Below are 69,377 nucleotides of genomic sequence, written 5' to 3' on the forward strand. Positions count from 1 at the left end.
GTCACTCCTATTTCTGTCCACAAAGCAAGCAACTAAAACCTTCCAGCGAGGTGTGGTGAGGGGTCAGGGGCCGTGTGTGTGTGTGTGTGTGTGTGTGTGTGTGTGTGTGTGTGAGAGAGAGAGAGAGAGAGACATGCTCCTGACACAGAGCCCAGCGTGAGAGCAAGTGCCAGGAAATACAAGCTGATACTTACAGAGCTTATTGTGCGCCAGGCACTCACTATGCTTTACATATAGTAATTATTTTATTCTCATAACAACCCAATGAGGTAAGTGTTAGTTCCATTGCTATGTCACAGATGGGGGTAAACTGAGGTCACTAAGCTCTGCCTGGGCTCCAGCCCAGGCAGTCTGGCCTCCAGGCCTCAGTGAAAGGCAGCCATGACCATCACAGCCACTGGGGATGGCCGCTGCAAGCTGCCCCATCCCACATTCCCAATCTGCCTACCCCAGGCCCCAAAAGGGAAAGGAGTACGTCCAAGGTCACCCAGGGATTCAAGGGCAAAGGCACCCCCTCCCAGTCAGGGCTGGTCAAATCACACAATTTGACGAGACCAAGAGAAGTGAACCAAGGAGATAAACAAAGTCAGGGTCTCAGGGCTGGGCTTTCACCTGGGGGAAGCAAACAGGTCAGCAGCAAAATCCACAGAGTGAAGTTTATTCCCAACAAAGTTCTCCTCCCCCCTCCCCAGCCCAGGACAGGGACAGACAGGCTGGGGCAAAGATGGGGCTCCAGTGGCTGAGGGGCCTCTAAGAAACAGGGAAGGGCCCTGGCCCCCCAGGCCACACCGTGTCTGGCTCCCCCAGACCAGTTGAGTCCACTGCACCTCCCTGCCCAGCCCTCGGGAGAGGGGAGGGGGCGCTGGCTCCTGGGTAGTTCCAAAGTGGTGTGTGAAAATAGAGAGATATATATATTTATACGCAGAGGGCAGTCCGGCATGGCACTCACACCTCTGTCTGGAAGTCACCATCCGGTGGTTCTGTGGGCTCCCAGGCTGCTGCCCTGTGCAGGGCCAGCCGTTCTCGGGGCTTGGGGGGCAGTGAGCCCAATGTCATAGACTTGAAGGTGCTCCAACTCTGATGTCGCCGCTGTTGGGACAAGCTAGGACGCTCCCCTGGACTAGGTTTCTCCTGTGGAGAGAGCAGGAAGGGCCCGTGAAGATGGGACAATACCTTCTCACCTGTTGTACAGATGAACAAACTGAGGAGGCCCAGAGAAAGCCAGTGATGCCCAAAGTTACTAAGCAATCAGGCGCCAAAGTTGGGTTCAAATCCAGATCTGCCTGGTCCTAAACCCTGTGCTCAGAGTGGACCCTTGGGACCATGTCTACTGAGTCTGCCCACCCTACTCAAGACCCCAGTAGAGCCCCCATCAATGCTCTGCATCCCCACACAACCCCAGAACTGTTGCTTATGGCACAGGTAGGTCCTTGGTGAGGCAGGCTGAGTTTGTCCAGGCAGGGGAGGTGGACAGGGAGGGAATGAGCCCCTTGGAGCCCCCTCACCCCCACCCAGCCCAGGGAGACTTACACTGGACAGGGTCCGTTCGGTCGCCCCACCCGAAGACACACTCCAGCGCTTCTCCCTCTGTAATGGGGGCCATGGGTCAGGGTCTGACCCCCGAGGCCACTGCACCAGGCTGCGCCCTGCTTTGGGCAGGGCGGCCCCAGGAAGAACCCTCACCTTGGCCGTGGACTGGCTGCGGTAGCGGTCGAAAGTGTGGAATTTCTGGTTGAGCTCGTGGTAGAGTTCCGAGTGCCGTTTCCGGGTGTGCATCACCTTCTGGGAGCCACAGGGTGTCAGAGGAGCTGCTCCCCACTGGGCCAGCCCCGCACTCAGGGCTCAGCATCCTGGGTCCCCACACCCCTGCCTGTTGCTGGCCCCTCTAGGACGAGGCCTGGCTCTCTCTTCACCCCAGAGCTACAGGATTGGGCAGGGAGGGGATGTTGGGAGGATCCTACAGAAATCACAGGCTCATGGGGTCAGGCTCTGCAATGGGGCTTGGGCTAAATTTAAGAGTGGACCCTCTAGGGACAACCCCCACCCTCTCCATACACACAGGCACATAGCACTTACCTCAAAGTCCAGGTCTGAATACCGTAGCTTCTTTCTCTGGGAAGGGGCAGCAAGGAGGCAGTGAAGGAGAAGAAAGTTTTTAACACATGCAGGGGCTTTAGAGACCGGAAACCTGGTGCCCCAAGGTCTGCCCACTGCCTGGGGCCTAGGAGTTCAGAATCCTTAAAGGGCAGCCCTTGGGTTGTGGGAGGAGGGGCTGAGGCCTGGAGGATGGGCAGCCGAGGCACTACCCTGCCACAGGGCTGCAGCTCAGACCCCCAGGCCCACATTCACTGCCACCCCTGCAATGCGCACACGCAGGCAGGAGCTCACAGGAGGCGCACACACTGGCACACCCTCAGACACGCAGCTGCACACGGGCCCAGTGTCCCAGCACAGACTTACAGTGTGGCAGGGACTCAGATTCCCACACGGGATCACAGAGCAGACTTTCCTTCCTCTCTGTCCTGGATTCTACCCCTTTGCCTCATCTTGGCCCTTTCTCATTGCCAGCCATGGGCTTCCCTCTCCCCAGAACCCTCCACTTGTCCTGTAAACACGAGGACTCTGGTTTTTAGTCCTTCTGACCCTGCCGTGTCCCTTTTCCTGAAAAACCAGGCCCTGCCTCCCTGGCCTCCCACCCTCTCACTGGCCTCTCTTGCCCAAGATCACCTCCAAGGCCCTAAAACTACTCAGTGTTCAGTGCCACTCGAGGAGGAGGCCTTAGAGTCTTAGGATGTTGGCACGGAGCACTCATGCAACCGAGTCAACTTTCCAGGTTACGCTGGGGAAACTGAGGTCCAGGGAGGAGAAGGGACCTGTCCCAAGGCCCTCAGGGATGAAGCTAAAACCACCACCTAGATCTCCTGAGTCCCAGGCCCGCAGACATGCTCGCCACCACTGGCCTGCATGAACCATTCTCCTGGTCCTCCCCCACCTTCCCACCTGCTCTTTCCCAAGCAGCCACCTTGGCTTCCCCACTAGGTTCTGCACGCTGTGCCCTGGACCTTCCCTGCCCTTCACCATGCACCCGTGTGTCCTCCCTGTTCTCAGCTACACCTCTATTTCTGGAGGCAGCACACCTCTCCCCTCCCAATGCCCATAGCTGTCCCCAACTGAATAAATTCAGAATCCCATCCACCGCAAATCCACTCCTCCACCTCTGCCTCATTGCAGTTACCCACACCAGAATTCGGGATGTCATCCTTGACCCCTCAAGATGCTGCCACATTTACTGCCACCTCCCACACAAGGAGCCCAATGCTGGCCCCTCCTCTGTGGTCCAACCATGGGCAGGTGTCCACAGACCAAAACCATAATGCTGAGCACCCCCCCCCCCCGATGCTGGTGTCGGGTTTTGTCTTTGCTACGCCTTCCTGTTTTTGCCATCTGCAACAGGAGCAGGCACCAAATGTTCAAGAAACATTTTGGGAAAAAATCTAAACTTGCGAACCTCCTAGATGCTAACTTAATTTCCTTCATGCGGAGGATGGGGAGCAGGATTCTGAGGCCAAACGTGAGCAGCCAACAGTGTCTGAGCTATGTCTCCTGCCCCCTTCCTTATCTACATCCCCTTCATCCCTCCAGCTAGAGTTCCAGAAGGTTCTGGAGTTCTAGATCACTGCCATCTGTCTGTTTCCAGTGATTCTGCTCAGGATGCAGGTCTGAGGAGGTCAGAGGGAAAGTGGGGCATCCACAGAAACCGCCCAGGCAGGCAGAGTGAGGGGCTTACATTTTCTCAGAAAGGGGAGGGTCAGTTAGCCCAGGCCCATGGGCAGTGCTGAGGCTGATATCCGGGATAATGACAGCAGCAATCCCCATTATCTAGCACTTTCTACCTGCCTCACACAGAGATAAATGTTTTGTATCACTCTGAGTCTTCGCAACACCTCTACAAAGAAGCTGCTCTGTTCTCTCCACTTTACAAATGAGGAAACTGAGGCTCAGAGAGATTCTGCTCAAGCTCTCACTGCCGATCAGCAGCATCCTGATCTGAACTCAGATCTGTGTGACCAGGAGGCCCAGGCTCTCAGCACCTGGCCTGAGCCACAGGCCCCTTAAAGAAAGACCCATCCTAACTATTCACCCCAAAGCAGGCATTAAAAACCAAGTGTGAATGCAGTGCACAGGGCACCTTCAGAGTGTGAAGTCCAAGCCCCCTCAAGGAGTTGAGAGGAGCCAGGATTTCCCTGCATTTGCCGTGGGCTCTAACAGAGGGGGAAATGCACAGTGTATATACTCCCAGCGACTTGGAACAAAGATGCTGCTCTGGGGAGGTTGCTGGCTGTCCCTTCCCGGCCGCTGCACATGGGGGCAGGCCTCCCACGCCCACCCCATGCCCTACAGCCCCTCACCTCCAGGGAGCCCAGCTTCATGGTGGAGCCGGGCACAGTGCGGGGCATGGTTCGACTGCGCTCCCCCGGCTCCGGCACTTGGCGGGCGCTGGGCGTCGGCGGTGGTGGTGGTTGGAAGGTCATCCCATAGGGGTTCTGTAGAGACCCATAGGCAGGGCCCAGCCCCAGGCCTGAGTGGTCCACTGACAAGAAGCTGGGGTAGCCTTCGGTGTGGGCCAATGTCTTGGCAGCCCGTCGGGGGGTGCCCTCGGGCCGGGTCCTCGGGGGATCCTCACCACCTCCACCCCCACTGCCAGGCTGCAGGCTCAGAGTCCTTCGGGGCAGCACCATGTAGTCCCCCTCAGAGCCTGGGTCGCCTGGCCGTAGCCATGTGAGGTCCAGCTGCCGCAGGCTGCCCTCCCCACACATGTACACGGGGTTGGCCTCCTGGGGGGGCGGTGGCTCCCCCAGCCCTGACGAGGCTGCCATGGGCATCAGGATATTCCCAGGCAGTGTGGAGAAACTGAGGCCGCCCTCCGGGCCCACAAGGCAGGACTTGGGCTCCTCCTCCTCATCCAGGGACAGGCGGGACAGTGTGCCCGTGATGGTGGACGGGTTGCAAGTGTTGACCTCCTTGAACAGAACTGGGGGCAGGAGTGGGAGGGAGGTAAGTTCAGGGGAGGAGGAACCCCCAGATGCCCCTGCCCAGGCTGATCAGGTACCAAGCCCCTAAGCTCAGACAGAGGAGGAAACTGAGTCCTGGAGAGAGGGCTGCATGACTGGTACTCCCTCCCACACCCAAGGAGTTAGGAACACAGCTGGCCCAGAGACCCACAGCAAGGCAGGCAAGGAACAAAGCCAAGGCCCAACTCCTACGGGTCAGCTCCTCCTGCAGGTCCTGACCTCTGACCCCACGGCCCTGACGCTGTCAAAAGGGCCTTGTTCCTTCCCCGCCCTAGGCAGCTCTTCCCCAGGAGACACAACTGGAAAAGGAATCTGGTAAGAATCATGGAAATGATACAATATTGGGACAGCTACTACGTGCCAAGCACAGTGCTAGGCATTTGATGTCTCCTAATTCCTTTAAGGCTCTGAGAGGTCTGCTGTCTGCTCAAAGTCACACAGTAAGTGTGTTCACAGCTTTGAATTTACTAGGGGCTGTCTGACTCTAAAGCTAAACTCCAGTCAGACCCCTATCAGGGCCTCCCACTGGGGGCCCTCCCTTCTTGCCCTTCCCTGGGGACCATTCTCATCTCTGTGCCGGCAGACTCACCTGTCTGACAAGCCAGATCCACATCCTTTTCAAAGTCTGACTATAGGCAGAGAGGAATAGAGCAGGTGGGCAGAGAGAGGATCAATGTATCACGGTGGGGGAGGCTCAGTCCCCTCCCACCCACCCAGAGGTGCTACCCATGGCACACCACCCAACAGAGCCCACAGGGGCCCCACACATGTCTACTCCAGCCCCACCTGACAGGTGAAAAAACTGAATGAGGGGAAAGACTTGCCCAGTGACACCCAGAGGTCAGTGGCTGGGTCTGAATCGAACCTGGTCTCTGTCCCTCCCTGTCATGGATGGGGAAGGTGAGGGGACTGGGGCAGGGAAATGGGGGTGGGGCATGCTCAGAACCCACCCATGCCCTGTCTAGGCCCCCTCACTCACCAGGATCTGCAGCTGTCCATTCTTACACGAGTCAGGGGAGTCTTCGCTCTCATCGGCCCGGCACACGCCCATCTGGCACTTCACCACATCCTGGACCTGGGGGCAGCAGGTTCCTACTGGCCTGAGGCCTCCATAGGGCCCCTGGCCGCAGCTGGCTGTGCCTCCCGCCCCAGGCACCCAGGCGGGTTTGGAAGGACAGAAGCACATCCAGCCGAAGGGAAGGGAAGGCTGAGGGGAGCAAGAGCCCCAGGAGACCAGCAGGCCAGAGACAAGCGCTGCCCAGCTGGAGGCCTGGTCGGGGCCTCCACCCTCCCTGCACAGTGGGGAGAAGTGAGAGCACTGGCCTGGCGACGTGGGTGCAAAAGGACAGGAGAAGCCCAGCCCCACCTCTCGGCGCAGGAAGCAGTGCACAGCCGTGATGACAAAGCCCTGCGCAGAGTTGAAGACAGCGAAGAGGGCCTGGAAGAGGACCGAGCGGCGGTCTGTCATGGCCAGGACGGCGGACATCCAGGTGAGCGCCAGCAGGGGCAGCACCACGCAGGAGCTCCAGAGCGAGGCCCTGAGGACACAGCAGAGGGTCTGTCAGCGGGACGCTCCAGGAGACAGGGTGAGCTCAGCCCAGGCCTGCACTGAGCCTGGCGCCCTTAAGCTGCCCAAGACTGGCAGGGCCCCAAACTCCAAGACCTCAGTAATGTCCCCAAGCAGAGATGGGCTGAGGAGCTGGAGTCAGAGAAACAGAGTACAGAAAGCGAGAACTATGGGGCCAGAGCAGGGACCCAGAGAGGTGGGAGGGACAGAAACATGGACGCAATGGGACTGAGCCACAGCCAGGGGACAGGGATGGAGAAGGTGGAACAGGACGGTGGGAGAGAAAAGGAGAAGGGAGACATATGCGGATGCTGTGACTTTCAGCTCCGATTTGCACAGAATCACAGGCCTGGGCCACATCCCCAGAGATTCTGGGAGAGGAGAAGAGGGACAGTGAGAGATGACAGACACAGAGAGAATGAGACAGGCAGAGCCACGTAGACAGAAAGATTAAACAAGCAGAGCCCACAGAGGATGTCACAGAGCACAAATCTTTGGGGAGAAGATGGCCACGGCCGGTGCAGCAGAGGCTCATCTCCTTAGGTTCCCCAAGGAGGGGGCACCAAGCCCCCCAGTGGTGGCTCAGAGCCCTGGGCAAAAAGATTATAGTTGGGGCTGGGGGTAAAAGCCAGGACCAGGACCAAACCCACACATCCCTCGCCTCCTTGACAGGGGTGGGCAGAGGCAAAAAGGCAGACGGGCCCTTCATCCAGCTACCAGTGCCAACCTGCCATCACTGGCTACAGCCCACGTGGGCACAGGAGGGCAGCCTTGCCCTACTGGGCCAGGTGCCACACCCAGCCCACTCTGCCTCATGAATACATACCCCAGGTGGGAGGGTCAGGCAGGGATGGGCACGGCCCCGGCTAAGGCAGAGACGGGCAGGGGCCAAGACCTGTCCTATGAAGAACGGTTGGGAGCTGCTCAGACTGACGCAGGGCAGGCACAGTGCTCTGCACAGCCCCCAGCGGCAAAGCCAAGACTAAGAGAGGGCCTAATCACAGTCATAAGAGCTACCATTGATTAACCACCTATTCTCTGCCAGGCCCTACACTGAACACTTAACGTACATTAGTTCACATTGTGATCAAAACAACTCCAATAAAAAGGCATGGGAATTATTATCCCAATTTACAGATGAGAAACTGGAGTGTGCCCAGCTGGGCAGACAGAGACCAAGCTGGGATGCAAACCTAGTTTGGCTGCCTCCAAAGCCCAAGCTTTTAACTGCTAGTTCTGACAGACTGGGTCAGAGAGGCAGCTGGCAGCCCAAGTAACAGCTTTCTACTCCATGGAGCTGCCCAGAGATGGTGCCAACTGCCTCCAGAGGCAATGAGCTCCCTGACCCTGGAAGTGTACAAGATAAAGCTGGACCCCACTGGTCAGGGAGGCTGAGATGGATTTCTGGCTCTGGGTGGGAGGTTGGGCCTGAGGCCCTTGTGGATTTGTGCATGATTGAAATTTTAAGTTTCTCAGCTGCCAAGGACAGGGGTGTCTCAATGGTATAATTCTCTACCTCCAAGATTCTCTGTCTCCCAATTGGTTGAGATTCAATGCCTCTAAAATCTTAACTTTCAGATTCTATAACAGATGATAAGACTCTATGATTCACATTCTAACATTCTTAGCTTCTGATTGTTTTATTCTAAGATTCTATCATTCTAATTCTAAGGTTCTATGGGCTCAGAAATTCTAAGGACCTGAAATTCTGTGAGCTTCTGTAAAGTGAGGCGTAAGGAGGGGTCTAGATAAAACCTAAACTGGCAGGGAGGGCAGGGGTGGGAGCAAAGGGGTAGGCACAGGAACCCAGCATTTTCCAGGAAGCACAGACATTCACTCCTGATGCCCTCTGCCATCTGGACACCAAGCCTTTGGCAGGGCAAGCTTTCCAGGGCACTGGGCTGATACTCCCCCTCCCCCCACCAATGGCACTGCCCCCCCATTCTTTTGTCCCACCCCACCTCCCCGCCCCCCAGGGGCACAACTAACATGGCGTTCCTGGCCGAGGCTGAGCTGAGCAGGGGACTGGGGACCGCTCCACACGCTGAGCAGGGGAGGAGCAGGCTGGCCCAGGGGCACCGCTCCGACCTCAGGGGCGGCACAGACAAGGGAGAAGGGGGGAAACACATGGGAAGCAGGAGAAGAGGGGCAGCATGAGCCCCAGAGCAGGGTGGGAGGGGGAGGGCAGGTGAGAGAGAGAGAGGTGGGTTAGGGTGGGCGAGGGGCTGCAGCTGAGCACTCGGAGTGCCCACCTTGCCTGCACCCTTGATGCACCAAGGTTAGGGAGTCCCGGTCAATCGCATCCTCGAGCCCTGACTCCAAAAGTGGCCAGAGCCCTCCCTCCCTATACCATGTCCCACAAGGCCAAGTCACAGAGACCCCCCTTACCCGGCCCTCTGCTTCTTGGACTTGTCCGAGATGCCATCTCGAGCCATGAGCTTGTTGAAGACGACGATTCCAATAAGCATATTCACCTGGGGGCCCAGCAGAGTGGGGTGGGGACAGAATTACCAGGTGCCCTCCTGGCAGGGAAAGCCCCAAATGGGAGCTGGAGGGCAGGGAGTAGACTGCCACACCCCTCCCAGGACACTGAAGGGGCACATACCAGGACAATGACCGCCGCGGGGCCTACAAAGGCATACAGCAGGCCACCCTCCAGGGAGAGCCAGCAGCTGGGGGAGGAGAGGGAGCATTAGACACCTGAGCAGGCTCCTCTCCACCCTCAAACACCATCTCTCAGTGCTCCCTGGGCTGCCAGGCCCACATTAGCAATGAGGCCAAACCCCAGGCAGGGTTAGAGGGAGCCACTGGTTCTTACTGAGCCTCAGTTTCCCCCTCTAACAAAAGTGAAGACCATTAGGCCCAGCCCCATGGGAATCAAACAAGGCTGATCCCTGAGCTAAATGGTTCTTAAAGATTATCCAATCCCAGCACATCCTTTTACATTCAGGGAAACTGAGGCTCTGAGATGGGGAAGGATTTGCCCAAAGCCCCACAATAGGCGTGGACCTGAGGTGTAGCCTGAAAAGGCCAGAGGCCTAGACTAGGACCCTAAAAGGCTCCGTAACCCCCCACTGCCCACCATGGGAGGCCCACGTACTAGCTGGATGTACCATATCCTTTGGTGCGAGTAAAGCCAACAGACACAGCCACCACCAGGGCAGGCAGACCTGGGGGAGCAGAGGAGCCAGAATGAGATGGCTAGTCCTCAGGGCCCTCTCATCCTCCCAGACCCCAGCCCATGTGACCCCTGTGCCCACAAAGGGGGGACCTGTCTTGCTGCCCTTGCCCCAACATCCATTGGCAGAGTCCAGCACGGGCCCTGCTCACCCCAGCCCAGGCAGAGAAAGCGCTTGCGAACAAGGCGGGTGCGCATCCGTCCAATGACAGCCAGGTAGGACTGCCAAGCCTCAGTGAGCACCCAGCAAAAGGAGGAGAGGAAGAAAAAGTGCAGGAAGGCGGCTGTCATGGTGCACACACCCTGCGAGGAGAGAGACAAGGAGGGAGTGGCCCTGAGCAGCCGCCAGGGCAGGAGGCGCCAGGCTTCCCACGCCCGCTGCAGGGCTGCCATGGCTGCCCACCCGAGCTCCGCCCCCCACAGAGCCCTGCCAGGCACCCCCGTCTTCCTGCACCCACACACAGCACGACACAAGCCCAGTGACATGCACACAGCATTCAGCATCCGAGAGGCGGTCGGGCAGGCTGCCCACACACAGACGGGGTTGGCAGGGAGGGGGACAGACAGGAGCACCTGCCACGTCACGGTCGGGTGGGCCCCACACCTGGCGCTCACAGTGCGGGCACTACGCATAGAAGGCTGAGGGGGCATAAGGGGCAGCCAGCATAGGTCACCCACAGGCAGATGGCACAAGAGGCCTTGCTGAGACTCCTACATGTCCATAGACATGAGAAGGCCCAGGCTCCACAAATGCCATCCGCCCACACATGAGCTCGCAGGCACTCAGCTCACATAGACGTTCACAGATGTACGCAGACATTTATCACTCAAGTACACACCCCCCTCCTCTCCAATGCCTGCAGTATGCTCACACACAATCTCCCACACCCTCACCCAACACACAGCTGGAGTGTATAAAAACATCCATCACTTAGGTTCCTACACACAAACACACCATCACCTGCAAACTCTCTCCACTCTCACCCCCTGCACCCCACTCTCACTCCCTGATACCCCCATGAGCCTGCACCTGCCTTGCTCAGCACCCGCGACTGGCCCACGAGGATCAGGATGTTAGACGCCAGGATGGACAGGCAGAAATTGAGCAAGATGATGGAGCGTTCAGATTTTATAAACCTGAGGGCACAGCGGGCAGAGACAGAGGAGCTGGCTGCCCCAGCCCAACCTGGGATGACTGGTCACCTCCCGCCCTGTCTTCCCAGTGTCCCACCTACCTCCAGAAGGCAGCGTAGATGGCAAGCAGGGTGAGCAGAGCCATGCAGGACACAGCACAGCCAATCACAAGGGGGACCGAGGGGGAGCCCGCCAGCTCCAGGGTCTGGGGAAGATGAGAAGTTCAGATGGGTCACTGGGAGCCTCCCCACTCCCTGTCTGGTAGAGACTGCTCCTGCACCTTTGTCATAGCCACACACAGAAGGGGACTCACCACTGTCTTCACAGGTGCACAGAGCAGACCCAGTCACATATGGAGGCATATTTATGCTCAGTCACCCACACTCTTGCACATACAACCACACGTGTACATGTGTGCCCACTGCCACACACCCCCAGGCACATGTCATCACTGTGAGCACCATCCCAAGGACATAGACTTTCATGTGCAATCCCCAAAGTGCAGCTGCTCAGACACATGTGGGGTCACCCAGGTCCCTCCCAACACTGTCACAGACAGCCGCTGGCAGCCCAGGTGCCTCCTACTGGCCCAGCCCAGGCACCCTCCCACTCACCAGGTCCTTGGGCGGCTGGGCCAGCACGGCAAAAGTGGACAGGTGCTGGCACTGGCAGCGGGTGTGGGCTGCCTGGGTCTCCAGGGTCTGGCAGCTCTCGGTGTCCCAGTCCCCTGAGCTGGCATCTCTTGGGTGGGGGAAGAGGTAGAGTGAGCCCCAGCCCAGCTTCACAGCCCCACCCCTCAGCACTGGCCACTGCCCAAAGACAGGGGAATCCAGGGCAAGGCCACATCCAAAAGGCAGGCAATTGAGAGCCCTGGGATGTGCCCTTCATCCCTCAGGCCAAGGATGGAACCTAGGAGCCCTCTGGCCTTCCAGGAGGGAGATCCCCTCCTGAGGAGAGGTCCTAAGACTGCACTCCTCCCCACACAGAGCCCCTGTCCGACTCACGCTCTGGAATAGTCCCAGCTGGCACAGTGGGGATCTGTGGTGCCCTGGGGAGCAGAAGACATGAGTGCAGTGTGGGTTGGGGAGCTCACCATGCTGACCACCGCCCACCCTGCCACACAGACCCCAGAGGTCAGAGGGTCAGCCTGTCATTGGGCACACCACCTTCCCATCAGCCAGGCCTTCAGCCGCCCATGCTGGGTATTCCCGGGGTCCCTGTGTGGGACCCCACTCACATTAATGATGTAGGAGAGCTCCACTGTGATGAGGGGCTCGGCTGGTGGCTGTGTAGGGGGCCGCACAGTCACTGTCATCACCCGGGATGTGACGGCCAGCGGGGGCCTGGGGACAGGTTCTGAGGTCAGCTCCTGCCAGCGGGTGCCCAGACCCAGTCAGGAACCCCGAAGGTGCTTTGGATGAGGGGCAGGGGGCTACCAGAGATCAAATCCAGGGAGAGGCCTAGATCTCAGTGGGGCCCAGAACTTCAGGTAAGGTCTAGAGCTCAGTCCAACATCCCCTGGACCCCAACGAAGCCTCTGGGAGTTTCGTGGACATCTTTGAGAGAAGCACCTGTATCCAGAGCCAGGGGTCCCCAAGGCTGCAGGAGGATGCAGCTGAATCTCTGTGTGGCCAGCACAGGCTCAGTCCTACTTCTCTCATCTGGAACTCCCTGGACCCTCAGAGGCCCCATCCACCCCTCCCAGGGACTCACCTGGGGGGTGGCAGGATGAGGCCCAGGGTGCGGTAGAGCACAGCACCAATCACAAAGTAGGAAGAGGAATCCTCAGGGTCTGCTGGGAGGAGGCGCTGATGGGAGTAGCCTGGGCCAGGGGGCACTGTCCCTGGGCCCTTCCCTCTGCCAGGGCTGTTTGATGCCCCTGAGGCAGCTGGCTTCGCTGGGGAGGAAAGGCTGAGCACTTCCTTAGGCAGGAAGAGGCGGTCCTCCGAGTGCCGCACCCAGTCCTTCATGCCCCGGCGGCCCCGCATGGGGAATGTGATGTCGCTGGACACTGCAGAGACTGGCTCTCGCTGAATGCTGATCACTGTAAGGGGATGGGGGGCAGCAGAGACAGACAGTCACATAGAGGGCAGGCACAGGGAGGGAGAGATGTGGGGGAGACAGACACCAGGAAAGCAGATGCAGAGACCAAGGTTGGTACCAACCCAGAGGTGTGGGGACACATACACAGAGAAACACAACACAGAAATGGAGGAGGGGAAGAGACATGGAGAGAAAGATACAAATGAGTTAAATAAGGAAACACAGGGTCCCAGGAAAGAGAGAAAGAGAGAGAAACAGCCTTAGAAACCACCCCTCCCCCATGTGGGGCCTGGGTTCCATATCCAGCACCCCCTCCCCGCCAGCCTCCTGTACCCAAGTTGTCTGTGACGATCAAAGAGCTCTGAAAGGCCTTGAGAGCATCGCCCACCAGGTGAATGAAGTCCTCCACCACCCGGAGCAGGTGCACAGAGCCAGGGGACACCTGGGGACGAAGGTGTGTAAGGGTCCAAGTTGGAGGTGAGTCATGAGGGAGGAAACCTAGAAGCCTAGCCCCTCACCTGTTGAGCATCATCCCACTTGTCCTTGTTCTCTGCGTCCACCATGAAGCTTACCACCTGGAAGAAGCGCTGGGAAGAGAGCGGTGACTGTCAGGAAGTCCCAACTCCTGGGACGAGAGCTTCCCCATCACAGCCACACTTGCTGTTCCCAGCAGACTCTGCCATAGGGACCCAGACTTGTTCAGTCTGGAGCTTCTGCACCCTCAGTCCTCCTTCCCCCCAAGCAGAGGAGGGAGGTACCTGCACATCATCAGCTGAGGGCACATAGGTGGCCCTCTTGAAGGTGTCAGTGACGTTCCTTAGAATGTCCACAGAGAAGAGCAGGTCTCCGCTGTAGTAGGTGCGCCGGGCCAATAGCTCCTGCAGGCTGCGCACCACTTGTGACATGCCCTCTCCTGCCAGCATGCGTTGCCCCTTGGCCAGGTGCTCCCGAAGCTGCAGGTGACGAGTGGGCTGCTGTCATCAGAGTGTCAGGAGCTGGGACCAGCCCCTGGCCCATCCCACTCCAGTCCGCCCACAGCTTGCATAGGGAAGAAAAGGCAGAGATGCTCAAAGGGACTCAAGAAAGAGACCCATAGAGAGAATCTCTAAAGATCCTTTTAAAAGACTGAAATAGAAATAGCTAGAAAGGGGAGGTGCTCAGATGTACACGTAAAAGAGGATAAGCAGGGTGCAGGGGTAGGGTACCCCCATCCCAAAAGGTCATGCACACTCTGGACTGTAACTCATTCATATGCATATTTTCTCTCTCTCTTTCTCAAATGCAAGTTCCAAATGCAAACACACAACTAAACCAATTACAGTCAGACAAACAAGTACACACAGGCCACATTCGCTGACAACATTCTTACCCCATGATAGGCCCTAAGTTGGACATTGAGGACACAAAAAAATTCAACTTTGTCCCTAGGCCTTCAAGGAGCTCCCAATCTAGCAGGACACAGACATTTTGAAGAGTACTCATTACATTTAAGACTGAAAAGCTCAGGGAGCTGTAGGAACACAGAAGTAGGCACCAGGGATAAGGGAATACACTTGAGAGTTAGGCCTTGTTGTACGAGTATGAGTTTGCCAGACAAGGAGAGGCACAGCCAGGCAGAAGTGAGCACAGCATATATATGCCAAGGTACATGGGCACGAGTGAGAATTAAGCTCCCTCCACCCCCTACCAGGGTCTGGGGTAGATCGTGTGTCGCCCCAGCCCAGCAGGGAACACTCACTGACAGATATAGGTAGCGGTACTCGTGGGAGATGCAGCGGGCAAAGCTGGGCAGCCCCCAGTATGCCACACCCTGGGCACTGAGGAGGCAGCGGCGGCTGGCAGACCCTGCAGGGGACAGGACAGAGGGTTGGGTGTAGGAGCCTAGCTCTCACCCACTTCATTCTGCACCTCAGGATGGGGGATCAAAGAGGCTGGAAACCCAGGAGGGGGCAGCAAGAATGACAGGGGTAGCGGCCTGAGGGGAGAACCACCCGCCGCTCACCTGAGGCATTGGGGGGACACTTGTTGTAGATGATCTCGCCAGCAGCCGCCTTCTTCCACGTCATCAGCATCACATACTCATCCCTGCACATCTCATGGAAAGCTGTGGGTATAGTGAAGGGGCTCAGCCAGGCCCACATATTTGTCTCCCAACCCCCAGGGTCCTGCAAGCAATACCTGGACACCTCTTCTCACTGCAGGGCTTCACCTCCTCTCCGGTGCCCTCACAGGGATAGCCCTGCGCGCCCGTGGCCTGGCACATGCGGAAGCGGCGCTGCCAGCCTGTGTCACACGTCTTGGAGCACAGGCTCCACGAGTTCCATGGTCCCCACTTGCCATCTGTGGCTTTAGGAGAGGGCAGGCATGAGTGGTCCCAGGTGCCCCCAGGGCCAGGACGGCCACCTGCCGCCCTTGCAAGCACTCACCCGGGCACTCAAGGTTGCTGCACTCGCGAGTGTCAGTGAGGGCACCCATACACGTGGCCCAAGCTGGACCCGCCACACTGCACTTCCGGCTGCGCTGCTGGGTCCCGTTAGCACAGGACGTGGAGCACGGGCCCCAGGGACCCCATTCTAGCCACTGGCCTTCCACTGCATGGGGAGACACAAGCAGGGGCAGCCCTTGAGCAAGGGGTGTGGGATCTGTCAGGGGCAAAACACGGCAGGGAGATGGCAGAACCTGCTATGCATTAAGACTTGAATCAGGCCAAACCCACTGGAGAGGGGTGGATGAAGGGGGCGATGGGGGGGAGAGGGGAGGGGGCTGGAGTGAGCAGGTGGTGCCTGGGCCCAGTCCTGCCTGCTTGTCACTAGCTCCAGGAACACAAGGCACCTATCCACTCAGCACCGAGGCACACAATCTCTTGGCTAGGGAAATGGGTCACCTTCTGATTGATCTTTGTCTAACTTAAGCCCAGCTTTGTGTCCCCTCACAACCCAATTGGCCATGAGCACCAAAGTGCTATGAACAGCAAGGGCAGCCCAGGGCTTAGGGGCAGGGGCACTGGCAAGCAGTCCCCCTTAGATGGGGTCATTATGTGCCAATTCCAACTGGGTTGGGCCAGGTCACCTCCCACTCTGACAGTCTCCCCATGCTTGGTCAAAGTTCACGGGGTCCCCAGGGCCAGGGCACTGGACATGACTGCCTCCTTTGAGTCTCCCGACCCCCACCCGGCTGGCCAGCGCCCGCCTGGAAGCCCCCGGGCGCTACTGACCCGGGCAGGCAGCCATACTGCAGAGCTTAGTCTGCAGCTCAGGACCCTCGCAGGCCTTGCCGCCGTGCTGGGGGGGCACGCAGGTCCGCATCCGGCTCCGGGACCCCCGCCCGCAGCTGCGGGAGCACAGGCTCCAGGACCCCCACTCCTCCCACACGCCGTGCACTGCAAGGAAGCACGTGGCTGGTGGCTGGGCCGCACCTTGGCCCGGTCCACTGCCCATCCACCCACCAATCAGGAGCTCCAGCAGTTCTGCGACCACTCCTCATTGGCTCTGTCCTGGGCCCCACCCTTTGGGGCAGGTTGTGGACTACCAAGGGTTTATAGTTCCAGCTCACACAGGACACCCAGACAGGGAGCCTAGGATCAACCCAGAAGGGTAGCCAAGGATCCTTCTCTCCTGGGAGCACAGGAAAGCTCAGGAAAGGACTCAAGATCTATCCCCACCCTACCCTACCTTACCCCTCCCCACCCCTCTCCACCCTAAGACCAAGAGCAGGAAGCCAACACAGCAGCCCTAGAGCAAGAGACGTGCCCCTCTGACTCCAAGCGCATGGACACACAAATAGACACGAACCTCTACATGGACACTGACACAAAGCTCACTCCAGAACACAGCTTTGCCCCAGCCCCTTTGCAAGCTCCTGTCATACCCCCAGGTATCAAGACCTCTTCCCAGATAACCCTACTTTAAAACCACAGCCAGGAGCTAGCCAGGCCTAGGCACCACTGCACTCCCTCAGGGCTGAGGAGCACGGAAGCTGCCCCAGCCCTGGGACTCCCTGGCCCAGGCAAGCGCATGCACACTCTCAACTCCATGCTGAACTGAGGAACGCTTCAGGGGCTATAGGAGGCTCCATGGGGAGTGGGGTGGCAAATCAGAGGAGGGAGGGGATGGTCAGGGAAGGCTTCACTTTTTTTTAAAGTGAAATTTGTCTTAGATCTTGAAGGACAGGCTGAATTTTGATAGCCCAGGTGGGGAGGGGGCATAGGGGGAGACTAAGGAAATGCAGGGAGGTGGGAAAGTGCAAAGGGTGTTGGTGTGGTCAGAGCATAGGGAACACGGAGGGCACCGAGGGTAAGAGGGGAGTGATGTGCCCGGAACCTAGCCCACTCGTGTGGGCCTTGGTCTGATTCATCTGAGTCCCCAGTGCCCTGGGTGGGGCTGGGCACAGTGTGGAGGACAGTCACTTCGCTGAATGAAAGGAAGATTAGCCTGCCCAAGCCCCGGGGGGACCTCACCCTGCAGGCAGACGGGGTGGGGCGGATGGGCGTACCTGGGCACGTGGCTGAATTGTTGCAGGGCCGGGTCTCCCGCAGGGGCCCGCTGCACAGGGTCCCATAGGGGGAGGACACACAGGAGCGGGTCCGCACCTGCAGACCCTGCCCACACGTCAGGGAACACACGCTCCACGGGGACCACTCTTCAGCTGCTGGGTCACCTACGAGAGAGGGACAGCGTCGGCGGCAGGGGGCACCTTCCAAGCACTCAGTCTCATAGGAATCCTCCTACCTGACCCGAAGTGACAGGCCCTTCAGAAAGCAACCCAGCCCTGCCCGCAGGCCTCACATGGCAGAAAGATGTGACTGAGCTCCAGGACATAGACACAGACGGGCACATGCCAAGCACACATGCCACTAGACGCCACACAGTCGGGCCCCCGCCGCAAAGGAAGGGAGGTGGGCCCGAGTTACCTGTCTGTGCCAGGTATACCCCAGGCTCATCCGCAGACCTTGGCCACTGGGTTTTCACCTTTGGTTCCTCTTCCGGCTCCTCACCTGGAACACGGAGGTGGTGGCAGGGGCTTAGCCAAGGCCAGCTCTGTCCTGCCGGAGTGGCACAGAGAGGGCAGCCTTGCTTGCCCTCAGCCTGAGGGTCTGGAACCAACTGCAGATGATGCTGAGAGAGCATCAAGTCCTGCCCCCTGCCCCACCACCACCATTTTACAGATAAGGAAACTGAGGCGCAGAAGGCCACACAGTACTCGCCGCAGCCTCACAACTATCTTTTCCTCCTCTTGCCTCAGGCAGAACAGGGGAGACCGGAGAGGAGTGGCCACTCATACTAATGAGCTCCAGGGGACCTCTGTGCCCAAAGCTGTCCACACCAATCTCCTTTAACACTCCCCTGGGAAGTAGGGACCCCCATCTCTGTCTAATGATGAGAAAACTGAGGACTAGAGAGGGGAAGTGATTTGTCCAAGACCACACAGCTTGGCGAGCCCAAAGCCCAAGCTCTTTCCCCTCACAGGGATGACTCCTAGGGCTGACCCTCCCCCGCAAGCCTACCTTTGGGACACAGTTCATGCCAAGCCAGGGGCTGGGTCTTGGCCCCGGGTTCGGCTTCCCAAGCAGCGCTGGACTGTGACCTGGAGGCGCAGGTCAGAAGGCTGTTTCTCTGAGACCCAAGGACTTAGGGCAGGTGCCTTCATCCGGCGGACCCTCCTTCCCTTGCCCCTTTGGCAGGACAGCAGCGGGTCCTCCAGGAGGCCGATGCTGCCCCGGCCCCCGCTCACGGGGCTCTCGGCTGCCCTGATATATGTGTCTGGTCTAGGCCTTGGAAGCACCACTAGCGCTGGAGGAGGGGCTGGGAGCTCCCATTCTCCAAACCTGGCCCCTCCTGCTCAACCAGGAGCTCATCCAGGCATCCAGGTCCTGGGCGCACCCCCCCCCACCACCACCCCCAGGCTGGGCAGCAGGGACAGGGCAGAGGTGAGTGCAGAGGAGAAAGGCCCAGCCCATGTAGAGGCTGCTGGGCAAGTGGGACAGGAACAGTATCTGGGGACAAGGCTTAGCCCATGCTGTCCCCAGACAAGAAGGTACTCTTCTCCCCAAACCTCAGGCCCGCTCCTATTTCTAACAGCCACTCGTGTTTAAAGGAGCCTTAGGGCTGCACTCTTCCTGGCTCCTGCCACCCAGTCCAGGCTCTGCATCAGAGAAAAAGCTCTTCCTGAGCAGGCATAAAGAGGGAAAACTGAGAAAATCTGCTGTCCAGGGGGCCTTCGACTGCCACTCGGCCCAGCTTTTAGTCTCATCAGTTCTGGGGCCCTTACCTCCACTGGGCCACCACTCCTAAGACCTGCTCCACAGCATCCCCGGAACTTCTCCACTCATCTCTGCCATCTGGACCCGCAGGACAGCTTTGCGGTCAGGCAACCCTGGATCCCAACTGGGGTGTGGACACTGACCAGCTGTGTGACCTTGGGCAAGTGTCTTTGCCTCTCTGGCCCCATTTTTACCTCTATGACACAATATTCAAATTCTTCCTGACGGCAGGCCACCAAGCCCTTAGCACACTGCTTGGCACATGGCGAATGCTCAGGAGGCAGGAAATGCCTGGTTTATTTTTATCACCTCCCTCTCCCCTCCTAACTTCCACCCCTCTGCACCGTCACATCCCACCCTTCAGCCCCCTGGGCCTCCTCCTTTTGAACAGTATCTGAGGTGCCTCCTGGCCTCACTCTGGGCCCTGCCTCCATCAGGACCACTGAGAAGGTGTTGGTGCCACGCCTGCCAGCTCCTGAATCTGCTCACCCAGCCCTTCCACCATACCCGCTCAGCCAGTCCCCCACCCCAGAGCCTTGTGACAAGCCGCCTTCTCCACACCCACCCCCAGGCTGCTGAAGAAATCTACAGCTGTGCCAACTGGCACCGCGACAGATTCAAGGCTGCACATCCGCTGGGTGCCCAGGCTTCTCAGCAGCCCTTCTCGGCTCCCTGCCTTCCCCATTCCCCACCTCTCTGGCTGCCCCAGACCTTGACCTCTCTCAAGCCCATCTCCACCCACTCTCTGGGCGACAAGCTCCTTTACACAGAAAGCTGAAACTGATACAGGAGCCTCTCCCCACTTCTTGTCCCACCCCTCCAACTCCCAACTTTCCTGCAGCTCTTCTCACAAAGCCCAGGCCCTCGGCCTGGTCCTGCGTCCCACCCCTCCCTCTTCTCAGGAGGGCTCCGTCCATTACCCCCTCTCCCATCAGCATTTTCTCATCACAGCCCAGGAGCGTCCCCAGGCCTCCTCCATTCTGGGGGAGCCCTCCTTTGGCCCTCCTTCCTCATCCAGCTACTGCCCTCCGGCTCCTCTTCGCCATCAATGAGTGGTTCACAGCTGGCACTCCAGTTTCTCACCTGCCACTCACACCCTAGCTCAAATGTCACCTCACTTGGTAATCCACTGCAGCCTGGCTTCTGACCGCATCTTTCTACTGAAACCATTCTTGACAAAGTCCTCCACGCCTCCTTGTTAAATCCTAGGGACACTTTGCAGGCCTCATCTCACTTGACCCCTCGGCAGCATTTGTCCCTGTTGACTCTTCCTGCCTTGAAACACTCCCTTCCCTGACTCCCGCTTTCCTCCTGCCTCTGTGGCTCCTCAGGCCCACTTTCCCTACTGGTTTATCCTCCTGCTGTTTCAGGCATCCACACTTTGTCTTGTTTTCACTGCACACTCTGCACCCCTCCTCCAGACCTAATTAACCTGTCATGCCCGGCCGAGTGTGGCTCAGCAGTTGAGCGTCAACCTAGGATCCAGGCAATCAGGGTTCGATTCCCAGTCAGGGCACATGCCCAGGTTGCGGGCTCGATCAACGACTCTCTCATCATTGATGTTTCTATCTCTCTCTCTCCCTCTCCTGTCCTCTCTCTGAAATCAATAAAGATATATTAAAAAAAAAACCTGTCATTATCCCAGACCCTCCCCCTTCACTCCTGTCTAGTCTCCTACCTCCTGAACAGGTCTCCCAATGGGGAGCTCTCACATTCACTCAGCATGTCCAAAATAGGATCATCTTCTCCTCTCAGTCCTCTACCTGTTTGTTCCCCACCTTCTTTGCCTGGAAAACTCCTACTTGACCTTCAAAACCCACCTCAAATGACCTCTTCTCTGTGAAGTCTTCCTTATCCCCCACTTCCCAGGCAGAATTGACTGTCCCTTCTTGTATGTGCCGTCTCATCACAAATGATTCTATCTTCTGACTGTCTGAACTTCCTCCCACCCATGAGCCCTTTGAAGGAAGGTTGTGTGTGAGCCGTCCCTGACCACAGTGAATGCCCGCACAGAATCCGGTCCAGGGAAACATCAATGAACACACTGCTCCCAGCTTCCTCCCCCCATCTCATGGCGGGGTCGCTGGAAACAGTCATTTATAATCTTGAATATCAGCTCTGCCCAGCAGCCCTCCACCCACTTATTAATGAATCTGACACCCATTTACGAATAAACATTCTGGAGAAGCCTGTTGCGAATCTAGCCAAGAGTCCCCTTATCCAGCTCCTGTTTTGGTGCCTGGGCCATCATTGTGTCTGTGACAGATGCCCCACCAGCCTGGCATCCAGGAAGACCAGCAAACAGGAACATGTGACAGACTAGCCTGACCTGCTTGTCATGAACTCACACTGCTTCCTGTGGTCCCCAGTCCTCTGCTAACCACTCGCCAGCCGTTTTCAGGCCAGCGCCACAATATAACCAGACTGATGATGGTGGCTGCTGGAATCCACCCTAATTGAAAATCAGAACATGTCCCAGGTCCAGCTTGAGTCCCTCTCCTAGTCTCCTGGGCTGGGCCAGAGAGGGGAAGGAACACATCCAAGGCCACACAGCTGGGGCCTACACTGCCTGCCCTCCCTTCCACCCCCACCCCACCTCCCTCAGAGGAGTGCCCAGCTGTTTATTTCCCCCACATGTGAAAGCCAGTTTTCCCTGAAGGGGGAAGACGACAGATAAGGCCAGAGGTGTCATCTACTGAAACAAGCATTTATTCAGCATCTACCACGTGCAGGCCCCAGCCGGCTCCAGGCCCAGAACAAGGGGAGTCTGAGGGGAAGCTGAGCCAAGAAGAGAAGGAGAGGTCCAGGAAGGGGTGGGAATGCACCCAGAACTCCCGAGTGTCCCACCCAGTGAGCCAGAGGCCTTCCTGGAGCAGGGGCTCTGATGCTCACAGGCCTGCAATCTACCAGTTTTCCCACCTGGCTGCCTGACGGCAGACAGACCTGCTGCTGGGACAGACTTACCAGATCAGCCCCTGATGGGTTCTGCTTTGTTTTGAGTAAGGTAACACACAAGCGCTCATGCCAGTCACCATGCGCTCCACAGCACCTCGTTTCTTCCTCATGAGGACGGTTCTCCCACTCACTAGTGAGGAACGAGGCTCCAAAGTCTCACGCTCGAAAGAGGCTGGTGGGGATTCGAACCCAGGCCTGTCTGACTCTGGAGGCTGTGCTCTTTCCACTGAACTGCACTGGCTCTGATAAAATGCAAGTCAGCTTGGCCCTCCTCAGAGACACCTTTCCTAATTCCCACACAAGCCTGTCACTCCCTCACCCCACCAAAGTCCCTCGACCATGCCTCGATTATCCTGTGAAAAAGGGTAACTGTTCCTTTGCACACCTACTCCTCTCTCCCCCAAGGTGAACCTGATTTACCTCTGTAGTCTCCAAAGTGATTGTCTAGGAATCTGGCTCCAGACACACTCTGCTATTGAGGAACCTTCAGTGGTTCCCCACTGCTACAGCCACAGTGTCAACCTCTGAGCCTATCATGCTCCGGCCCCCACTGGCCTGTCCAGTCCCGTTCTCTCCTCCCCATTAGGCAGCCAAGCCACTGGGGACCCATGTGGAGAGCGGGAAGAACATAGATTTTGGAGCCAGGCAAATGTAGGTCTGATTCCCAATTCTGCCATAGTCTTGCTGTGTGCCACTAAGCAAGTCGCATCACCTCTCTGAGCTTAAAAATCTTCAACTAAAAATAAAGGTGAAATTTCCTACTGCAGGTTCATTGCGAGAATGAAAGGAAATGAGATATGGACAGCCTGGAGCATCATAACCTCTCAATGAAAAGGAGCTGGCACTTCTTGTTTTTCCTTGAATATATAAATGCCTTCCTCCCTCTATTTGCATTGGCCAATGGTGTTTCCTCCCTTCTTCCACATCAGTTTGCCAACATTTTCAACATGTCAATGCCACCTCCTCCAAGAAGCCTTCCTAGGCTGACCACATAGGGGTTTGGGTATGCCGGTCCCTTCTTCTCTGGCTTAGACCCCAGGCTGCCTCCTGCTGCAGCTGTGAGTATCCTCTCGTGGGCCCCAAGGGAGGGTCTCAATCTCCCTCACCCCTCTTGTACAGGCAACCTTGCTCTGAGCAGCCAGACACAAGACAGGCATTCAGCAAACATGGTCCAGATATCTCTGAGGGCTCCTCCACCCAACAATACAGGGACCATTCTTGTCTCACCCCTGGCACTGGCAGGCAGGGTGGGCACAGGCTCTCTGCCATTTGAGCAGAACTGCAGACCCCACTCCCCAAACTCCATAACATCCAGCCCCCTCAGCTTCTTTTGTGGGAAACTTGTTAAAAATAATGACAATTACTTCCACAGAGAGAAAGGTACGATTTTCAAAGATTCCCCAGCTCCCTGCATCCTCCCTGAGGCTTACCCCAGGCCCCGAGTTGGCCCCAGATCCCCTTGACACGTGGCTCCCCAGCCCCACCAGTGCTTCTTGTACCCCATAGTGCATCAGAATCCCAGGGGGATAGGGGCAGAAAGAGGTGGCTTTGGAAACTTCCAGGCTCTACCTCTACATTTCAGAGCAACCAGGTGTCCCCATGAGAACTAGAAACCCAGCCAGAATGCCAATCCCCCTCCAATGACTTCCTCCCCAAGCTGCTGGCCTATCTGCCCAGCCTCCCAACAGAGCTAGCTGGGTCCCTGCCACCAACCCCACGTGGCCAGGAGCTCCTAGAGAGCAGGGACCACATCTGACTCATGCTGTCTCCCCCACGACACCCAACTTCTTGCTGCCTTACTTACAGCCCTTGGCCAATAGGCTGAGGTCCCAGTGTTTGCAGATGGCAGTCAGAGCCTTGGCCCCATCTCCCACCACTGGCGGGGGTGTGTGTGTACTATAATCCAGTAACGCCAGTCCATGTATCTCCCCATACCTGGCACATTCATACCTCCACTTCCTTACCTCCTATGGGGTTTCACAAAGCCTGCAACAGGAGATGACTTGGGGTGGCTCACAAAAGTGCCACGAAATAGCACTGGATCATGGACAGAGGAACGTATCTTCTTTCCATGTCTCTTTTAATTAAGGTGGCTTTTGCCAATCTGTCTGTGATAGTTATCACTCCTGCCCTGATGCAATTAACAGTACCCACTCCCCACTTTATAACCTCAAAAAAGTCCCAGTTTAGCTGATGAATTATATGGTCATCTAACTTTTAATCCTCCCAAATGCATGGAAGATGAAGTCTCTAGGCTTTCAAGACTTTACCACCTGCCCACGTGCTGATTTCTCTGTCTAACACGCTGAGAGGAGGGACGAGTATTTCACTAGAATTTGATAATGTTGCCTTGTTTTCACTGTGGTCGTTTCTTAGGTTATCTTCTATTTCAAATGAGTGATACCCTTTTTCCATTTATGATATAAAATTTCTTTTTAATAAAATGAATTTTAAAAGCAAGTCAAGGAAAATTTCACAGGCTAGTGACTTCCTATTCACTCCTCAAAACCCAGCTCGGAATCACCATCTTTAAACTGCCTTCTCACTCCTGGTGGTTTTGTCCCTTAGTCTTCCTCCTCCCTTAACATCAGCACACACATACCACACCTATTATACTAAATTATTGACAACAGGCAGCTATTTATTAGGGACTAACCATGTGCCAGGCACTGCGCTAAGCACTTCGCCACATTCTCTTGCTTAACCCTCACTGTTATTCTGTGGAGTAGCTCTACCATCCCCATTTTCCTGGTAGGGAAATGAGGGTGAAGAAACTTGCCTGCAGTCACAGCTAATCGGTGGTGGGGTCAGGAATTGAAGCTGGAGCTGGGTGACTTCAGCCTGTGGCCTTGACCACCGCTGTACTAGTGGTCACTCTCCCCCACCAGAGGGCAGAAGGGGTGTCTGGTCCACCTCAGATCTCATTCACTCTAAGTAGCCCAAGGTCTGGCACAAACTGCACTCTGATAAAGACATGAAGATGCGTGTGATAGATGGGCTGGGGTCCGTCCCTGCTGAGATGTGTGGGGGCGTCTGTGCCCCACTCTCCATCCTGTGATAGAGCAACAAAGCTACAGCACAGGTCTGGGCTGGAAGGATCTTCCAGGAAATGCATTGCCCATGCTAGGTCTTCCTCCACCCCCTAAAGATTGGCCCTGCCTCCCTGATGTCTGAGTCCTAAACAGGCAGGTAGGGCCCCACTTGCTGCCACCGGACCAAGCTAGGCTAGCAGAGCCTGAGTGTTGACAGGAGAAAGGCCAATCTATGTAGGACTGGGCTGGGCAGGTCAGAGGCAGCTTCCTAGAGGAGACAGGCCTGAGCTGTGCTTAGAAGAATTCAGGAATTCTGGATAAACAAGGGCAAGGGCATTTCAGGTGAAGGAAACAGACCAAAAAAAGGCAGGGAGGCCAGAAAGCAGGGGACTCAGGAGAAGCCCTGGTTGAAAGGGTAGGAAAGAATGAGGGAAGGTTGAAAAGTAGGTGGCAGCTGGGTCCAGGGTGGGGCTAGAATGCCAGGCTAAGGAGTTTGGGCCACAGTGGAGAGTCACTGGGGGCTGGATCAGGGAAGTAACACAGAGAACTGGGGGTCCTGAGGCTCCAATGGGCAGCACCTTGTCCAGGTCACACAGCAGCAGCGGCAGAATGGAGATCTGAACCCACTCTTGCTTCCCCGGCCTGACACTCAGGAGACCCCAGGCTCACCTGGCAGCCATGACTCAAGAATGGAGCCTGATGATGGGGAGACAAGGGCAGGACAGGGCCCCTAGGGGGAGGCAGGGAGTGTGGCAGAGGAGGGAGGGGGATTGAAAGAGTGAAAGCTACTCTCTTCCGGGTGTCACTTTGCACAGCCATCCCCATTGGCCAATGCCTCCTCAGGACTGGAGGGTCAGTGGGCAGGAACTGCAGGTTGGTGGCCGGTCCCCAGGAGCTAGGTTCCGCAGCTGGCACCACCTCTACAACCCGCCCTCCTGCCCCTGCCTCAGCCAGCCTCGGTACCAGCCTCCACCAGGCTCCTTCCTGCCTGCCTTCCCTTTCTTCCTTTTCCCCCACTTAACAGATTGCAGCAGCAAGATGGCACAAATTTATGGCTCAACTCACCAAAAATAACAAGAGATCTATCAAAGGCAGTTTGCGTGAAATTAACAGGCGCCTGTACCCTCTTGTCAAACGCACTCAGCTCTGAGGCGAGCCCAGACACTCTGCTCCGCCACTGCCTACCGGTTCTCGGCCTCATCGCTCTTCCAATACCAACCAGCCCCACCCCACCTGGCCTTGCCATTGATCCTATTCGGGGTGTCCCAGAGGAGGTGAGCACAGCTCCCTGCCCCAGTACCTGGCAAAGGGGCTAGGAGGAGGGTCCTGGCCTTCCTGTTCACCACCATCCCCACCACTCTTGTTCTCAATCTGGCAGCTCTATGTGCCAGCCGGTTCTCCTACAGTTGGTACATGTGTCCAGCTGGCCCAGGGGGAAGGAGGTGAAGAGAAGCATGGAGATGAGGCCAAGGGCTTGGCAAAGGTTGTGCTGCCACCAGGCACAGAGTGCCCTGGGCCCTGACGATGCCACTGGCCCTCGGACACTCCCTACCACACAGAACAAACTGAGTCTTGCCCCAGAGTGGTTAGGCAAAAAGAAGGAGGCGGCAGAGAGGAAAAGTCTCTTGCTTACCAGGGGAGAGAAAGAGGCTGTGCCAGGCCAGCTGTGAGCCCTACTGTGCCGTGTGAGCCCTCTTATGATGGCTTATACTCCATCACCCCATGCACCTCCCCACAGGGCCCCCTTGCAGGCAAGCCTATGGAGCACCTGGAATCAAGCCAAGTAGGACAAGGGGCATGAACAGAGGTCAGGCTTGGGAACAGCCGGGAGCCCAGGGCTCCCTGCTCAGAAGTGATACCAGACCTCATGTCCAAGGACAATCAGCATCCCATCTCCACCCATACTCAGTCACAGAGGCTGCTGCAGAGGCTGTGATGATGGTAAGGATGATGGTGCCCTTCCTATAACCAGTCCTCTCTGATCCCCAAAGACACCCTAGCTACCAACCAGCTCCTGCTTCCGGATCCAACCAAGCCCAGCTGGCCGCTTCTGGCTCCGTGCTTCACATGGCAGCCTGCCCAGGTGGTGCCTGCCCAGGAGGGCAGAGCCTTGCTCCATCCACTACAGACCACTGGGCCGATGGACCACAGGGAAAGCCAGACAAAAGAACTCACCCTCTGCTGAGCATGATGGAGGCCCCCACAGAGTGACAGGCAGTGGCAGCCAGGCAGGAAGAGCCATAAACCTCCTGATATATGCCTGGCACTCTCCACAGATGTTCGACAAAGAGGCGAAATTCAATTTCTTCCTGCAGGCACTAAATCCCAGGCCAGCCTCCAGGGCCTGTAACCTGCCCACGGCCTACCTGTCACTGGGACAGCTTCATTGACCACTGTAAAGAGGCCAAGCTGGCCTAGGAGAGAGGCTAGAGCAAGTCCATGGGGGCACTTGCCAAGGTTGGGCATGATGTCAGAAGTCTCTTGGGGGAGGCTGAGAAGCCCTCCCCCAAAGCATTGGGAGAGGCTATTGTCATGATAAACACTCCCTTTTATTAATTCAGAGATATCTCCTCGTTGCATGGGTAAGAAACTGATGGCAAAAAAGGGGGATCCACCCAAGATAACAGCCAAAGGCAGTGCCCAACTCCAGGACTCTGGCTTCCAAAGCAGGGATGGGACAGATCATAGTCCTCCAATACTCCCAGCAGCCCTCACGTGAGACCCAGTGCCTCCCTGTAATACTCTCTGTCAGATCCAGATGCCCCTTCTGACTTACAGTCCTGCGTGACACCCTCATGATAGTCAGCCAACACCAAATGAGGAAACTGAGGCCCAGAGAGGGGAGGGAACTTTCTGTTAGTACCAGAGCTAAGAACCAAATCCCAGATCTGCCTTCCTCCCACCCAACTCCCTGCCAGTCCCTGGCCCAGCACTGTTCAGCAGGCACTCAGGATCCAGCTGAGGAGCTTGGGGCCTTGAAGCCGCAGTAAGAAAGGCTGGCAAAAGGAAGCTGGGGTGGAAGCAGAAGCAGGCAGGACTCAAGGGCTCAGGGAGCTTTTGCCCAGTCAGCAGGAAGCTCTAGCAGCTGGCGGACTCAGTCCCAGAAGACATGGGCCCAGAGCAGGGAGACAGTGGATGCTGGGAGCTGAGCCAGCCCAGCCCTCCAAGGCAGCCTCGAAGCTCGGGCCTCTTCACCCAGGCACATTCTTCTGCACCTCCCTCTGTCCTGACCCTGGGGCCACTGCCAAAAATCAGTGACCCATGTGGGCAGGAACACAGCCCTGCTCCCTGCCTACTCCAGCCTCCAGGCAAACTTGTCAACTTGCAATGCCAGGGCCTTCCACAGTCACTCCCAGCTTTGGGCCTTTGTACACACTGCTCACTTGGCCTGGAATGCCCTCACCACGCCTTTGGCTTGGCTCGCTTCCACTTGTCCTTCAGATCTCTGGCCCTGTTTCACTCCCTTCAGGTAGCCTTCCCGGACTGCCCAATTAGGCAGTCCCCTCCCTGGGTTTATCATGATGCTCTGTCTGATCTGTGCCCCCATTCATCCACCCAGACTGCAAACTCTTCAAGAGGGAGATGGATTAGGGACCCTAATCCATTTTGGTGACCCCAGCATCTAGACAAGGCTAGACACAGAGAGGACATGGGTGAACAGCTAGCTATATGAATGGCCCAGGGATCTGCTGAGATGCACCATCAGTCCCTGGACACAGGCACCCCACCCAGGCCCTGCTCAGACTCACCATATCTCATCTCCGTTGTGAACAGGTCATTGCTGCTCCCCGAGTGCAAATCAGCCTCAGCAGACGGGGGTGGGCCCCCAGGCACGAGGGCATTGGACAGGGTGTGGGCAGCCGGGGGACCTGGAGGTGTGGTGGTGGCAGGGCTGGACCCTGCCTCACCAGGGCAGCTGCAGCTGGGCTGCGCAAAGCCACAGGCCCTGCCGGCAGCACGGCCACACTCCTCGCTCCAGCGGCAGAGCACACCGCAGGTGAACTGGCTGGAGTTGTTGTTGTTGATGAGCAAGACCTCGACAAAACGGAAGGCCAGGGCCGCGGGTGCCAGAAGGCGCCGGGCCTCAGAGGGCTCGGCCGACAGGCACAGCTGCACGAAGTTCTTGTCGAAGTGCAGGAAGGTAAAGGGGCCTGAGCCACCGCACAGCTCCAACCCCGCCGCCTCCTCCTCCTCCAGCCGCCCAACCTCCGGCTCCACCTGGGCCACCGCCTCCTCCAGGCTAGGCCGCAGGCAGGTAAAGTTGACCAGGTAGTGGTCCAGGGGCAGCAGGCGGGGCGCAAAGTGGGTGCACACCTCCTCCTGGCGGTTGAAGCGCAGGTAGAGGGAGTACTTGGTGGGGTCAGGGTTCTCCAGCGTCCAGGAGCAGCCTGAGGCGATGGTAGGAAAGAGGTCCTGCAGTGAGAAGGCCCCGTAGAGCACACCGGAGGCCAGGGCAGAGCAGGCACTGGGGTCGGGGTCGAAGGCGGCGGCCAGGCGCAGGGACAGAATCACAGATAGTAAGAGGGGACAGGCTGGGGTCATCCTATGTCCCTTGCCCTGTGGAGAGAGACAGTGTCAGTGGCCCCAGGCACAGCCAGCATGGGCTCTGAATCTCCTGTGGCTAGCTACAGGTAGTGGGCCTCGGGGTTAAGACCACCTGTATGACAAGGGACTTGACATCTCTGAGCCTCGGCTTCCTTACCTGTAGAATAAGACACTTGGGAGAGTGCCTGAAATCTTGTAAGCCCTTAAGAAACATTCATTGTTGTTACTATTATCCTATAGTCCTGGGTCAGTCTCATCAACCACAAGCATCTCAGCTTGACAATCAGATCCAGCCCCATCCCCTTCCACCCAACTTGCATTCTCCAGAACTGTTGCTCTGTCGCAGTGTGTCGTGATCAGCTGTGGGGTGTGTCATGCGTAATACAGCAGTAACTGTCAAAGTAGCGATGTTTGACAACGATTTGCTTTTGTATAAATCAAAGCGATTCAAGGTTATTCCCAGAACGTCATTCTCACTCATTTGCTTTACTGAGTGGGAGACAAAGGGGAGGCGTTAGCACCAGTGTGCCAGGGACTGCGCACAACCTGAGCCATGCCCATGGGAGGGCATCACAAGTATGAACATCAAGAGTATTGCTACTGTGGATTTCGTGGTGGAAACAAGCGGGAGTGGCATCTGCGAAATGGGTACAGTAATTTCCCGAGAACCCTCCTTCCCCTCCCATCATGGGGTTATCTTCCAAGGCCTGGCTCAGGGCCTGCTACCCCCAGTGAGGGCACAATGCCATCTCCCTTCTCTTAGCTCCCACAGCCCTGGCCTGAAAGTCCACATCACCCAATCATGACCTCTGTCCCTTGCTGCTTCCCTAGGGCTGGCTCATGCGCCTCAAGAGTCTTCAGGCTCCTAAGAGTGGAGACCAGAGTTCACTGATTTCCACCTTCCCCACAAAAGTACAGCCCTATGCTGAGCTCCCAGCAGGTGTGAATGTCCTCTAGGTGTGGGAGGGCAACAGGGCGCAAGCCCAACCCTGACAGACATACCAGGCAGTCAGGCCAGGGTGGACCAGAGCAGCCAGGACACAGTCACTGCCCACAACCAGCTCAGTCCCACTTCCAGCCCTGCCCCCAAATCGATCCACACTGCCTCCTCCTCATGTCCACAGCATAGCTCACAGCACTGGATGGGCCCCAGGAGCCTGCTTGTTCCACATTAGAGGAAAAAGGATGAGGCTCTGAGGGGGGAGGCAACCTGCTCAAGATCACACAAGAGTGGCCGACCTGGGACTGGAGTTCAAGACCTGAGGCCCCAGCGTGGGTTTCTCTCTCATCCACCAATAGCCTCTTGCTCAGTCCCCTTCCTTGCTCAGGCTTCAGGCCCGATGGACAAGCCATTAGCTCTGGGAACTGAATCACGGGCATAGGAATATTCACAGGTGTGGCTAGATTTTCCTAAAACAAAGCTGCTCCTCAGGGACAGATTTCCCCTTAGCTGGTCAGGAGTCTAAATAGTGGCCAGAGGTTGTGAGGGGTAGGAATTAGAACCCCAGGATTCCAATCCCTGTGTAGCATCCACGGAGCTCCTCACTGCGCCAGATCCCACATGCTACAATTCTCAGCCAGGCCCAAGCCCTAGCCACAGTTAAGCACTTGCCCCTTCCCAGCCACAGGGGGGTGGGAGGGCAATAGGGGCAACAGCACTAGGCAGCCCCATTTACCGGGAAGGAGCCGCCACCCCCCTCCTCCAAAGACCCTCATGGAGTTTTTCAGCAGAAGCCAGAGGCTATGTCTCCACTGCCCCCCTCAGAGCAGAAAAAGGAACAAGACCCTTGGTCTTCCCCGCCCCACATCATGCCTGTCCCAAACTGTTCAGCCCGCCCAGCGTGCTGCAGCACCAGCAAAGCCAGCGGCTGATGATGAGTGACATCCAATCCCCCTGCTGCCCCCAATTATTTTTAAGCAGGCTGCAAAATTCAGGCCATGGCTGGGGCTCAGCGGAGGGGAGGTGGGAGCTCATTATAATTGGCCTCACCTCCCCCACTTAGACCAGGCAGGGAATCTCCCCACGCAGTCACCAACACACGCAGATTTGAACATCTCTGTGCCCTGTAGGCATGCACACAAAAGCGCGTATGCACAGATGCATATTTAGACAGGCAGTCACAGACACTGTGCGTGTGAGGAGATACACATGCACATAGATGAGTACAGACCACTGATTCGGGAACTCACATGCACACAGGGCTACACACATTCACGTGGACAAGGGTATAAAGAGCCAAACACTTGTTCACATAGGCAGAGATGCAAATGTACTCTCCAGTGTGAACACACACAGGTATTTGGTCCTCTGAGGCTCAGCATGACAGCTAAGTGTCAGACAGGATCTGACCTGCTGCTCCTTCCTTTGTGTTCCTGAAGCCTCTTGGGCATCCACTGCTCCCTACTCCATAGCCCCAACTCCCCCACCTCCTGGGCGTCCACTGCTCCCTGACCCACCAAGAAGCACTAGGTACACATCCTTCAGAGCCACAGCCTGGCTTCTCCAGAATTGAGCCACCTCTTAAGGCTGCCAAAACGCCTCCTGTACTCAGTCTCCTTCAGACACCCCTTCACACCAATTCTAGAATTTCACTCTTTGTATGTATGACCCTCACTGTTCTTGCTGTGACCTAAGATTTTTTAGAGGCCCCTCTTTATATCATTCCCCACCCTGCAAAATAAGGCAAAGAGCCCAATTCCAAGCTAGGTCAGAGAGAGCCTCCCCTGGTAGGGGACCTAGAAGAATCCTTGCCTCACAGGCAGCCTAAGTGGTTATTAGCCATGATTAACCTCCCTGAGCCTCAGTTTCCCACTCTGTGGAAGGATCCCTGCCCTCAGGATTGTATACACCTTCTTATTCAGCCTCACAGAGGCCAGCACAGAGAGGAGGCTCACAAGTTCCCTCCCCCTCCTGCCCTCCCTTTTCTCAGAACCTCACAAACTCTCCCCTCTTTCCTGCTGAGGTCAACTGCTGCCTCTGGGAAGGCTCTTTGGGTTGAACCACAAGAGTAGCTTTGCCACCTGTAAGCCCACAAACCCCTCCACGCACAAGCGCCAACTAAACAGGAAAGGCAAGGAGGGCAGCTCTGAGGAGGTGCTTCCTGGGTCAGGAGGTAAATGGACAGAATGATCAAAAGGCCTTGTCCCTCGGGACCTCACTGGGCTGAGACGGGTGAGTTGCTGGATGGAGTGATCTCAGTCTCAGGGACCCCTCCCCCCAGGCTACTTTCACCGCAGGTCTGCGGCCTCCCAGCAAACCTGGGAACCCACCCTCTGCCCAAGCACACTCAGGCCCCCGCGCTCCCAGGTCCCACAGGCCTGCCCGGCCTCGGGTTTCCCTTCTGCACCAAAGAGGGAATCAGAGGCTTTCGCAGCAGCTGGAAGGGCCAAGACAAGACTGGGGCGGGTGGACAGCAGAGCGGAGGGGTGGGGCACCTCAAGTCAAGAGCTGGGGTCTCCGGAGATCCCCGGGATCGACCCCTATCGGCCTGGCCGGCTAGGAGCAGGGGAGCTGGGCTGTGGGGAGCCCGGAGCCCCGGCCACGGTCGGGGGAGGGGTGGCGAATGGGGGGAGGGGGCGCGGCGGTGCGCACGTCGGTCGGATTTATCCACCTGGCAGCTGCAATTCGCCCGCCCGTCACTCACCCTCCACCTCCCAGGCGCTCACTGCGGGGCCAAACCCAGGCCCACGCGCGGGCGGACACCCACAGTCCTGGCCTCTGAGTTCCCTGCCCACGCACCTGCGGGGGTGGTGGGGGGCGGGGTCCTCAAGGACCCCTGTCCCGGAGCTCTGGCATCCTGGAGGGGGCACAGCCTCCATCCAACCCCTGGAGCTGGTGGGCAGAATCTGAGGGAGGGGGCGAACCCCCAGTCCCCCCCAGCCCAGGGCGGCCCCCTCCCTCCAGACTGGCAGAGAGTCTCTCCACCTCTCTCCCAAGGGTCTCTGTCCCGGGAGGGGGGCTCCGGGAGCCTCCCGCTCACCACAAGAAGGGGGTTGAGGGGGTTGAGGAGAGGTCCCCAGGCCCCCGGGGCGGGGCGGCGTGGGCAGCGGGGGGGGGGGGGGGGGGGGCGGTGACTCAGCCGCCCTCCGCCCGCCTCCCCGGAACTTTGCAGCAGCTGGAGCCACGGTTGCTACAGGAACCGAAAGCTTTTGTTCCCCAATGTCAGGGCTGCCATCGCAAGAGGGAGGCTGCCACTCCCAGGTGGGACCCAGGCCTGGCCGCACTGCCCATAGGACTTCCAGCCCAACAGAACCTCACAGATTCGAGCCCCCTCTCCTCTTACCCCTCCCTTCACTCACGCCAAAGCCAGGTTTCTTCAAACTCTTGGGGCCCACAGATCAGGTGGCCCCCTAACTCTGATCTGGAGCACTAACTGCCCTGGAAAGTGCCAGATGGCATCTGACCTCCTGGGGGAGTTAGAGACTTTTCTGTGCCTCGTGTGCTCCTCTGTGACTGATTTCCCATGTCCGCCCCCCCCCAACAGGCAGCCTACCTTTGGGGACCTTGGCTTGGGTTTCTTTTCTCTATACTTATCTCACCGCCAGACTCTACACCTGAACAAGGACTTCAGCGACCCTGACCGGAACTGATCCCAGAGTGGGCCAGTGGGATGCTAAAGGATGAGTGAGGAAGGGGGGAAACTAACAGTCACAGGCTCCCTGGAACCACTTTGGGGGGCTGAGGTATTTTCTGGCTTTATTATCCTGGGGGTTGTAGTGAAGTCACTAGAACCTGTTCCATTTCTCCTCTGGGATTAGGAGTGGAGTAGAGAGGGGCCTAATTTTTGGTCTTGAAGAGAAACAGCCCAACACACCTATTATTGTTGGGCATTATTAGGTGCCAGACACTCTATAAGAACAATCTAATTTCATTCTCCCAGCAACTATATGAGACAGTTATCATTGACCCATTTTATAGAGGGCCAACTGAGGCTCAGAAAGGTTATGCAGCTTGCCCAGGTCACACACCTTTTCAATCCAGGTCATCTGACCAAAAGCTGAGTTCCTAACTACTTCCTCAGCTCCATTACCTGGGTGTTGGAAGGGAGGAAAGAGGGCAGAGGCTAGCCAGGACCTCACTTTGTTACCTACCCGGACCTCTTCCTTTCTAAAAGGGGGAGGGGGGGGCACAAGAGGAGAAAAGGCAGAGAAGGGAAGAAGAGGGGAAAATGTCAATCTTGGTCCAGAGAAGACCTTCCCTTATGCTTTCACCACCACCAGGGCACACCCTGTAGAGAGTCCACACCGACCCCCACCACTGTAGCATGGGGGACACTCCCTGGGTGCCTACTGGTCCCAGGGCTATGTGGTCTCCCCCACTGCCTACTCCATGCCCAAGCAAGACGGCGCCCACCTCTGCCCCTACCTCCCACCTAGTGGGGACTGCCCTGGGGTAGACAGAGGCTCCCTGGGGACAACTGCCCAAACCCAGACAAGCCCAACCAGACCATCTCAAATCCAGGGGCCCATCCTGTCGGTCTGTGCCTGGTGGCGCAAAGGGCTCCTGAATTGCTGCTAAGATGAGCCCTCTCCTCCACCCCACCCTACCCCCAAAGTAAATGACCCGACGACCAGACCAGTTCCAGCAGGGGTAACGCCAGGGGGCACCCGGCCTCGCCCACCAACCTCCTCTCCACAGGGACTTCCCAGCGCTAGTCCCGCAGCCACCGTTGCTGCTTGGGCTGCGGAAACCTGGGACTGCCCGCGGATGGAAATGGGGGTGGCGGGTCCAGGGCGGCGGGCAGGGGGCGCCAGAGGACGCCCCGGGGCCCGGCCGGCAGCTGGCCGGGGGGGCAGGCGGGCAGTATCTCTTGGCCCCGGAGCCCCTCCCCCCGCCGGCACCAGACCCTTCGCTGGCTCTACAACCGCCGCGGCGCCGAAGACTTCGCTTGGACCCGGCCGACTGCGGGAGGGGCCGCCAACTTCACAGCCTACAACCCCTCCTCGCCCATCGTGCCAGCCCCCGGGGCTGCGGGAGAGTGCGTTTGGTCCCTGGCTCTATGCCCTGGGGGTGGGAGAAGAGGGATGGGGGTGGACAGATAGACTCCGGCCAAAGATGGACAAGGGAGCCAGAGATGCACGGCCAGCCGAGATCCTGGCTGGAGAGGAGGGGGCTCCGAGCAGACGTGGGGGACACAGCCCCAAGTCCAGACTGAGGGGGAGGGGACTTGCAGCAGAGATTGGCGAGGGATAGCGGGACACCGGACAAATATGGGGGGAGGGGGCAATCCGGACAGAAATAAGAGGGGAAGCAATGGTCAGGGTACCCACTCGGGGAAAGGCAGTAACTGTGGGCAGACATGGATGGGGACAGGAAGGGCTCCGGGCAGAGATGAAGTGGAGGAGAGGGGCAGGGTCCGGCATCCAGACAAGGAGGGGGCATTAAAGGGAGCGCACAATCGAGCTGTAGGTTGGAAAGAGGGGTTCTAATGAAGGGGGGGAGCACTGCCCGAATCCAAGCTGAGACAGCGAGAGACTGGAGACGAGGATGGGGGTAAGGTCTGGGTCAGGACTGGGCGGGGGCGGGGGGCGCTTTAGCAAAGATGTAAAGGGGAGGCGGTGGAAAAGGGACTCACCAGGGATAAAGGAAACCTCGGCCCCAGGCTTGCAAGTTCCCAAAGAGATGGGAGTGGGTAGGCGCCGAGCGAAGTCAGTTCGGGCAGGGGAGAATTCAGCAGAGATGGGCAGGGGAGCGCCCCGAGTCCCGGCTGGTGCGGAAACTCCGGACCGCGCGGGGAGGGCTCGGTGAGGGGCCGCATCAGGGTCTGGGGCCGAGCACTCACCTGGGCGCCGTCAGCAGCAGGAGCGGGGGCCGGCGCTGGCGGAGACGACCGAGGGGCGCAAGTTTGCCATCCCTAAGGCGGGGGCCTGGCCGAGCGCGGGGCAGCTCGTAGCAGCCGCGCGGAGGGCCGAGGCTCCCGATCCGCGGAGCGGCGGGTGCAGAAAAGGCGCCGCGGAGCAGCGCGGGGCGGGCGGGCGGGCGCCGGGCCAGGCGCTGGCTCCTGCCGCCGCCCCCCACCCCCGATCCCCGCTCCCCCGCTCGGATCACTGTCCGCGTCTCGCACCGCCTCCTATTCACGGGCGGTGGCCGCAGCCCCGGACTCTGGGAGCCGGCGCCGCATCCTCCTCGGTCTCCAAGAGCCGCCGCAGCTGTCGATGCCACCGCCTCCGCCGCCGCCGAACCGGGTTCCTCTGGCCGCTCCGGCCGCTGCCCGCAGCGCGCGCCAGGCCGAGTGACCGCCGAGGCGGGACGCGGCGCCTGCGCGGGCCGGGCCTGGGAGGGGGCGCGCGCCCGGCCCGGCGCTAGGAGCAGCGCGAGAAGGGGTGGGGGGCGGGGGCGACGCGCGCCGCCTCCTGTTAAAGGGGGAGCGGCGTCAACCGAGCCAAGCGCGCCCTCCCCTCCCTCCCTGGGCCCCAGGCGCCGGCGCGGGAGAAGCCCCGGGTAAGCCCCCGCCCCGCCCGCGGCCTCCGGGACCGCAGAATGAGGCGATCCGAGACGCCCCTCCAGAGATACCCTAGGCGAGAGGCATCTCAGTCAGTCTCAGGGGCATTTGCCCACGCCCACCCCCATGTGCATTGCAAATTGCATATCCCTGTGCATGCAGGTGCCACTCATGTGCGCTGAACTTTGCATATGCTTATGCATACAGGTGCCTTATGTGTGCACTGCAATGTTCACTGGCTCTATGCATGCAGCTGCTACACACATGCACAGTATGTTTACATGTGCTCAGGTCCTGAATGCATGTTGCTTATTCCTGTATGTAGGGATGCTATTTGTGTGCAAGCTTACAAGTGCCACATATGTGCTGAGTGCTGTGAGTCACTTGTGTGTAGGAGCCACATATGTACACTGCAGTGTGGTATGTTTGGTGCATACTCTGGTGTAAATTCTGCAATGTTGCATGTCCCTAGGCACGGGGATGCTACACGTGTGCAGTGTGTTACATGTTTTCCTGAGGGCCTGTCTATTCCCACAAGCACCTTTCCCTGTGCCAGGGGCGCCCCCATGTTGCATCTGTTTGTGTAGAAGCAGCAGAAATGTACAGACCCGCCCCCTCCCCATCCTGGCACTGTGCCCAGGGACAGTTGGGTTGGGCCATGGTAAAGGCGGCACCCAGGGAGATGCCTATGGCTCAGGGCCCTGGTTGGGTGGTTTGTGGCCTGGGCATGTTGCCACCAGGAAGATGGGCAGACCAGGGACACACCACTTTGGCCAAAGACAAGTAGGTTAATCAGATGGCTCTGGTCAGAGGACAAGCCAGCAGGGAGGCAGCTTTGCAGTAAGGGTGAGATGGTTTCAGGAACCCTACTTTTTGAAGGTTCTCTGGCCAGGAAAGGTCCAAATCTGGGGACAGAGAAAGTCCCCAGTCCACCCAATCCCAACCCCACTTTTCTAATGAAGGCCCTTGAGTTGTGTCTCCCTGGAGATGGGGGTTGAATGAGAAGACTCCACCTCTCCCCAAGGCAGGACCAGGAAGAGGCAGAAAGAAAAGACCCTTGTTTCCTCCCTCTGTCCCTCCCCCATCCAGCAGTCTCAGTGACATTTGTTGTGAGTGATGGTGAGAGATTATCGACTTTAATGGAAGGAGGTAATAAGGGGCGATGAAGGAATCTCACCCGTCACCTTAAGGGAATTTATGAGGCTGTATGAGGCAGGGAGGAGGGTGGGAGCCCAAGGAGGCGTGTGCCTTGGGTCTAGCACAGGCAGGCAGAGCATGTGGGTTCTTCCCGGCACCCTCAAACACACCGCAGGTCTCTGGGTTTTGAGGCTCAGCCCCTATTGTAAAAGCCAGGCAGCTTGCTTGCTATCTGCATGGTGTGTCGAAAGCCACCCCAAGGGCAGTGGGAGATCCCAGGCCTCCTCACTTGGGCATTGTGAGGGGCAATGGGGTTGGTGGGATTGGGGCCTTAAGGATGTGGGCAAAGGTGGGGAGATTGATTGGGACATGGGGTACCCACAAGGATGTAAGGATAGGCCCTCAAAAACCTCCAGGACCCTGTCCTACAGAGCTCCAGCCCCTTCCACTCCTACAGAGAACTGCCTCCCTCTTTATGAATATTCATGAATTAGCATACTAGAGACCCAGAGCCCAGAGAAACTCAGGCAGGTCTCTTGCAGATGTGATGCAGCTGGGTCCCTAAAGCCCTCCCCAACTCCCCCAGAATCCAGCTGGATGTGGGGGGTAATGGGAGGGGCTGGCTCCAGAGAGATAGTGTTTTGTCTGTTTCTCTGTTCCTTGTTAGCCCTCTGACTTCTTGACCCCTTTCTTTCAGTCATAAAAATGTATGCCCTAGGAAAGACAAGTGGTCAGACAGAGTGAAGGACTGACAAAGATAGTACCCCATACCAAGGGCTCACAGCTGAGTGAGATTAGCAAGACAGGACGGTTGTGGGAACTGGACAGAGAGAGCAAGACCTCCTAGGGGCTGTGCAGAAGCAGGCTAGATTAGGGCAAACCTCTGGAAGCCTCTCCCAGAGGTGCGTCTGTGCATAAGGGCTTACCCACCTCCTTTCCCAGGAGCTCCTGCCCTTCCAGACTCACTCTGGTGATGATGCCGCCCGCCAGGGAGGACTCAGAGTAATTACAAATCGTTTCCATATTCAAATCCAGCTGGTTGAAGAGAAATTACTTTTCCAACAGACCAGACAGGGGGTGAAAAGAGCAAGTCTCAGCCCCATGAGGGGCCTCCAGGGAGCCTGGAGCAGAGACTGGGCAAGGGAAGGGGCACCAGCCAGAGCCTGAACACAAAGGGCTTGGGCAGAGTGGAGGGACATCCCTCCACCTGCCCCTTCCCTCACAGACTGAGCAAAGGACAATGACCCCAGCCCTTTCGCCCCATTGGGGCCCTCTCTGGAACCTCGGAGGGGTGGAGTGGTCCAACCCCACAGGGCAAGCAGAAGTCAGGCTCTCTACCCTGCTCTCACACTGCCATGCTCAGTGACCTTGAGAAAGTCCCTTCAGCTCCCTGAACCTCTGTTTCCTTATCTGTGAAATGGTGTAAATAATCTCACCTGAGTGAAAATGATGGCTGCAGCAAGATAAAAGATATGGATTAACAAGAGTTGCCTCTGAAAGAGGTATTTTAAAATTATTATTATTATTATTATTTAATCCTCACCTAAGAGGGTTTTTGATTTTTAGATAGAGGGGGAGGGGGAGAGAGAGAGAGAGAAACATTGATCTGTTGCCTCCTGAATGGCCTCGACAGGAGTTGAAGATCGAACCTGCAACCTAGGTGTGTGCCCCAATCAGGAATCGAACCCACAATCCTTCGCTGTACAAGAAGACGCTCTTACTGACTGAGCCACACCAACCAGGGCTAAAACTATTTTTTATTACCAATTAATTCATAATTAATATTTTTGTTAGCAGTAACAGCCACTAGTGGCCCAGTCTTCAGAGGCAGCACAGACTTCAGTGGGGCAGCTCAGGGGCAGATAGAAGGTCGAGTAACCCCAGCCTTACCCGCCTGACCTCGGCCCTGCCTCCCACTGGGCCAGCCACGGCTATGCTTCATTGCCCTTCAAACAGATGAGAAAATGTTCGTCTTTCCTTCCCAGTGATTTATTTGGCCACAGCCTGAGGTTTCCTTCTAGCTGGTGGGACCTAGGAGGGCCCCCTCCCTCAGCCCCCACCCTCCATTGCCACTCAGCCAGGCACCCATAGCCACCAAAAGTTCTGGGTACAAATATCTCCTTTCAGTCCCCCACTCCCACCCCAGGCACCTCTCAGGAGCTCATAACATGTCCCCAAAGACACCCAAATCTGTGTGATGGTCTTTTACCAGGGTCTGCCCCAGAGCTCATATGACAAGCCCTCACTACTCTGATGTCATGGATGCTGGAGGGATATCCTGGAAAGGTGGACTGTCCTTCTCTGCCTGGGGAAGTCCTACATGTCCTACAGGTGCCAAACGGGTTAGGAGCCTGGGGCAGCCCAGGCTGGGTATTTGTCATTTTCTTGGTGATGTAGATTAGGGAGAGAAGGGAGGATTACCTGCTCCCTAGCCGAATCTTCCCAGAAGGTCAGAACGTGCATTATCTGGCCCCTGGCCCTTAGGGCAGAGGGTGGAAAAGACCTTTAAGGTCCCGGGTGATCTGAATACACATGTCTTATACTGGAGGGTAGGCACAAGAGCCTGGCACCAAAAAGGTCATTGTCATTCATTAAAAAAATATTGAGTGTTGCCCAGCCGAGCATGGCTCAGCAATTGAACATCGACCTAGGATCCAGGAGATCGCGGTTCAGGGCACGTGCCCGGGTTGCAGGCCTGATCTCCAGTGCAGGGCGTGCAGAAAGCAGCCGATCAATGACTCTCTCTCATCATTGATGTTTCTGTCTCTCTCCCTCTCTCTTCCTCTCTCTGAAATCAATAAAGACATATTAAAAAATTAAAAAAAAATTTTTTAAATATTGAGTGTTTACTATATTCTAGGCACTGGGATCCAGGCCATTAGCAAATCCTGTTGCTTCTGTCTCCCAAAGTATCCCAAATCTATTCACTCTTCACATCCCCACTGCCACCACCAGAGTCCAAGCCTGATGCCTGAACTCTCCCTTATTTAATCTCTGGGCTCCCGCTTCTTCCTCACCACCCCAATCCATTCTCCTGGAGCCCGATGAACTATCTTTTTAACATGTAAATCAGAGCACCTCTTTTTAAGCCCTCCAATGGCTCCCCACTACCCTTACCAGCCTCTCCAGAGCTATCTCCTCTACCCTACCCCAACACCACCCCACCCTACGCTTGAGTAACACAGGTTTCCTTGCTGTTCTTGGAAAATTCCACACCCTTCTTCTCCTGGCACTTCTCCTGGCTGACTCCTTCTCATCAGGAAGGTTTCAGTTCCAACATCACCTCCTCTAGGATGTCTCCTCTGATTAAACCTCTAAAGTAGCCCGCTCCATCCCATGGCCTTGTAGTTCTTCCTAGCACTCATTACTCTGAAAATAAGTAATTTATTTACACACATCATGTTTCCCCCACTGGACTACGAGTTCTGTAAAGGCAGAGACCTTGTCCATCCATTCACAGTTGGATCCTCTGGCACAAAGCACTATGTCAGGCACGTGGTAGATATTAATAAAAAGTTGTTGACTGAATGAATGGTGAAAAGGCAAGCAAAGTCCCTGCCCTCACAGAGCTTCCAGCGTGCGATCCCTGGTCAATGTTTGTCTAATAAAACAGTGTTTTATGGTTTCTTGTGTGATGATGCAGCAAGAGTTCAAGCCCTGTGATCTGGACGTCTGCCTGTGTCCCTCACTGGTTGTCTAACTTTGGACAGGTCACTTATGCTGGCAAAGCCTTGGTTTTCTCTTCTGTAAAATGGAAATGATGGTCCTAACCTAGCAGAGCTGACTGAGTCACATGAGATGACAAAGACTCAGTGCCTCTCACAGTGCCAGATCCAGGGAGGCGTCATGTGCAGGAATGTGGGCCCCTTTCAGACTTCCTCAGGGCTGCAGGCTGTTCTAGATTCTGGGGTCATAGAGATGACTCAGAATGGGTGCCTGACCTTAAGGCCTTCCCAGTCCCCCTCCCCAGTCCCTCTCCCCTCCTCCCAGGGAGAAAGGCACAGCAGCAGGAGTTATCTGTTGAGATCATTGCAGTGAAAGCAGCAGCAGGAGCCACGGAGGGACCTGGACTGTGTGTGTGTGTGTGTGTGTGTGTGTGTGTGTGTGTGTGTGTGTGATTCCTGCAGAGAAACTGAATCTGGACCCACTTCTCTGCAGCACCTCCTCTCCTGTTTGGAAGCCCTCTCTCTCCCTTTCCTGCCTTCCTTGCCTGTGTAAACACACACGCGCACTTACACAGATGCGTGTACAGACAAACCCATATCCAGACACACAGTCGCTGGCCCACAGACGTGTACACTTGACTGGGATACACAGGTATATGAATAACTGCACACACACACAACCCAGGACACATCACCCTCCATTTGTCTGGTCCAGTGAGATAGAGGCCCAGCCCCCTCATCCAGCAGTAAAGCAATTATGCTGGGTGAGGGGGCTGGGCCTCTCTCACTGCCAAGCCTGTCTGGCTTATCTATCAGTCCTGTCGCCTCCTGCTTTAGGCTGAGGTCAGACACAGCCCCTCCATGTTGACAGGAGTCAGCCCAGGCATTCCCCTTGGTAAATTCTCCCTAAGATCTAACCCCACACTCCCCTGCTACAGGCTTGAAGGTCAAGGAGCCCAGGCCACCACTCCCAACACCCAGAAATGACAGCACCATGGCTTGTATCCACACCTCTAGCTGGTGGTTGTGCAGGGGGTTGAGAAGAGCTGCTCCCAGCTTCCTATCTGGTGGAAGGGGAATAGGAATCCTTGAGAGAGGGCCTGGGACAATTGGCAGGCCTGGGGCACACTGGCAGTGGGGGGCCAGTGTGTTCCCACTATTTGGGATGCCCCAGGTTCTCTCCCCTGGGCTCTGTGCCACCTGGATCCTGCTGGACTGGGTTGTGCCAAGCAGGACACAATGAACATAGCAGGCAGGGTGGTGGTGACCTAGAAGTCTAGAGGGATCGGCTCATCCTCTTGAGCCTCTCTGTGGGCCTGACAGTGTGCCAGCTGCTTTTAACTTATTGTCACAATTAGCCCTCGGAACAACCACTTAAAGTAATATGGTCACACTCCCCCATTTCACAGATGAGAAAACTGCGCTTAGAGAGAGGCAGAGCCAGAAGGGGTGCCTCCCCTCGTTCAGTGAGGCCCTGCCTGTGTCCTGGCTCATCCTTGTCCTCCTTGCCACCCCCAGAGGACAGACCAAGTGCCAACCCTGGGAAACAAGTTATTTCAGGATTGGACTGATCCTTCCAGAGAAGACCAGCTCCTCAGGGTGAGAGGCTGGAGGAGCTCTGACTCCCAGGGCCTGGCTCCTACAAGGAGAGACTGGGGCCAGACACCTACATTTGGGGGAGGCAGCCAGAGTTGCTGAGGGTGTTTGGAAGGACCTCACACTAGGATCATGGACCCCTGGCAGGCATAACCACACTCAGCGACACCACTGAACGCTGACCCCCCCCCCCCAGAGGTCATCCCTCTCACCTGAACACACTCTGCCTCATGCTGGCAGTAAAGCAAACATGCTGGGCGAGGGGGCTGCGCCTCTATCTCACTGCCAACCCTGGCACACCTCTGACCTCTGGGGGTCCCAGGCTTAGGAGTGAGGCCTGCGGACAGGACAAGGGGTGGGAAGAGAAGGCTCCTGAATGTTGTGGTTGGAAGGGAGAGGCCCTGGGGTGCATCACCAAGCCCGTGTTCTGTGTGTCAGAGCGGGAGTGCGTAGGGCTGAGCTTGGGTACAGGTGTGGGTGGCTGTGTGCGTCAGTGTGGGGAAGAGCCTGTGTGTGTGTATGGTGTGCCTGAGCGCAGGTTCTGTGTGTGCCTAGGCCTTGTACGTCACAAGCCTGGGCCTGGCTCTGGGGATGTCTGCTCTGAGTGTGTGTGTGTGTGTCTTTGTATGCAGGGTGTGTGCCTTTTTCATGCATTAATTTTCTGGGTGTGTATATGTATGGTGTAGAATGCATACATGTGTGTGACGCTAGGCTTTGTGCACCTGCTCGGTGTCTGGGTGATTGCTGGGCAGAATTTGCCTGTTGTTGGAGTTTGTGTGCAACTAGAGTATGTGGTGTTTCTTTGTGTTCAGTGTGTGCTTGAGCCTGTATGTGATGTGTGTGTGTGTGTGTGTGTGTGTGTGTGTGTGTAGGGGAAATGTTTTCAGGCCTGTGTATGTCTGTGTCTTTAGGTGGGATGTGTGAGTCAGGGTGCATGGCATTTGCAGGCCTGTATGTGACTGTGTCTCTGTGTGTCAGTGTCCAGTATATATCTGTGCCAGCCTGTGATGTGTGTCCCTGTGTGTGCTTGGGGATGTTGGCAGCCTTCAAGTTTGGGTGTGTGTATATGTGTGTGTCTGTGAGTAGCCGTGAGCCTGGGTGTCATATAGCTCTATGTACATGCTTAGACAAGGGGTGTGATTAGTGTGCTGGGTATGTCAGCAGATCTGTACGTGTGACATTGTGATTCTTGTTTTAAGGAACTTCTTGAACTAATGTTTTCCAGGCAGCCACCCACCCCTTCCCCAGGCTGAGACCTTGGCCCTGATCTCCATTTTCAACCAGCTTGGTCAGCTTTGCATCTGCCTTGACCTGGGTGGGGCAAGAGAATACTGGCCACCCTGTCATGGCAGGAGGCACAGGGGCTCCTCCTAGTGCCCCTCATGGCTCCCATCTCACAAAAGGCCCTACCACTGAGGCTCCTATGCACCTGCATCCTGCCCAGGTCTCCCCTGAAATGTATTTTACTTTTCGCTAGGGGCTTGGAGACCATAACGAGTCCCTGGAGCCAGGAGCCAGTAGTGGCAGGGAGGCAAGGGTGCTGGGGCCCTTGGGCTGCTGGGGGTGGCTGCAGAGCTCTGGAAGGGAGTACAGATTTGAGTTTCAAAGGTAGCTGGGGCCCAAGTGCGCCTGCTTTGTGTGATTGTGTGTGTGCAGCTCTTGTGTGTCTGCTACTGTGCACCTGCATGTGTGGCGTGTGTCTGGGTGACTGTATTTTGTGACTGTGCCTCTGTGAGGCCCTTGGGTGGGCTGTGAGTGTGAGTGCCAGTGAACCGAGCATTCAGGGTGTCTGTCTCTGTGTGAACATCCACAAGAGCATTGGGCGTGTCTGTGCATGCTTGTGGGCCAGTGTTTGCATCTGCAAGTGTGTATTTTTAGTATGAGTCTGTATGAGCTTGTCTGTGTCTGGGTGCTTGTGCCTGAGAATGTCAGCGTGTTTGGGTGTTCGCTGTCCGTGTCACTGAGTGGAAGTGTGCGGGGGCGTGAGGGTGTGTCCCTATGTCTGTGCACACGTGTGCACGGCGTTTGCATCTGTGAATCTGCGTGAGCATGTATTTGTAGAAATGAGTCTGTCTTTGTGGGTCTGGTTCCCAGCCCCTGCATGGATCTGCGAGTGGGTCCACCCATTTGTGTGCTTGGGTATCTGTGCCATTGCGTTCATGGTGTGACTGTGTGAGTGTGCATCTGTCAAGATGGGTGTGAGTGAGCATGCGCCCCAGACTGCCACCCACCCTGCCCCACGCTGTGTGTCAGCGCTGCCTCTCTGGGTGCCTGCAGGGAGCTGATGGAACTGCCTCTCTTCACAGGGCCCCTGAGCTGCAGCCAGCCCTGGGCACACCCCACTCCTCCCCCAGCGTCCTGGCTGCCAACCTGCGGGCGCTCAATGGGCTCTCAGGCGATGGCCAGAGAGGACGGGCAGTTAGCCAGTGGGGTGGAGCCGAGCTGACTCACATTCCCGCTTTCCTGAGGGTGTGGGGGCAGTTCTTCAACTTGGCAATGGGTCTGCCTGGCTGTGAGATCTTTGTGGTCCTGTGGCTGCAAGGGAGGCTCAAGTTAGAGTACAGAAAGGACTGCCTGGCCCCAGGCAGCTTTGACTCCTAACAAGCACATACACACTTGAGCCCTAACTCAGACACGCCCAGGCACGTTTCTAAGTACATGTAACACACACAGGAGTGTGGGACAGGACCACTGGTGTATATCCAGGAATGCGCGCGCGCACACACACACACACACACACACACACACTAATCCAGAGATACAGGCAAGTTCATGTGCACATCTCACACTCACTGGAACAACCTCACCCTTCCCTGAGTTTTGGACCCTTTGGTGTGAAGTGGACTGAGGCTCAGAAGTCTCAGTGAAAAGGGGCAGCTTGAGTCACTTGATGTCCCTTCATGCTGTCAGAACCCAGGCTGGGCCCTGGGGTGGGAAGGGCAAGTCCCCAAACCCAGTTGTTCCCAGTCATTTCCATAATGTGCCAGAGGCAGCCAAGAGCCATCTCCTCATGAGGGCGCAGGGGTCTGGCTGGACACAGGGAGGTGATGTCAGAAAAGACAAAAAGGAGGAACTAGGGATGGAATGATGGTTTCAGGTCCTCCTTCCTTGCCAGACAGGGAGAATTTTGAGATGGGATGGGGTAAGTTTCAGCAAAGCACCCAGCACCAAGGGGCTGCTCCAAAAACACTTACAGACTGCATGGAAGAAAGACTAAGTGAGTCAGAGAACGCAGAGGACCACCTAAGGGGTGTGGGAACCCCACACAGAGGTGGAAATAGTACATCACATGCATGATTCTGTGCTCGTGTGCATGTGTGTGCGTGCGTGTGCGTGTGTGTGTGTGTGTGTATTGATATTTAGAGGAAGACGTGTGAAGCCAGAGGTTAGGCTGGAAATATATCACTGAGAGGTTTGTAAGCTAAACCAGAGGTAGATTTTATTCTGAAAGCAACAGAGATCTATAAGGGTTCTGGACAGGAAAGAATCATGGTCAAGTTTGTTTAAGGAAAGACAGACAACCGGGGCAACTAGAAGATGGATTTGAGGAGTCAGGACTGGAGAAGGGGACTGGTTAGAGGCTCATTCATTCATTCATTCATTCATTCAACAAATATTTACTGAGAGCCTACTTTCTGGAGCTCAGTGAGTGAAACAGATGCAATCCAGGACCCCAAAGAACTCTCAGAACCTGACCACATAACTGCTGTGCTTATGTGGAGTTTGCCTTCTACTGGGGGAGGGGAGGCACATGCAAATACATAAATGTATGAAATGTTACTATTAATAAGTATGAAAAGGAAAATGATAAGGGGCAGGAGCGAGAGGGGGTCAAGGGGCTATTTTAGGCAAGGGGACATCTGAGAAGGTGACATCTGAGCAGAGACCTAAAGGGGGTGAGGGATATTTAGAGGAAGCGCTGTCCAAATAGGGAAAGCTGCAAGTGCAAAGGCCCTGAGGGGGAGCGTGCCATTTACTCAGCTGAGGAAAGACTTGTGGGAAGTCAATGATTTCTATTTTGGACATGCTGCATTGAGGTGCCTTCAGGACATCCAGGGATGGTGACCAGAAAACAGGAGAGATCTGGGTAAAGATAGAGATTAGAGGGACTGGAACCCTGGGAACTGACGCAGCAGGATGGAGAGTAAGGGGTGGGGACCATGTGACTAAAATGGCATCCCCAGAATGGCCCTGGTTCTAGCTGCCCTTCCTCCCAATCCTGCCTGGGCCCACCCTGCTGCTCCTCACTTGTCGAACTACTCTGCTGCCTGAGAGAAAGAGAGCCAGGGAAACAGGCCAGGTTGTTGACTGGAGAACCCTTTCTACATGACCTCCTATGGTCCCCAGGGCTCCCTCTGCCTCCGTCCTGGTCATCAGAGTCAACCCGTCCACCTTTAGTGCTTCCTTCCTCCAGCTGGAGGCTGAATCCTCAAGCAACTCTGTGGCATCTTCCTCCATTATCAGTCCTGGGGAGTGGGGAGTCTGGACTTCTTAGGTGGCCTCTGAGCCTCAGTTTCCCCCTTATGTTGGGATTTGGAGAGACATCTAAGAAGGACCTTCCAGCCCTAACATTATCAGAATTTCTGGGGCTCTCACATCACAGTTCAGATGGTTTCAGGGTGTGTTGAGAACTGCTCGACAACTGGCTCTAGTGGGGGGGGGGGCGGTAAGTAGACTTGATTTGTGGCATTTGCCAATTTCCAGGGTGTAAATCCTCCCACGATGGCCAATTTAAACTACCAAGGTGAAATCAACTGGCTGGCGAAATTCCTAAACATTTAACAATCAGCTCTCACAAACTGGGATGAGCTGGATCTAGCACCTTTGGCAGATTCTTTCCAGAGAGACGGAGAGACAAAAAGCTTGGGGTGGGGCTTGGGGGTATCGGCCTATGGATGAGGAGGGGGGAAAGCTGGGCTTTTCAGCCCCCCCCCCTTAACACCCAAGTTATTCCCCAGGGAGAGGCTCAGAGCCTCTTGTCTGCCCCCATTGCACCTCCAACTTTAACCATTTAACACCTCCCGGGGCCCTCTACCCACTGCACTTCCTACTCAAAGGTGAGCTGGTCCCCATAGCCTCCCCCATTTTTCCTGCCTCCCCCAAAAGGGGCTCCTTTATTTGGAAACAGAGGACAGACATCCATGGGCTATGCCATCCTGACCCACAGCTAGACCTGTGACTTAGACAAGTGACTTAGACAAGTGACTTAGACAAGTGACTTAGATATCTGACCCAGCTCTGCCACCAGCTCCTAGGAGCTTCCTCCCTCTACCTGTCCTCCGTTTCCCTCTCTCGAAGATAGAAGGCAGGGCTGGCCTCTCCAAAGGCCCTTTCGGCTGCGAGAGCCTGCCATTGCTATCACACCTGTTTCGGCCCTGTGACAGCTCAGAGCCTCCTCTCTCAGACACATTTCCCCAGCTTCCTAAGACCATCCCTGCTCCAGCGGCCCCCTACCACCTCTGGCTCCCCAGGCTCCCAGATAAGGGGCCCAACTAATTACATTAGGATTTCATGTCAATTAGCAAACAATTACACGGGCAAATTGGTGCCTAATTTGGGGCAATAATGACAGCTCCTTTGGCCAAGAACAGATAGCTGCAGACGGGACTGTTCACCCGGCCTGGCCCTATCAGAGCTCCTGGAGGCTTTCACACTTACCTGGGCCAAAGCCTGCAGTTCTCCTGTAAGGATCTTTAAGCCACTGTTTATGCTGAAGACATGGCCTGCCCAGGCCTTTGCTAAGTGAAGGGTATAGAGGAAAGGGAGGGAAGGTGGGTTGAGGGGACCGAGGGGAGCTAAGGCAGACAGGGCTGGCTGAGGGTTTGGGGAGGCAGGGAGGAGGGAAGGGTTAGGGGACAAAGCTTGGATGCTGGAACTGGTCTTGTGAGCTCACAACTAATGGAGAAACCAGTTGGGCCAGAGCACAGGATGGTGGGGGAGCACAGGATGATTGGGGGGGGGGAGCACAGGTAGGTATGGCCATACTGGGAATACCATTCTAGGGAATTTAAACATTCTCCTGGAGGCACTCGAGGAGGACAGAAGAGACTGTCCTGAAACTCATCCTGGGCTCCTGAGTTTGGATCACTAGCAACCACCTATCCCACCTACTGCTGCCATGGGATCCCATCTGGTCTCCTCTCCTAAAATCACTGGAACCCACTGCCCTGTTCAGGACCACAGAGACCATAGCAATAGCTGCCAGTCCTGCCCCATCCCCTGTCCATATTTCCCCAAGTGATCACTCTAAAGAACAATCCAACTATATTCTTCCTTTGCTTAAACCCTCAATGGCTCCCCAGTACTCTCAGGATGAAGTTCGAACTCCCTGCCTCAGCATTCACTGTCTTTTACCATCTGCCCCTGAAGACCTCCCAGCTTTCCCTCTCTTCCCACTTCTACATCCACCCTGTGCCCAGGGAACTGGGCCCCACTGCCTAACTGTGCCAGGCTCTGTCTCACCTCAGCCTTTGACCACTGTTTCCTCTGCATAGATTACTCTTCCACACCCCTTCCTTTTACCAGATGCAACCCTCCAGGCCCCCTCCTCTGCCTCCCACATTCCTCCAGGAAGCACCAATTCTCCTCTCCTCTGGGCTCCCTCCGTAAACTCCCTCTCCTGTAGGGACTGTTCACCCTGATGGGAGCTGTTGGCATCAGCGTCTGCCTGTCCTGCTGGACACAGAGCTGCTCATGGGCAGGGCCTGGAGCTGATTTACTGTGTCTCCCTCATCCAGCACCAAAGTGGATAAGGAGAGAAGACAAAGGGATGGAATGAAAACATTTTCCCCTGAGGATGGTGGGGAAACTGAGGCAGGGACCCAGAGAAATATTCCTAAACCTGGTGAATGCTTCACTTAGAAAGGAAATTGGGTCTGCCTTTAGCCCTCTGCACATCGGAACACGGCCCTGCCCCCATCCCTCCAGGGATTTTTCCTGAACACCATCATGAAGCTTGGAGTACCTCACTTCAACCACTCTTACCCAGGTGTTTTCACCTCTCTTTTCAACAAATGAGATTTTTTAAAGCCCCTACTAAGCTAAGGATACCCTCAAAAGCAAAGGTAGCTCTCATGAGGACAATGAATGGCACAGTAAATTGAACTGCAACATGAAGGACTATGGGCAGGCTCAAGGAGGAGCCTCCTGACGATCAGGGCTCAGCCTCTAAAGCAATCCCTAAAGGAATGACCTATGGGGAAGGGCGGCAGGCTTGGCCTATCTGGGGAGACAAGCAGAGGCTAAGGATGGGACACACACCTTCCCAAAGGCAAGGGGATGACCTGGCTGACTTTCCTGGAAGCTTGGTTCTCACTTAGGCGGCTGCCACTCCATCTTAAGGCCCATCACTCACGTTAATTACCAAGAAAAAGCCGATTTCTCCTCATTTCCAGACTCCAAATGACAATATCATTAGGCTGGTAATGTGCAGAGAAATTGTGCGTGTCTGTCTTGGAACATGTCCTGAGCCAGAATGGGAGAGGGCACCCCAGCCAGGGTTTGTCTCCAAGACGCTTCCTGTGGCAGAGGGCCAATCTCAAGAAGAGGTGCTGTGCCACCAGGGCAAAGGCGCTCTCCCTCTCTGTTCAGCGGGTACCACTGATGGTGATTAAACCATATCAAGCAATGGTGTGGTTAACAGGCCACACATATGAGGAAACTGAGGCTCAGAGAGGTGAAGTGATTTTCAGGAGTTCACATCTCAGAGCTCAGTTTGACCCCAGGTCTGCCCAAGGTCAAAGCTCAGGCTGAAAACAGTCTTCAATTCAATCCACGCTGCACTCTGGGAACATGTCCTCTGCCTCTGCTCCTGATACAGAGAATTGGACCCAAACAGGCTCTGCCCTCCAAAGCTGAGGTCAGTGGGAGAGAGACAGGATGTAAAAATATAACTATAGCTCCGTGTGATCTGTGCATGACACAGAAGAGGAGACACAAGAGATTTATACTCACCAGTAACCAAAGACATGCAATTAAAACAATGCAATGTGGTTTTGCCTACTGAAATTAATACAGCTGTTGCTTTTAAAAGACAGCATCAGTGTTGGTGAGAACTGAAATCTGGAGCATTCTCAGACTCCAGTGATGGACAGGTAAATTAAAACAACTTTTCTGGAAGTCCATGGGGCCATGGTGTCGAGACCTTTAAAAACAGACTGACCCCTTGGTTCTGTTCATCTACTTTTAGGAGTTCAATCTAAGAAATAAGCAAAGATGTGGAAAAAGAGCCATGCGTAAGGATGTTTATTGCCATTATTTATGACTGTGGAAAATCATAGCCAACATAAATGTCCAGCAACAGAGGGTTAGTTAAATAAATTATGATATATCCATATATAAGAATATTATGCAACCATTAGAAGTCATGTTCTTGAAGAATTTTTAATAACCTTGGAAAATGCTCACCGTATAATAATAAGTAAAACAAAGCAGGAAACTATACACATAGGATGTTCTTAACTGTATAAAGGAAATACTTAATCAATTCATTTAAAGAAAGTCTAGAAGGAAATAACTGAGAGTTAATCTGAGGGAATTATGGGTGATTGTTTTTGTTTCAATTAATACTTTTCTGTTTCTTTTAAATTTTCTACAAAACATTTTGGAGAAAGTCACTAGAAATACATGGGGTGTGTGTGTGTGTGTGTGTGTGTGTGTGTGTGTGTGTGTGTGTGTTGGGGGGACCATCCTAGGATGTCTTGAGAATACAGAGCCTCCTAACCCAGCCTGGGGGCAGTCAGGGAAGGCCTCCTGGTAGAGGTAATATCTGTGCTGAGACACAGAATGAGTGAACTTTACCCAAAGGAGAATTAGCTCTAGGCTAGGAAACTGTGTGTGTAAAGGCACAGAGGAAGAAGGGATTCTGACCTCTTCTGGGAACTCTTAGTAGCTTGTGTGGCTGGATGAAAGGGCAACAAGTAAGCCCGGGTGGTGAGTGGAGGGGACTGGAGGACCAGGTTAAGGAGCGGGTGCTTTGCCCTGGGAACAAAGTTGAGCATTAATGGTGCTAAGCAGAGGATGTAACAAAATCCAAGTTATGTTTTAGAAAGATCATTCTGGCCACAGAATGGGGAGGGGAGAGGGGCACAAAATGGAACACAGAAACCAGAGGAGAGCAGTTAGGGGGCTGTTGCATCTTCTGGGTGAGAGAGGGGGTTGGCCTGTGCTGGGCAGTAGTGGCAGATGAAGGGGGGGCAGTTGGAGCAGTGATTGCCAGGAGATTTGACAGGACTTGGTGATTAATTGGAGAGGGAGGCTGGGTGAGGGAGGGAAGGCTCCACCTCTGACAGCGATATAGCATATGCATGCACACACACAGCCGAGAGATTTAGATTGCATGGTTTCAGTAGTGCCCCCCCTTCCCCCAAAGAGGTAGATTTGGGGCTTACTTGACATTGGCTGCAGACCCTGGAAGAAGTTGACCTTGACCCAGTCACCACACCTGGTTTCTGGCTCACCCTGGACACGCCAGGGAACCGGATACTCTATACTCCCAACTGCAGCTCCAGAAAGTGGGAGTGGGCAGGGTTGGGGGATAGCCCACTGGGAGCGGGGAGAAGGCAGGGGCAGGGGCAGACATAGAAAGGCCACAGCTAGGTCTTCCCTCAGGACACAGATACACACTCACACATGCACCTTGATCCACAGATAGCGAGCAAGTCACCCATGGAGATGCTGAGCGTCAAGCCACAGGCAGAGATGTACACAGAGACACAGCCTGTCAGAACAGGCCCTGTCACACACGCAGTCAGACAGCTCCAGCACAGTTAGCCCCACACAGGTCTCACACTCAGGCCATTGTGCCCAGCTGGATCCCCCAAGGTCCTCCCAGCTGCTCCACCCCCAGCCCCACACCCTGCCTCCCCAGGACAGGACAGAGGGCTGGCAGAGGGGCCAGCCTGGGGGACTGGCACAGGGACCAGCAGCCAAACGGGGCAGCCGGGAGGGAGGCCTCTGAGAAGGGGTTGCCAAGGCAACAGGCTTCTACAGAACCAACTAGGGGCTTAGATTCTCTTCTCTTATTTTTAGAAGTTGGGCCTGGGCTGGTTGCGCCTGCCAGTGGGCCAGACCCCCAGGCAGTCCCCAAGGGCATAGACGCCAGCTTCAACCGCCCCCCTGGGGGGGTTCTGGTGGGCACTGCCCATGTCCAGGCCTCTTCCACAGGCCCCAGCCTTCTTCCTGAGTCATGTCCTGGGCAGGATCTTCTACTCCCTCTGTCTTTGCACAGACCCAGGGTCCTTCTACCAGCAGCACCCTCTACCCTTCAAGCCCTAGGAATGAAGACACAGCTGCTCGCCCACTGCAGCCTGTTGCTGTCTGTGGCTTATTTGATGATGTATCGGGGGAAGAAGGGGTGGGGGGCTTTGCCAGATGTGTGTCATGGTGTGTGAGAGGCTGCTGTCTGAATGAGTATATGTGTGTGCATCTTAGGGGAGACTCTCCCCCTCATAGTTCGTGGGCCTGTAAGTGTGTGTGTTTGTGCGAATTCCCTTTCCACAAGGGTAAAACAGAGTTCTCACTCTCTCCCAGCCCCACTCACCACCCCTCCTGGGAACCTCCACCTTTGCCTGGATCTCTTAAAAGTGGGGGTGAGGGCAGAGATCTCAAGCTAGAAGGTTGGCGGAGGGCCTGGGCCTTGGTGTTTGCCCCTGTCCAGACCCTCCTCAAGTCTGAGCAGATAGCTCCTGGCGGGGGCGGAGCGGGAAGCCAGGGAAGTGGTGGTGAGGACAGAGCCGGCTAGACAGATCCCAGTGGACAGAGGCTGGATGAGGAGGATTCCAGGGAGCTCCAGCGAGCTGATTCTGGTGACTCCTCCAGCTGCTGGGGATTTCTCTGTTAATCTGGGACTGCTCTGTTTGCATCTCATTTGCCTATATTTGCATAAGAAGAGCCTGGCTGGCACCAGAGATCAAAATTCCTTGCCTGGGTAATTGTGTGAAAAAGCCTCTAGAGACCAACCAAGCAGGAATCCTGGGGGAAGAGAAACAGAGGCAGGGAGCTGGATGTGTTGACAGTCGTGGTCCCTGTTCAATCCAAGGAGCTTCCACTTGTCCCTCAACCCTGGTGCAGGAGGGGCGGGGATGTCAGTGAGAATGGGGTAGGAAGGTCACAAGACTGAGAATCAAGTCGCCCTTGAGAGCCCCTGGCACCCAGATGGAGTTGGGGACAAAGCATTGCCATGGGTGGGAATGGCCCAAAAGTGGTAAGGGCAGAGTTAGGAGTGGGGGTGGGGAAGTAAAACTCAGCAATCCCCTTGTCTAGCTAAGAGCTGACCCCCTCACAGCACCCCCTAGGCTGATGAAGAGCTGACTCCAGCCAGAGAGCCTGGGATCATATCCTGGATCTGTCACTTACTAGCTCTAATACTCTCAGACCCAGGCAACCCAAGAACCTGTCCTGGGCCCCCCACTTGAAATGGTACCACCTTGGCCTCTACTGCACGGGGTGAAGAATTTGAAGGTCCACAGGCTCACAGGCCCACCTAGAGCTCCAGCTCCCTTCTGGACCATACCCCAACCCAGGACCCTGGAATTCCCCACGCAACAGCCCTGAGCCAGCTGCCAGGGCCTGGGTGGCCTCTTTCCCACGTCTCTTCTCCTTAAGCTCTAAGAGTGGTAGGAGGGTGGCTATATGCCAGGAGTGTGAACCAAGCAGGAATCTGAGTATTGGGGCATCCAAAACAGGAGGCATACAAGGCCCCTCACGTAGCCCCCTGGAGCCTAGGGATGGAAGGGGTGGGGGAAGGGAGAGAGGGGGATAGGAGGGTTGGAGGGTTGGAGGGGTGTAGGCGGAGAGCTAGGGGCTTCTTTTGTATTCCAGCCCCAGTCTCTTGAAACATTTGGGTTGGCTCTGACAAGCTGTGACCTTGGGCAAGCTACTTAACCTCCCTGTGCCCCCAAGTAGGGTTAATAATAGTAGCTGCCTCACAGACTTGTTATGAGGATGAACTGAGTTAGCTCGCGTTAAGCACTGAGAACAGTGCCTCGCACAGAGCAAGAGGTTGCTATTATTATCTATTATTCTGGGATTTGGCTCTTTTCCCTCCTGCTGCAGAAGAAGCACCTTTCCCTGGCTTTGAGAGACTGAGGAAAAGGTAGGGAATGGGGACAAACCCTCCGCTCCCTCGCCCTCCTCCCTCCCAGCCCAGGTGCCCCTTTTCTCCTTCCCCAGTTACTGCACCCCCAGGCCAGGATGGCCCAAGGCCAGCCAGGTTGTTCAGCTGAATGTAATGATTTAATGGTCTTATTACTGGATGGATGGATGGATGGATGGATGGATGGATGGATGGATGGATGGACAACAAAGATTGAATGAGTAAAAGTCAAACAGAAGGCTGACCAGCAGATGGTTTGGCTTTGGAGCCCCTGGGATCTATTTCCCTGGACCATTTTCTGTTTGCTTTCATTAGATAGTGGGAGGCAGAGGGGGGGGTGAGGGGCCTGACCAGGCTCTACAAGGTCAACTCTGGTTTTGGTGAGTGGCTCATGCCTAGGGAGAAGGTGCCTGTGCCTGTGAGTGCTACAGGGGGAGTACCTGCCTGAATTTGGGTCCTTTAGTGTCCTGTGGAAGTCTGAGTGTGGGTGAGTGTCTCTGTCTGTGTGTCCCTGCTCAGAAGCTCCTGCCCAATAATGAGAGGCTTTGGGGCATGCCACATCAGGATCTAGGGTGAGGGGGGTATTGGTGAGCCTCATTACCTCTTTATTGACACCCCTTCCCCCCTCTGGCAGAGCCAGGCCTCAGTGCACCTGCCTGTCAGCTGGCATATTGGCTGGTGACGGAGAGCTCTCATGGGACCTGGCGACCTCTGCCATCTGGCCAGGCTAGTGTTGGGAAAGGTGGGGGGGCCTGTCCCAGGATGCCCTCTGGGCCCCAAGGCTCATCTCAAGAGTGATGGGAGTATGGGCATGTGGGAGCACAGGTGTGTGTGTGTGTTGTAGCACATGTGCAGGTGTGTGTGTGTGTGTGAGAGAGAGAGAGAGAGAGAGGGAGGGAGATTTCGTGTGTGCGGTGAGGCTGTGCATAGGTGGCTAGGTCTGGGTACAACTGTGAGTAGGATTTTATGTTTGTATCCACAACTGTCCGTGCTTGTGTGTCTACATGACTGTCTCCTGGTGGTCTGGGGTTTCTGTACATAAGAGTATATGTCCCAGACTGCGGGCTCAGTGCATGGGTCTGGGGATTTTCTGTGGAAGCTCTGAGGTGGAGGCAGGAGTGGGGAGGGGTCAGGCCCAGTGGGGACAGAGCTGTGGCCTTGAGAGGAAGGTGCCCATTCTCAGTGAATTCCTGGCTCAGCTTTCAATTGGGAGAAATTCACCTCCAGGTGCATTTCTTTAGAAACTGTTCTCATCTCTCTCCTGGGTGAGGCCCCAATAAGTACGGAGTCCCACTAGTGGAGCTGGAAGTCCCTGTGAGGGAAGCAAGGTAGCCCAATGAGTCCTAGAGGATCCTTGACTGTCCTCAAGCCCTGTCTCCTGGAGGTAGACTTTGGGTTCAGGCACCCTCAGAACTCCTGGGTCCCTGGGAAGCCCCTTGTAGACACTCCCCTCACCTGCCCCAGCACAGAGACAAGGCATATGTAAAGCCACCCTGAGGCACAGTCACACAATTACCCAGATGCGGGCACTGGCACAACATCACACATGAGCCAGAAATCCACATGGATAGTCGCAGACCTTCTGGACACAAGCACATGTGCACACACCCATGCACACACCACGACACACAAACGTTCATTCAGGGACACCGATGTACAGGCACATGCCTCTCTACACACAAGAACATGCCCATACATTGGTAAAACACGCTCTTGCAAGGACACACATGCTTAGAGCGGCATGCCTGCAGACACGCTTGAATATGTGTTCACACATTCTGTCCCTCCCACCCTCTCTGCAGTTCTCAGTCCCACATACTGTGCAGCTCTCACCCACTGTGGAGGCCCTTTGCAAGGCGGGCATCAAAGAAAGGCGGATGCCATATGCATTGGGGACTCTGTCAGTAGGTAGCTGTGTGTGTCTACATGTCCAAATTCGTGTATGTGTTTGTCACTGTGTGTCCAGTAGTCTGAGTGGCTCTAACTTTGTGTAAACCAGGGAAGTGTCTCTTTGTGACACTGGGTATTTTTCTATGCGTGTCTGTGTGCATTCCTGGCAGGACCTACATGTAGCTGTGTGTACCCATTTGTGTGAATGTGAGTGTTGGACAACAGTGGGGAGTTTATTTATCTGTGTGACTGCATCTTGTGGACTATCTGTCTGAGCTTGTCTGTATATGTATGCTTATGTACATGTTTGCATATGTGTGCATTTTTCATATGTTTATGGCTCTGTGGTCCACAGGTCATCTAGCTGGGCAGGCTCCCCTCCCGGGAAGAGGCTGTGGCCCGGGGTGGGGCCAGGTGGGACCTCGAAGCATCCCTCAGCCATTGACAGTCGTATTTACAGAGCTCCAAGTAGGATGTAATTGCTTCTATTAATCTTTCTCCGGTTGTTAATTGCTCACTTATCGGGTTGTGTATTATGCCGACTGTTGCTCTTAATTCGCCTCTATAGCTGCAGGTGCTCACTGCCTTATTAACTGTTAATCGGCGCCACTAGGGATGGAGACTTAATTGGCCCCCAGAGTGGGACACAAGCAGGCCAGCCCGGGCACTGCCAGGCTCTTAGCCTGTCCCTGGAACTCTTACCTATGGAGCATAGGTTGCTACCAGAGAAGGAGTTGACCCATCGCAATCCACTGGCAGATAGTCCAGCATACAGCAGTAACAGTGACAGCTGCAAGGTATGACCCCCTCCTCCAGGAAGCCAACCAACCAATTAGAATCCAGCTCCTACACTCCCTCTCATCATCAACCCAGAATGGGAGCCAACCTCATTATTTTAATTATCTGAACCTAACTGAGAACTAAGAGACTAACACTTCTTCTGCCTTCCCTCTGATCCAGGCAGTCAAAGCTGTTAAGATATCAGAGACACTGGGAGAAAGGAGGGCAAGGTGAAGGAGCTTCTGCCAGAGCAGGAAGGTGAAGTTAGATACAGGAAGGACTTCCCAGTTTTTGAAGAGGCCATCTGGAACAATCAGAGTCCAAATAAGAATAAAAACTTCCAGGAGGAGATCTGCTGCTCCATCCTAGCCCCCCTCGAGGGGCCCCTCTCAGCCTCTGCTTTCACAGCCCCAGCCTCCCTGTGGCACTGCTCCACAGCTGCAGCAGTGAGAGAGTCTCCCTACAGAGTGGACTTCTGCCTTCTCCGGCCCAAGTCACAGCAGAGGAGTCCCAATTGTCCACAATGGGACACTGAGGCCCAGAAAAGGCAAGGGAGTGACTCCAGGCTCCCCAATCCTCTCTGGCAAGGGCTCAGATATGTGGGTCTCCAAGCAAAGTTTCTGCCTCCAGCCTCCGCCTAGACCCTGCTCCATCCCAGACATCTCAGACCTGGAGGGGACTTTCTCGGTCACCACCTTGTTAACTCTGGTCTTTAAGCCTCTCAACCTCAGCTGCCACTGCTGCAGCTGCCTCAAGCTCCAGCGCCTTTGAGACAGCAATGCAAGGTTTCTGGAAACAGCTGGCCCCTGAGAGAGACAAGTGTGTTAAGTGGGTGCATGCGTGGTGGTGGTGGTGATGGGATGGGGGTGGGAGGGTCCATGCTTCACCAACCTGGTCTCCAGCCTCCAAGAACGACAAGCAGGCAAACAAACCAATAGTCCACGTCCTGCGCCTCAAATCCAGTCTGCCCTGACATCTGAAAGTCTGTCCTAATGTTGTTAGTTGTCATGTCTTGAGCTGCAAAGGAAGTTGATTTGCTTTGGTTGGGTCCTGAGAGGAGCTGGGCTCTATGGAGAGAGGGAGGGAGCTACCATTAAATGCCTACTGTGTGCCAGAAGCAGCAATGAGTGAATGCAAAAGTCGCATCTCACTGAACCCTCACATAACCCAGTGAGTCAGGGATTAGTATTCCTCTTACAGGGATGGAAACTTAGCCATAGAGAGGGAAACTAAACTCACCCAAGACCACACAGCCTGGAAAGGGCAGAATTGGGATTCCAACCATCACCTGGGGGTCTGGGGGTCTTTGGTCAGGGGTATCTGGATGGATTCAATCTAATGGTTCAATAAGGTGACCAGGGCCGGGAATCGGTGGTCACTATTACATTTTACCCACTCAACCCCAATCTGGGAACATTAATAAGAAAAACGCTCACGCATGCGCAGCCTTCGTGCCCATCAGGCAGGCTAAGCAGCAAAGCGAACTGTCCAGGGAGAGTTGCCCAGACAAGTTCCGGCCCGCCTCTATGTTAATGACATGCAGATATATGTAAATTTGCACGAGCAGCCGCTCAAACCTTGGGAAGCAATGGGATGACACAGAAGTTTCTATGGAAACCCAAAAGCGACCCCCCCACACACACACACACACACCTCACTGTACAAGCAGTCGCAAAGACACGTGCACAAAGACCCAGGGTTCCTCGCTGCAGAGCCCAGAGCATCACGGGGTCGCGGCGGGTGTGAACCGGAAGGCACCGCAGAGCCCGCGTCCAGCTGGCGACGCTGAGCTGGGAGAAAGGCGCGGGGAGAGCGGCGGCGCGCGGCGCCTTCCACTGAAACCCCGGGGAGCTCGGCGGCCTTCCAGTCGCGGGCGCCTCCTACGCCGGCCTAGCAACGTGAGCCCCGCCCAGCGTTGCTTAGCAACATCTCGTCGAGCCTAGCAACCGTCGGCCTCGCCCCCTAGCAACCGCTCGACTAATCCACCGTCCGGGCCTCCGCTGCCAAAAGAAAGGCAAGGGGCTTGTGGACTAGCGCCAAAAGGTGGCTGGACGTCTTGTTCACCAGCCTCCGGCCTCGAAGCAGGCTGCAGGATTTCGGGGTCCACCGATAACCCCCTCTTCACAAAGGGGAAAACTGAAAGGAAGCCCCAGCCCAGACTACAGAGCTTGCTCTTTCCTGAGTGCCCCGGGAAGGCAGCAAGGGCCCCGTCTCCCTGGGAGGAAGCCCTGCACCTGGGGAGGGAGTGCACGGCCATCTCCTGCTCCAGCTCCTCCCGCTTCAGCTGCGTTAGGAAAATGACCCAAATTGCAGACTCGGAATAGAGCCGTAGGTTGCATAGTAATTTGTGTCATTTGCATATAGCACAGAAGCTGTGGCGCTCACAAGCCGCTCAAGCCAGAAAAGTTTCCGAAGGGGCCCCGACCTTTCCGCTGGTTCACCTGTCCAGTCCCTTCTTCCAGTCCCACCCAGCACCCCACCGCTGCCCCTGCCTCCAATCCCTTAGGCTAAAAGGCCACTCCTCGCCCCACCCCCAGCTCGGCCTCTAGTCCTGCCAGCCCCGACCTCCATCCCAAGGCCTAGGGCCCCCTCTGCTGTCGTCCGCGGGTAGGGCAGCAGCAGAGTTCATGGGGCGGAGAAGAGGGATTCCCCCCAACAGCCCACACCCCATCCTTCCCAGTCCAGCATGGTCCAGGGAGAGGCTGGTACAAGGTAGACGTCAAGAAGGGGTGGGCAGGGGTACGCCCCTTAAGGTTTGGGGCGAAGTTCTCCAAGTCAGATCCTGCTTCTCCGTGTGGGTTAGGCAGTCAAAGGCAGCTAGTTTGCAGATCAGTCCCCAGACTCAGTTCTCCCAAGGTACACCCCACACTGATATGCTTTACAGTTGTAGCTGCTATTAGTAGCTCACTCCAGGCCCCAGGCAAAGCAGTACCATCCAGCCCTAACACCAGCTTGAATGTACACCTGCCATGCCCAGACCCTTGGCTTTCTCCAGTCCCAGTGTCCGGGAACTGACAAGAGATACAGAGAGGAGTCATCCTTTATGGATCTCCCGACTTCCTCACCAGACACACAAACACACACAGACACACAAACACGCACAGACATGCTCACAGGCAGATGAACACACAAAGACACTTAGGGACTATGGTGGTAGCCCCACCGCTACCCCAGCTATCCAAAGGAAAAAAATCTTGGTAACTGAAAAATTTTAAAACCATTGCAACTTGATCTCCCATTTCTCCCTAACAATCTCTAGGTGCCTATGCCCCTTCAAAAGCCTAATTCTCCTCCCACCCTAGTCCTGCCTTCTCTCCCATTACCTCTTCTTCCCCCTAGTTCGAAATACTTGCAGAATGCTTCCAGAACCCACCATGGCAACAGCTGTGACCTCGCACATAGTGATAGTTAAGGATCTCAGAAAGCAACTGGCAAGGCTGCTCCTCCATCCCAGCACTTTAGCTTTGCTACATCTGTGCTCAAAAACTCCCAGACACACCCACCCCAACCCACACCTGGCCAGGCCCTGGGTCTTCCTGCCCAGCCAAGCAGATGCATATAGCCTCAACTTTGTCAAAATCTTTATTGAACCAAAAATCAACTATAAGCAGTTTGCAAAACAGGAAACTCAAAAGGGGCAGGTGGATTGAGCTGGCCCTCCCCTTCCTCTGCCCCAGTCTCTCCCTGGAACAGGTCAGGACTCAGCACTAGTGAGGGAATCAAAGCTCCTCTTCTGGTGAGTAATGAGGGTCAGGTCTCTCTGGGGAGGGGACACTCAGAGCCAGCTCCATCTGCGGGCCCCAAACAGGAGTCAGGGGCCGGGCCAGGGGGCTCTGGAGCTGCAGGGTGCTGGCAAAAGAGGCCAAGAATTCCACAGGCTGCAGGGGACAGGGGAAGGAGCTCCTGGCCTGGGGATCTCAGGGAGGCTTGGAGCTGGTGGCTCATAATCACCAGGGATTCAAGATGCTGGAGCAGAGCTTGCTGGGGACAGGATGCCCTGTGGAGGTGCTGGCCATGGCCAGCTGGTGCTGCTGAATAGGGATGTCGGGGCTGGCACCAGCCTGGTCTTGTGGGCCACTGCCCTCGCCCAGGACTCTGCCAGGTCTCAGGCTCTTCCCACAGTCTCCCCCTGCCTCTAGAGGGCTTCTGCCAAGCACTAATTCCCCTTGGAGCCAGGCTGCCTTTGCCCTGGCTCTGCTGCAGGGTACCCCCTGAGGGAGGGGAGCCCTTCAGGGCCACATCCTGCCTCCTGTCCTTCCACTGGTAGCATCTCATCTCCACTTTTCTGTTGAAGGAGACCGTCTTGCGAACCTTCTCCAAGGGGCTGGACTCCGCTGTGTCTGGAAGCCCTGCCGTGGGGAGCAGCACAGCCAGCAGCAGGCTTGAGTGCGTGACTTCCAGGCCTGGGGAAAGAGGGCAGACCAAAGGCCTGGGAGGAGAGAATGCACAGCCCCTCACTCCCTCCTCTAACCTCCCACCCTCATCCCACACTTCAGCTGATCATTAGAAGCTGCATTCTGGCTGTGGCAGGAGGCCTGGAGGCTAGACCCCAAGAAGAGTTTTCCAGCAGTGAGATGGGGGCCCATGAGATGCTGGGGAAAGTCACTGGGAGGGTGAACACTCCCACAAATCTTGGAAGATTTGCTCTCAATGCGAGAAAGGGTTCACCTGACTGAAGGTGGGTATGGATGGTTTGACTGTACCTCAGTTTCCTCATCTGTGAAATGAAGAAACTAATAGTACCATTCTAGGGTTATTTGAGGACTAAATGAATTAGCATAAGTAAGCTTTCAGAACACTGTCTGGCATGTAGTAAGCAATATACAAATATGAGCTACCGTTGTTATTGTTATATTTTCCTGTCTCAGGAGTTCCCTTCTGGGATGTGCCTGCCTCCACAGAGAAACAGGTGACAGTGTCACCAAGTGAAGGGAGGCAGGGTCTTGTATGGGCATCAGGATACTCACCGGGGCCTCCAAGAGGGCGCAGTCTGGTAGGCAGGGGCTGGAAGGCAGGCAGGGGCAGCAGGACCATCCTTGCATGATCCACAGCTGCCAGGCCATGGCACTGCTTACTGTTGAGGTAGGAGTAGAGCAGGCGGCAGTTCTGGGTGTCCTGAGCTCCCTGTGGGCACAGTCTGACCACACAGATGTCCTGCAGTCATAGGAAGAAGTGATCATCCTTCACTCCTGCGAACACCCTGCTCTCATCTAAACCCCTGTGAGGAAGTGTGTCCCCATTTTCCAGAGAAGGAAACAGAGGGTCTTGCCCAGGGTCACACAGTGAGCCTGCAGTCACAGTGGGAACTAGACCTGAATATCTTACACCAGGCCTCTGCTCCAGAGGTAGAGAGAGGGAACACAGGGCTTGGGGTACGGTGCTAGCAGAAGAGGTGGTACCCAAGGGTGGATGGTTACCTTGGCCTTGGCTGGGCAGATGCTAGCCAGAAGGTCCCAGACGGTGTTGGGGGGGATGCAGCCTGCTGAGCGGATCACCTCGGGCAGGGCCTGGGGGCAGGTAGCATGGCCAGTCAGCCCCCCAGATTCCCACCCACTTAAGACAGGCTCGACACTAGCTACCTGAAGGCCACAATCTGTGACAAAGAAGATGAACAGCCAGCCTATCAGGGCCCCAAGTGGCTGCCCAGGAAGCCCTAATTGCCCTTGGAGGCCTATACCCTGTCCTGGCTAATCTCCTACTTCTCAGGAGCCCCTCATCCCTCCTCTAACCTCCCACCCTCTTCCCACACTTCAGCTGATCATTAGTCACGTAACAATCACTCCTAAAATCTCCTCAGGGCCAGGGAGGCACAGACCCCTCTCCTGGGTCCTTCTTGCCTTGGGTTACAGGGAGTCCTTTACCCATGTGGGTGTCTCTGCAGGAGTGGGGCTGGCATCTCATTTGTCCCCATGTCTAGCCCAGGGCCAGGCACAGAGAGGGTCTTGAGTGAGTGAGTGAGTGGATGAGGGTGGAACTGGCTGGGTGGTCAGCGTGTGAGGGGTCCCCGGTGAATAGGGCAGTGGTACCATGATGAGCTGACAGCTGCGTCCTGAGACCAGCTGGGCCTTGACCCGGAACTGCTTGATGGAGAACATGGCCACAGCCCCCTCCCAGGGCGGCTGGCTGGGCAGGGCCTTTGTGGGCCCAGCAGGCATCTGGAGCCTAGAGGGAGGAACAGAGAGAGAGGGCCAGGCAGAACAGGTCATCAGGGCTTCCCCCAGCATCGTCTTACTTTTCCAAGAAGGTCCCAGGTCCCCACTGTGGGTGCTACAACACTGGTCCAATCATGGGGTTATGCAGGTGGGAATCGGGAGGCAGGATGATTAGTTCTACCGCACAGATGGGAAAACTAAGACCCACAGAAGAGGTAAGATTTGTCCAAGGCCACCTAAGGAAAGGCCATGCTGTGTCTGCTGCCCCAGCGGGTGGCTTCCCCCACCTCCCTGCCCCCAGCCCCACACCTGTCCTGGGGCTCCGTGGGAGGTTTCTCCCCGATTTGGGGCATCTCTGGAGAGGACACAGAGTCTGGGCTTGGGGCTCTCTGGAAGACACTGCCCTCCACCCTCCCGTTGGCTTTCGAGAAGCCTGGCAGCTCACAGGAGGGCTTCCAGTCTGCGAACAGCAGAGGCAGGAGCTGAAACAGGGGCAGGCGGCTAGGCTGAAGCCAGCCCAGGGCTTGAGAGCCAGGGTTTAAAGCAGGTGATTTTGGAGGTGACCTGGGGCACAGGCACCGCCACCCTGCCACCTTCTCCCTAGGCCACACATCCGTTACTGCTGAACCTCACACTCAGCCCCAGCCTGCCCGCCCCCTGCGCCCTCTCTGTCTCCCACACCCTTGCAGATGTGGCAGCTGGGGTCTAAGAAATGCTGCTCGTGCTGCTCCATAGGGTCCTCCTGCTGCTCCGTGGGCTCCTCCTGCTGCTCCAGGGGTTCCTTTGATGTGGGAGGCAGGGCCAGTGGGCTGCAGTCTATGGACACCATGGGTCCCTGGGAGGCACAGGAGAGGGGGTGGACTGGAAAGGCAGCTGGGCAAGTCAGGAGCCCTCCATGAGCAGAAAGCCTCAGAAACGTGGTTTTACTTCTCCAAATAATATGTTCTTATATTACAAAAGTACTGTGAACTTGTTAAAGAAAATTTGGAAAATACAGAACATTTTTAAAAATCACCCCTTGTCCTATCACTCAGAGAAAACTGTGGATATTCTGGGTATTCCTTTATCATAGCTTTTTGCTACACAGGTTTTAGGGATCCTTTTATTAAAATAGCTAAGATCAAATATCCAACCTGGCCTTGGCCAGGTGGCTCAGTTAGTTGTAGCATCACCAAAGAGATGGCAGGTTCGATATCCAGTTTGATCGGCACGTACAGGAGGCAACCAATTCCTGTCTCTTTCTTTCTGTCTCTCTCTCCTTCCCAGCCTCCCTCCCTCCCTCTCTCTAAAGTCAACTTTTTAAAATACATATCCTCAGATGAGAATTAAAAATATAGGGTGGCCCCCAAAAAATGTATACACACTTTGAATGATTACAAAGTCAGTATTTATTGACATACAGTTCATTTTCAAAATTTAAAAGAATCTACAGAAAGGAATAAATTCTTTTTTGTCAACGCCTGTGTGCAAACTGATGACCATTCCGGCCCAGGCGCTGCTCATAACGCGAAGCAGTGGAATCGCGACATCAAGAATCATTTCGTTCGGTATCTGTGCGCCCTCAATTCATCAACTGTTGCTGGTTTTGTACCGTAAACTTTATCTTTTATGTATCCCCATCAAAAAATCTAGTGGATAAGTTTTCTTTGTTCAAAGCTTAGTCTGGCTTCACTCATTATTTCAAATCAGTTAAACCTGAAAAGGAGTGAAAATTAACTGAGTTATCAGCTGTTAAACAATAATTATGAAGGCAGTGTTTCTACTTCAACTGCGTTTTCAAACTTCCAGTAGCATTTTAGGATGAGTTTCCTTTGTTCAAAGCTTAGTCTGGCTGAAAAGAAAGAAACATCAATTGAGCTATTGGCTGTTAAAGTGTGTATACATGTTTTTGGGACAGTGGGTGTGTGTGTTCAACCTGTAAAGCATTCCTCAGAGACATGGCAGGTTCGGTTCCAGGCCACCACAACAAAGCGAATATAGCAGTACAGAGAGTCAGGTGAGCTTTCTGGTTCCCCGGCGCATATAAAAGTTATGTTTACACTATTCCATAGCCTATTGAGTGTTCAGTAGCCTTATGTATATAAAAACGTACCTACCTTAAAAATACTGTATTGTGGTGAACACACTACAATGTACAGATGATATATCATAGAATTGTACACTTGTAACCTATATAATTTTATTACCAATGTTACCCCAATAAAACAGGGTGTGCCTGTATTCTCGTCTTGTCCCTGAATTACAGCATGTTACATGGTCCCTGCAGGCGTTACACAGATGGGGTGCGTGGCAGCGCACATCGCCTCGGTTGCTAGACGACAGGGTCATCCCCAGGTTTTCACTATTACAAGTGGTACTGAGGACATCCTTGTGCAGAAAGTAGTTCCCTAAACTTTTTATTATTTCCTTAGGACAAGTTCTCAGAAGTCAATGACAGAATTAGGGAGAATGAACATTTTTAAGACTCTTGATGCCCATGGCCAAATCACCTTTCTTCCTCACAATAGAAACAGTTTTAAACACAAAATAATCATTGCTTTAGGAAAAGTCAAGATTTCTGACCTCTACTCTTGCCCTACAAACCACCTTCAAAGTAGTGCCAAGGCTCAGGCCCTGGAGTCAGACAGCCTGGCTTCAAGTTTCACCTGCCCCCATGCCAACTAGGTGACCCGGGCAAGTGGCTTCAGGTTCTTCTTCCAGGAAACTGGCATCTCCTACCTCGTATGTCACTGTGAGATTTGAAGGAGGCACTGTTTGTAGAAGGCACACACAGCAGGTGTTTCAACCAGGAGTAAAGATTACTGTGTGTTATTTTCCCTCCCCTACTCTGCCACCCCCTTGCTCTTCCTCTCTCTTCTCTCCAGATCTTCTCTCAAGATTCAATCTATTCAGGGGATACAGGTTGGTTTTGGTTGGGGAGCAGCCACACCCCTGTGGGCTCCTCTGCACAGGCAGCAGCTCTGGTTGTTGGCCTGGATACTGGTTGGGAGGAACAGGGACTTTTGTCCGTCATGATCACTGCCATCTCCCCAGTGAGCATGGCTCAAGGGACCTTCCCCGCACTCCCCGTCCTGGACATGCAGCTGATTAGACTGGGGTGAACATCTGACTCACAGAACCCCAACGAAAGCCACGGGGGAGGTCTGACAGCTGCAGCGGGCTGAGCAGGTGGGTGCATTGACCGGAGGGGCTGTTGAGCCACCACATCAGGCCATGTGCCAGACGGAGGAGCCAAGCAGGAGGGAGGAGCAGGACGGACATGAGGATGGGGCAGATCCCCAGCGATAAGAGGATACTCGCACTGACTGCCCTGCGATCTGGCTGGAACCCAAGTCCTTCTGCTGAGTAGAGCAGGTCCCTGTTCCTCACATGCACAGACACTGCCTTGAACAGTGGCTCACCTGCTTCCCAACCAGGTATCTAGTCAGGTCTGTGGTTGGGGGGACTGTGGGGATAGGATCACTCACATGAAGTCCTTTGGAGTTAGGTCAAAAAGAGGGGGACCAGCACCGAGGAGCTACCAGGCGGCTGTCTCACCCCATGCTCACCGGGACCCTATGCGGTAGATCAATACCCAGCTTTATAATGAAGACTGTGGGCCTCAAAATAGTCAGGTGGTTTGCCCAAGGCACACAGCTGGCGAGGTAAGGAGTGGGATCCCTGGCACAGGCCCTGCCGGGCTCCAGGTTGGGTTCCGCTTACCACCAGATCCTCCAGGGTCAACATCTGGTCAGTATCCCGCAGGATCTCAACTTCACCCTTGTGAGTCAGTTTGGATGTCGGGAGGCTACACGGCTCCTTCTGTTGCTGCTCGATAATCTCCAGGCCCTGCAGGGTGGGGCAGTCCAAGCTCGGCTAGGTTCACGGCTCTCCAGTCACCAAGAGCCCAAATGCTCACTGTCCTCCCTTGAAGCCCCACTCCTGTGGTCCTCTTTCAAGCCAGCCCTTTCCCTTCCCCCACACTTCTGCTTCTGCCTTTCCCCTCACCTGGAAAGCCCTCCCCACTCAGCCCTACCTCTCCATGTTCCACTCATTCACCCTCCAGCACAAGCCCTGCCTCCTCCAGGAAGCCTTCTTGAACTTCGCCTGTACCCGCAAGTCAATTCTGCTTCTGAGAACACCCCACCCTCTGTCCTGGGAAGAGTGCAAGCTCCGGAGTGCCAGCTGGGCCATTAATAAAAGACCTACAGGGTAGCGTGGCCTTGGGCAAGTGCTTTACCGCTCTAAGCCTCAGTTTATCTGTTCTCCAGGAATTCACTTAAGAGCATTATGTTAAACTGCATATGTAGAGTGCTTAGCCTAGAGCCTGGCTCATAGCAAAAGCTACTTGTGATTATTATTGATCAATGCCATCCTATCCAAAATGTTTCCTGAAAGCCTGTCTCCCCGTCTAACTACCCCTGGAGGTCCTCTCCTCCCTGGTGGTGCTGGCTTCATGGGCACGGGCTCTGGTGCAGCTGCACAGATTAGAAATTCCTAATAGTTGTTGAACAAAGGGCCCCACATTCTCATTCGGCACTGGCCCCACCAGTTACGCAGCTGGTCCTGCTCCCTGGTCCCCCACAGTGCCTGGACAGAAGTTCAACCTACAGTGGACAGATTCACCTAATGGATTCTAGCTATTGATTCTGATCAGTGTCTACCAGGGCAGGAGTCTTAGCACCCACCCCATCCCACTGGCCCCACTCCCTAGATCAGTCTTTTCCTCTCTTACTGGACCACAAAAGCCACTACACAAACATGCCCAGCACCAGCTCAGTGCCCACACCTTCCCGGCCCCTGAACAGTTCCCAGGGAGGGGAGACCCACGGACACAGGGTATATGTGGACGTAACT

At 55.6% G+C, this 69,377-nt stretch overlaps 2 protein-coding genes across 15 annotated transcripts in view; both read right to left on the reverse strand.

The window, feature by feature from the left end:
- Positions 1-638: 638 nt before the first annotated feature.
- On the reverse strand, positions 639-59,349 carry ADGRB2 (adhesion G protein-coupled receptor B2). Of its 14 annotated transcripts, none has more exons than XM_081145789.1 (31): positions 59,281-59,349; positions 28,990-29,797; positions 17,904-17,987; positions 17,486-17,650; positions 16,209-16,373; positions 15,421-15,585; positions 15,173-15,340; positions 14,997-15,098; positions 14,733-14,839; positions 13,753-13,947; positions 13,513-13,581; positions 13,328-13,436; positions 12,665-12,995; positions 12,189-12,294; positions 11,956-11,999; positions 11,566-11,692; positions 11,053-11,156; positions 10,852-10,954; positions 9,970-10,120; positions 9,740-9,809; positions 9,245-9,311; positions 9,028-9,113; positions 8,629-8,727; positions 6,439-6,610; positions 6,052-6,147; positions 5,662-5,701; positions 4,410-5,032; positions 2,077-2,112; positions 1,684-1,779; positions 1,531-1,587; positions 639-1,131 (listed from the first exon to the last, which is right to left on the reverse strand). In XM_081145789.1, exons 2-31 carry the CDS (start codon positions 29,780-29,782, stop codon positions 946-948), a joined length of 4,716 nt encoding a protein of 1,571 aa, XP_081001915.1. In that variant the 5' UTR covers positions 29,783-29,797; positions 59,281-59,349; the 3' UTR covers positions 639-945. The 14 variants fall into 14 exon arrangements, with proteins under 14 accessions (XP_081001915.1, XP_081001917.1, XP_081001918.1 ...); XM_081145791.1 differs by having other exon boundaries at positions 1,684-1,782; XM_081145792.1 differs by lacking the exon at positions 59,281-59,349 and adding an exon at positions 36,568-36,655.
- A 2,790-nt stretch (positions 59,350-62,139) lies between these two features.
- SPOCD1 (SPOC domain containing 1) overlaps positions 62,140-69,377 on the reverse strand; it is a gene marked incomplete at its 3' end in the record, with an annotated part of 19,653 nt that continues 12,415 nt past the window's right edge. Inside the window, exons 9-15 of the mRNA XM_081144357.1 lie at positions 68,244-68,369; positions 65,223-65,376; positions 64,851-65,001; positions 64,416-64,551; positions 63,807-63,896; positions 63,357-63,543; positions 62,140-62,792 (exon numbers count right to left, since the gene is read on the reverse strand). Coding sequence (XP_081000483.1) covers positions 62,140-62,792; positions 63,357-63,543; positions 63,807-63,896; positions 64,416-64,551; positions 64,851-65,001; positions 65,223-65,376; positions 68,244-68,369 — 1,497 coding nt within the window. The remainder of the gene's footprint in view (positions 62,793-63,356; positions 63,544-63,806; positions 63,897-64,415; positions 64,552-64,850; positions 65,002-65,222; positions 65,377-68,243; positions 68,370-69,377) is intronic.

This window comes from Miniopterus schreibersii (genome assembly GCF_964146895.1).
Source record: "Miniopterus schreibersii genome assembly, chromosome: 8".
Classification (NCBI taxonomy): domain Eukaryota; kingdom Metazoa; phylum Chordata; class Mammalia; order Chiroptera; family Miniopteridae; genus Miniopterus; species Miniopterus schreibersii.

Coding starts and splice junctions, on each gene's coding strand:
- ADGRB2 (XM_081145791.1), bottom strand. CDS start 29,782: ATGACCCCAGCCTGTCCCCTCTTACTATCTGTGATTCTGTCCCTGCGC. Junction 17,651..17,903: donor GGTATACCTGGCACAGACAG/GTAACTCGGGCC, acceptor CCTCTCTCGTAG/GTGACCCAGCAGCTGAAGAG. Junction 5,702..6,051: donor ATGGACAGCTGCAGATCCTG/GTGAGTGAGGGG, acceptor CTCTGCCTATAG/TCAGACTTTGAAAAGGATGT.